The sequence below is a fragment of the Phragmites australis genome, chromosome 3, assembly GCF_958298935.1.
Source record: "Phragmites australis chromosome 3, lpPhrAust1.1, whole genome shotgun sequence".
NCBI lineage: Eukaryota > Viridiplantae > Streptophyta > Magnoliopsida > Poales > Poaceae > Phragmites > Phragmites australis.
The window spans coordinates 32,334,294-32,406,382 of record NC_084923.1 but is presented as its reverse complement, the minus strand read 5'-3'; the positions used below and the strand labels follow the sequence as shown (position 1 = coordinate 32,406,382).

At 43.6% G+C, this 72,089-nt stretch overlaps 2 protein-coding genes across 4 annotated transcripts; both read left to right on the top strand.

Moving 5' to 3' along the window:
* The first annotated feature begins 40,571 nt into the window (after positions 1-40,571).
* LOC133912823 (arabinosyltransferase XEG113-like) lies at positions 40,572-54,587 on the top strand. 2 transcript variants are annotated; one of them, XM_062355746.1, is made up of 10 exons: positions 40,574-41,508; positions 42,703-42,959; positions 43,213-43,348; positions 43,817-43,911; positions 44,015-44,068; positions 45,007-45,120; positions 52,920-53,018; positions 53,117-53,233; positions 53,759-53,845; positions 53,925-54,587. In XM_062355746.1, the coding sequence occupies exons 1-10, from the start codon at positions 40,782-40,784 to the stop codon at positions 54,093-54,095; spliced, it is 1,857 nt and encodes a 618-aa protein (XP_062211730.1). In that variant the 5' UTR covers positions 40,574-40,781; the 3' UTR covers positions 54,096-54,587. The 2 variants fall into 2 exon arrangements, with proteins under 2 accessions (XP_062211731.1, XP_062211730.1); XM_062355747.1 differs by lacking the exon at positions 53,759-53,845 and having other exon boundaries at positions 40,572-41,508; positions 53,869-54,095.
* A 7,927-nt stretch (positions 54,588-62,514) lies between these two features.
* On the top strand, positions 62,515-66,136 carry LOC133912822 (probable LRR receptor-like serine/threonine-protein kinase At3g47570). 2 transcript variants are annotated; one of them, XM_062355745.1, is made up of 3 exons: positions 62,515-63,657; positions 63,733-65,374; positions 65,473-66,136. In XM_062355745.1, exons 1-3 carry the CDS (start codon positions 62,560-62,562, stop codon positions 65,865-65,867), a joined length of 3,135 nt encoding a protein of 1,044 aa, XP_062211729.1. In that variant the 5' UTR covers positions 62,515-62,559; the 3' UTR covers positions 65,868-66,136. The 2 variants fall into 2 exon arrangements, with proteins under 2 accessions (XP_062211729.1, XP_062211727.1); XM_062355743.1 differs by having other exon boundaries at positions 62,515-65,374.
* Positions 66,137-72,089: the final 5,953 nt, after the last annotated feature.

Below are 72,089 nucleotides of genomic sequence, written 5' to 3'. Positions count from 1 at the left end.
GTCGACCTACAATCTATGGAGGTAAAATATGATGATGATGACTTGGGTCTTATTCTTTTGAGCTTGTTGCTTAGTTCATTTGCAAACATTAGAGATACCATATTATACAGTCATGATACTCTCTAAAGGTTCAACTTCTTATGAAGAAGGTTTGATTGTTTTTGGTGGGACAAAGGAAAAGAAATCAAACATTGGTTACAAAAGTAAAAGTTCGAATGATTACAGGGGTCGATTGAAGCCTACAGACAAGGATAAATTTCGTAGGTATTACAAGAAAGGCAATCGTGACATACCTAAATGCTACAAGTTGAAGAACAAGGAAAAGAGGAAAGGTAAATCTAATAAAGAAGGTAAAGTTTTTGTTGTTGCTGCTGATAGTAGCTCCGATGGTGAGGTTCTTGATACTTTTGCTAGATGTGCGAGTAGTGGTGATGAATTGATTATTAATTCTCCTTCCTCTTTACATATATGCATCCATAGAGATTGGTTTACCACTTATGGTAATGTTTAAGGTGCTGGTTCTATTAGGATGGTGATGGTTCGCATGTCCGATTGTTGGAATTAGATCTGTTCTGATAAAGATGCTTGATGGTATTGTTAGAACTTTAACAGATGTGAGGCATGGTCTAGGTATGACAAGGAACCTCATTTCTTTTATTACTCTTGATAATAAAGGGTATAAATGGTCAAGTGGAGATGGAGTTTTGAAAGTGAAAAAATGTTCTCTTATTGTAATGAAGGTGATTTGAAATCTATCAATTTATATCGTCTACAAGGCACTACAATTACATGTAATATAATTATTATCCTAATTCATTATATGATAATAATGCTAGTAATCTTTGGCATATGCGTCTTGGGTATATGAGTGAACTTGGTTTGGGAGAACTGAGCAAGCTGAAATTTTGTGAGCATTGTGACTTTGACAAGCATAAGAGGGTGAAATTCAATAGTTTGCTACATACAATAGAAGGTATTCTTGATTATGTGTATTTTTATTTATGAGTGTTATCTTGCAAGACTTCAATAGGTGGTGCTCGTTATTTGTTGACTATTATTGATGATTACTTGAGAAGAGTTTGGCCTTATTTCTTAAAGCATTTTTACTATTTGAAGATTGAAATGTTATTGATGATGGGTAGTGTAAAACCATCGTATCTGGATACCCTAGGGGTTTCCTGCATTCTCAGGTGATATCTCTATCTCTAAAAAGGGAATCCCTGGACATATGAAAACTGGTCGCAAATGATTAGGATATCTCGTAAAACATGGAAGTTTATCTCCAAGAATGATAAGGAAAAGACTTCAGGAGTCGTACAATGACCGCCCTTATATACATTGAACCAGAGAACCCTACGGAGGACAAGTCTATACAAGCCCATTGAAGCTATTCAAGTTTGGAGGAGCTATGAATCCTCAAACCTTCTATAACTTAGATCTGTATTAGCAACTCTTCTCGACTACTTGCAAGGGAGCCATCCGACTAGGTTTGGATCCATCTAGGCTAGCCAAGTAAACAATCCCAAAGATTAATACAAGACCAACAGGATGTAGGGCTATTATCCTAAAGGAGACCTGAACCAGTATAAAATCATGTGTGTGATATGTGATTTGTCTACTAGAAGCATCCCCTACACTTTCTACAAGTTCGTGAGATCGACGGTTCACCAATCATCGACAATTATTTTTGTAATTAAGGTAAACTGAAAAAGAAGGTAAAAAAGATTTGAACTAATAATGGGATGGAATTATGTTATGATGAATTTAATTTCTATTGTAAGTCTGAAGGCACTATGAGACACTACACCATTCCTCATACTCCACAACAGAATGGTGTATCTGAGCATATGAACAAGATTATCATCTTGAAAGCCCATTGCATGTTGTCTAATTCAGGTTTCCATAGACATTTTTGGGGTGAATCTGCTTCCGCTGCATGCTATCTTATTAATCGGTCACCCTCCATCGCTATTTATAAGAAAACTCCGATTGAGGTATGGTTTGGTTTCACAGCTAATTATTCATAATTGAGAGTCTTTGGTTGTCATGCTTATGCTCCTTTTGATAATGGTAAATTGGAACATGGAGTTATTAAGTGTATATTTCTTGGTTATAAATGTAGTGTTAATGGTTCTTGTCGATAATTTGTGAATCATCGATCTAATGAACTTGTTGAAGAGGTAGGGGATGCTTCAAGTAGATAATGATAGGAGCACACAGGGGTTTTATACAGGTTCGAGCCTCCTTGAGGATAATAACCCTACGTTATGTTAGTATTGTATTGATCTGAGCCTATTACAATGGGGTATGTGTCTAGTCTAGATGGATCTAAACCTAGTTGACACCTTCCTTGCTCGGCTTCAGGTGTCTTCTTACTTGTCAAAAAGTTTGAGCGGCTTCTTTGACTTCTAATGGCTCTTGTCACTTGTCCTCTACAGAGGCCCGAGGCTCTGTATATATATATATATATATATGAAGGTGTTGTACGTTCTATGGAGTATTCCTTCCCATTCTTGGAGATAAACCTTCTTATTTATGGGATACCCTTAGTTCTTACGGGTAGTTTCCTTTCATCTAGGAATCCCCTTCCTAGAGATAGAAATATTCCCGAGAATTACGGGAAATCCTGGGGTGCCCGAATATGGTAATTATCTAGCATTCATCGTTAAGCCCCCCATCAGTACGTGAAATGAGGATTCGATAGATGAAGTGCATGGACAACAAATATAAGCTTTTTCTTCAAACATGTCATCGAGTAAGACTCGGGTTCCTTATTATGGTGAAGCATCTAACTTGATTCTCTGGGTTCTCAGATCACCTACATGGGAATCTAAATGTCTCCGAGTTCTCAAGCGAGTCCTCGAGAATGTGTTCGTTCTGGGTAGATTTTCTAATCAAGATGTAAAAACATATCTCTTCCCCATGAGAAGACATAGAGGAGAAAACTTATCACTAGTTAGTATTTGAAAGTTTGAGTATCGCAGCAGAAATTTTGGGTAGTGGTGAGAATCTTTTACTTGGCAGAAAATCATGATTACGGTGAGAAAATACGCATGTCGAGTGGCACAGTGCGCTAAACTCCTCGGGCCAATGCTCCAACTACCCCGCATGCATCAGGCATTAGATGTGATGTGACAGGAATGCATGAGGTCATGGCCTCGAGTTGTGGCATAGCGTGAATCGAAGAGACATCCCCGTGCTCCATCGTCATGTATAAAAGTAGATGAGAAGGGCCAGACAATCCCCAGCTTGGAAACCGCCTGGATAGTGGTGTTCCTCGACTCCTTTCACTGCAGGTTCTGCTTCCCTCCTTCTAGTTTCCTCTTGGAGGTGCTCAATTTCTATGGTGTTGAACTCATCCACCTCAATCCCAACTCCATCATCGTGTTATGCTCAGTTTCAAGACAAGGTAGCCGGTGGCGTCAGAATTCGGCTTTGGGAGGGCAAGTTAGCATAGTACATTGACTTCGTTGTCAAGTGCTCTTGGTCAGGGTGGCACAGGAAGTGGTTCTACTACCAGCCCAATCCATCGGGACTCCCATACCGGGGTCTTCCATCATTGCTGAAGCCCGCTTGGACAGAAGAGCTTATCAAAGAGATTTGTCACTTGAAGGAGAGGAAGCTGGCAGTGTAGGATGACGCTCATTTATACCTCTTATGGTTCAAAAATCATATAAGAAAAGCATCTTTCAAAATTGGAAAACCCTTCTCGGGCAAATTTCTCCTCCCTGGCCCAATTTCCTCCCTCCCCTCTCTCCTTTTCTTCCCCTCCCGCGTTGGGCCATCGAGGCCTTTCCCTCGTGCCCGGCCGAGCTGGCCTTCCCGCAGCCACCCTTCCTTGCCTTTTCTTGCTGCCGCGTCGGCCTGGCTAGAGTCGTGGTTGAGCCACTGAGACACGCGCTCGAGCCGCTGGCTCGCTTTCTTCTTCCTCTCACCGGGGAAACCAACCCCAAAATCCCCGTGGCCAATTCAAATCCGAGCCTACCAGAGCCATTTCGTGTCAATTAATCGCCACTCCCACAATTCCCACCTCCTAATCATGAGCTCCTGGTCGTTTCCCCTTCAATTACCCCACTCAAATGCGGAAACCACCGCATTCAAAGCGATTTAGGCCACTGGCCATTTCTTTCAAATCTCGGCTGGTGTTGTTCCCCTCTCATGTATTTCAGCCTCCTATCGTCTCCGTGGCGAGGTTCCACACTAAATACACCCGCTCCCACCTTTTTCCCCTCTCGGCTTCACCCTCGGCACCTTGTTCTTCCCCGACATCGATAAGAAGCTCCGCCACCACATTTCTCAATTTCCGAGCCACCATTGATCTCGGTTCTTGCTTATTTGGTGTTGCATGGTCACCAAAAGACCACCCCCGGAGTGCTGCCACCCGAGATTGAGCTCCAACTGACTACCCCTATCCATCGCCCACCGCACACAACTCCTCTATGCCGAAGAGAAGCCCACGATGAGACTCCCCGTGAACTCATCTTCATTTGGCGTGTTTCCCCGTTGATTTTTGTGGCTGGTGGCACGTTTTTGCGCCGCTACGGCGAAGCTCTGGCCACCCCACCGCTGTTGGTTGGTCACCCTTCCTATTCAGCACCATCCGGCCAAGCTCCATTAAAACCCAGCCATCGAATCAAGATCTTGTGGCCTGGATTGCATACCCCTTCATCCATTCATAATTGGTCCACCGTAGACCCATGGGCCGGCCTCCAGGCCGTGGTCCATGAGCCCTTGAACATACTCCACGCATTTTCCAATAAAAAATAAATAATTCTGTTAATGTTTTATGATTTCATAAATATGATTTTCAGTATAAAAACAAATCAGTTTATTCTCAGAAATCAAGTAAAATTTGCAGATAAACCCCTAGAACTTCAAAAGCTTATAACTTTTTGCTTATAGTTCCGATTTGGGCGATTTTCACCCTCAAATTCTCGTAGGGTCGTGTAGAATCTTTTTATAGGGTTTTTACCTAGTTTTAGTACTGTTTGGTGTAAGGTTGTTAGTAGTTTCCCTAGTGTGCTTTTCCGGTGTGTTTATTAGGAGGTGATCAGTTCGGGAATTTGCAAGATCAAGCCTTTAAAGACTTCGAGCAACCCTCAGCTAAAGGCAAGTATCCTTGAACATCTTGCTCCTTTATTAGGATGTATATGTTAGCTGTTTATCCTTCATTGCATGCTTGTCTAAATTGGAAACCTATGCTAGGGTTTACTAGATTTTGTATGATTATCCTTGTCGCCGTTTATGAGTCATGGGTTATAAAGGGTAGATATCCTAGTCGCTGTTATGGTCGGGTTATGAGTTAAAAACTTGAGTAATGTTTATTCAACAAGAATCAGGTATGGTAATCTTGTAGCAACATGGTATAGGGATCCTAACTGGATGGTTGGTTTGAGGTGGTGCTGCATAGCAGGTTTGTAGTTGTTCCTGTGTGGGATCCTAAAGACCTGTTCCTGAACATGTAACCGAGTTTAACCACACAACCACAAGGCTTGTATGGGTATGTCCTGGCCAACTAATTAGCCACCTCTCTGGTTCTGTTGGCACCAATGGACGGTTGAGTGGCACAAGAGGGGGCTTCTATAGCGATAGAATCGTCTGTTAGCGGTGAAACCTCAGTGGGTGCCTACGAATCAGTGGGAGCTTTGTAAAGGCCTTGCAATGAGACCCCGAATCCACACCCTAGAAGTATGAAGCAACACAGGAATCATGACTCATGGGGAAAGCTGTGTAAACTCTGTAGAGTTTTAATCTAATCGATCAGCTGTGCTTACGGTCAAGAGCGGGCTTGGATTTCTTCTTGATTAGCTAGGATCAGAGTTTTGGTATGGATAGTCGGGTATCCAGGTAATGGAATTATCTAGTGATTCTTGGTAGTCGGATGGAACCCGATGAATCATCCCTTTTGTCATAGATGTGTCTTCACACTTAGTAAATATGATGCATGTTGTTGAAGTCATTGGTCATAGTTGCTTAGTGCAGTAAACTAGTGTCTAATCTTTTCTTGACTAAAGCCTAAAGCCCCATATCATGCTCTCCTACACTTGTAGAGTACATTTTCTACTCACACCCGTTATTCCCCTTCTTGCATCCTTCTGTCATTCAGAAGCCGTCAATGAAGCTGGTTCCTTCGATGAAGACGACTTCGACCCAGAGCACCTATTCTAGGTTGGTGTGCCCCTGGTTGACGCCTGTGAAAGATGGAAGACCCGTTGGCGCTGAAGCTCTCTTGTTCCTCTGTGTTTTCTTTTAGACCCTCGGGTCCTCTTGTAATAAGTTAATATCATTATTGTATTTGCGACACTCTAATGATACACTGATAATGTAACGTATGTATGGAAACTTGATCCTGGCATACATGTGTTGTGCCCGATTTTGTTCCTTTAAAACTTAGTGTTACAGAGGATTACTAGCACCTGGCAATTTCTAGCTAGGATGGATCTGGCCCAAGAAGGTGAGACACGTGCCTACCAACTCCGAGTAGTCGCTTTTGAGGGAATTGCTAGCTTAGCTTTTATGATTTGCTTGTCACTTTTTTGGTAGTGATCTCACTGGAGGTGACTGACATGAAAACCAGGATTCTCTTTCATGCAATCCCCTCATTTCTCGGCTCGAGAGTCCCTGTTCCCATCGTGGAGATGGATCTCGATGCCCAAGGGAGGACATGTCTATAAGTCTCTCGAGCCTTCTCATTTTTCAACTCTATTTTCTTTTCGAGTAGTTGCAGCCATACTACGAGCCTTCTCGTTTTTCAACTCTATTTTCTTTTCGAGTAGTTGCAGCCATACTAATGGCTATCACGGGCTTGAATAGCTTCCTAAGCGCAGGTTGCCTGATCCAGAGGCCAATAACATGAGGGCCCTTGCTGCAGACTCGAATGACGTTGTCATCACAGGCAATGTGGGCCCAAGAGGGAGTGGAGGCGACATCGTATCATCACAGGCCCTGTCCTTTGCGAGCAGAGCAAAGCCAGAGGGGGATGATGATGTGGAGGTTGACTTGCCAGCGGGCGATCCCAGGCCATCGATGCCAACAGCCCTAGCCCCCTCTGTTCCTGCCGACTTGGCACTAACCCCGTCAGTTGGGGATTCGAACCTGGTGATGACTTCTGGGGATTTGGTAGAGACGTGAGCACTCGGAGAGGTGGCCCCGACTCGGGTATGTTGAGCTTTCATTCGAAGCCTTTGCAGTCGGTTTATTCTTGACTTTGGGAGTGTTTAGCCTTTAACTTAATACCGTGGGAAGGCCATCGTCCCCGTGGGTTTGTCGAGCGGTGCTCCCCCAGCTCCGACGGGATTGGGAACTAAGGGAGGTGCCTCCGAGAAGACCCTTAAGAGGTTGGAGTCCTTCTTGATCCCAATGAAGCCCTCCTGGCCAAGAAGCGACCCATTTATGCGTAAGTACCATAGACCTCTTTCCTATGTCGGTAGGAGCACATTATTGAAAATTTTATTTTTGCAGGCTACTTGGTGCGCCACCTGCAACTCCCAAGCCTTAGATTTCCTAGGACTAGGTCATGACCTCCTACGATAGAGATGTAGGAAACACAGTGAGTCCCCAGTGACAGTTGCTGACAGCCAGAAAAATTATCATCTGGCTTCCCAAGCTTGCCCCCGAACTAGGTGCATGGGCTGCCGGGGAATCTGACTTGGAAGCAGATCGTTAAAGGTCCTCCCAGTCACGATCCAGATAGCGTCTTCTCATCCTTCTACATGGTGAGTACTTTCCTACAAAACAATTGCTTAGTTGATGTAATAACAGGTACTAACCTGAGGTTTCACTGGTGTACGCTGTGCGGCTGAAGAGAGTCCGCGAGGAGCTGACCACCCAAGTGGCAACGCTTGAAGAAGACAACGCCATTTCGCACCAGCAACTCTCCCAAGAGATCGTCAAGAAGGAAAGAGCTATCGCCAAACTGGAGGGCCGAACCAAGGGTACATCTATGGTATTCTCGACTTGCCATCTCTTTACCCTGTTGTCCTATCGTGCCATTCTGCAGAACTCTCTGCGGCTCGAGAAGCCATAGCCCAGGAGGAGGCTAAGATATTGACCACCCGCCAACAACTTGCTGCAGCCATGAATGTCTTCCAAGAGGCGCTTGCCGAGGTCGGGATCCAGGCAGAGGCTGACGGCGACGATGGTGCCGCTGGACTGGCTACCCAGCCGACCAAGCTTATCGAGGCATTCAGGGGACTCCGAGGGAAGGTGGTAGAGCACTTCTTGAGCTAATCCTAGCGGAGCACGAAGCAAGCGGTTGCCTTCATGCTAGCCATCCTGAAAGCCCACTACCCAGAGATCAACGTCGAGGTTCTCTAGGGGAGCTTCGAGGAAGAGTCGGAGGAGTCATCTGCACAGAAGGTTGAGGAGGTGACTGGGACAACCATAGCCTTTGTGGACGAGATGGAGTTCGGGGTCGCACCCTCATCATAGCTCTATCTTTTTCTTTACCCTGTGGTCTGTAATAAACACTTGGTAGATTTTGTTAGTTTGGTAGGAATTTAAACGCTTTTTACATTTGATGGGAGTACTTTGTGCTGGACTCTCTTGACAACATATCATGGACTTCTTATTGACTTTTTCCTTCGATTAGTTCGGGGCGCATTGAACGCTAGTTGGAGTGCTTATTATGACCAGCCTTAGGTCCACTTGAGTGGGAGGGGTCATAGCCCCAGTCACTCATGGAACATGATAAGGAGCCTTTTGCAATCCCGAGTTCACAAGGGAACGATCCTCCTCTTCTTGTTAGAATCTGCTTTCAGAAGGTACACAATATGTTATTTTTGGTTTCTAGCGCCTAGTACTTATTAAGCCCCCAACTATCTACTCAGAAAGAAGGATTTTGGGTAGCCAGTTTAAATAGTAAAATATGTAATAACACAAACATAGCACATATTGGCTTTGAGTTGAGAAAAGATTTTCGTGGCCTTGGGTGCACATTTGGGATGAAGGACCGAAGAAGCAGCTTACCCCGCTTGTCGAACATGAGGGTGCGTAGAAAGATGAGTAAGGAAGGAAAAGAATTCGATCAACTTCCTAGGAAATCAGATCTTTATTATTACAAAAATATACTCTTAGTACTTACACTTGGGACTTACAGAGTTTATTGATGACTAACGAGTTGTGTGGACCTATTATCTTATACCTAACGACACAAACTAGATTAAGCCAATAAGCAGTAACCCTTATTAATTCAGGGGTAGAGTAGATGCTGTTATATGGGCTCCAGATTAGTCATGGAACCAAACCCTTGGGTTTCTGGCTTTGCATCTCAAGGCACTGTAATCAAGTTCATGACTGGGCTTCTTATCCACCTTGATCCTTGATCTCTTGGGTTCCTCACTTGGTTGGTGTTGAACTGTAGTGTTGAGACTCCGCTTGTCGCAACGGAGACCTGCCTTAGGAGAACCATGGATGATGATGAGTCCTTCGGGTCCTAGGATTTTCACGCACTGATAAGCATAACGCATGGCTCCCATGAATTTGGCAAGAGTAGATCTTCCTAAGATGGCATTGTATGTTGTCTCAAAGTCAACCACATAGAACATAATCTTTTCTATCCGGAAGTTGTCAGACTTCTCAAAGGTAACGAGGAGCGATATCTTAGCTGCCATCCATAAGGGTCATCAGACCATTAAGTGGCCAAACATTGAGATCTCCTTCGGCCAAGAAGATTGTTCTAATAACTTTGTATGATGAAAATTTAGTTTGAATAATGAAATTGGTAGAGCAAAGTTATTTAGCATAATGACATTAGAATAATATTCATGAGTTTCTAAGATATTACTTGGATATGATTGGATAGCATAGATAGTTTGATGTTCTATCAGAAGTTGGGAATGCTTATGTTAGCGTGTTGGTTTTGCTTGGAGTTTGCTTGGTGTTGTGTGAACTGATCTTGAGTCAAGTCGAGATGGACTTATGGTCGATGATGGATCGGTGAACTAGGTTCAGGGAGGAACTGAGGTTCAGCGACTAGGTTCAGGAGGAACTGAGGTCGTGGTGATTGAGGATCTCATGCGGAACGTTCGAGCTTAGAGAACAATGCATATAGAGACAAGGTTTTGCGATGGATGCAGGAGGTGATCTGATCGTGAGAGGACATGAAGACTAATTCATGTTCGATGCGGTGTAGGCACGAGGGAGTCGTGTGGTGGCTGAACTTGAGACAAGAGTTAGTGTCAAAGACGGATTTTGAGTTGGTTACGTATATGCATGTATGCATGTAAGATGTTGCATGCATGATTATGTGATAATTGTTGGCTAATTAGCGAAAGTTGTTTGTCCTCTTGTGATTAGAGGAGGATAGAGACCAGGTAGAATACAACTTAAAGTTGTGGTTCAATTCGGTCATGTTTGTGCGTGTGGCTATCCAATAACTATAGAGATCAATTGTATTGGGTAGACAATGTAGCAGAAAGAAAAATAGAGAAACTCTAGAGAGGGTTGTTTTGTGATTTCGTAAGAATCCTTGTTGGATGCTTTGGAGATGCATCTTGTAAACTCATTTATGCAATGAAAATCAAGTTTTGTAAGTTGATGAGTTGCTAATTCAGAATTTTCTTTCTATTCTATATTCTGCGTGCTTGGTTTTGGCTTTCATTAATTTTGTGTTTTTAGCGAGTTTCATCTTGGTTTAATCCATCCAAAATCTTGCTAGAATATCTAGTGTTTGATTTGAGAAAATTTCGAGTGGTTTCGGATTGATCACGGGTAGCTTTTTGGTCAACTCGACTAGATTTTGATCTACTCGATTCTGATTGATACAGCCTCCTTCGACTAGGCATAATTCTTGATCCACATATCCGATTGACCAGATTCTTATTGGAGTAGTTCTGTATTTGAATCTAGTTTCTGATGCCAAAATTGAGGGCAATCGGACCAACAGATCATTCTCTACATCATTTTTACTAAAGTGTGTACAATCTATTTCGAGTGGAATACCGAGTTTAAATCGATTTTCAATTTGGGTGAGTTAATCTTTGAATATTCGATCCTACAATTAGTATCAAAGCCTTAATCCTTTCTAATTGGTCTTAATCAGTAATTAGAAACATGGCTTTAGATAGGTATTCTACAAAACCTTGTATTTTCGATGGAGTTGATTTTCAGTTCTGAAAGGTGGAGATGGAGGCCTACATCCAAGCATAGGGCTTTGCAATTTGGGATAAGGTCTACAGGTCATATGTGGTTACAGAGAATAATGAAGTGACGGCACAGAACATACCAGTTGTCGAGGCAAATAGCAAGGCAAGGAACTTGATCATCCAAGGCTTGGGAAGGAGCAACTTCGACTGAGTGATACATCTCAAATTAGAGAACGAGGCATGGAAAGCACTATGTGATTACTATGAAGGTTCATCCACCATTAAAGAGGTACGTCAAGATTTATATAAGAAAGAATACATGAAATTTGAGATGAAACCCGGTGAGTCACTTGATTTCTTTGCTCGCTTTAATAAGATTCTTAGCAATCTACATGATGTTAATGTTGCATATATTGATGCTGAAAATGCACAACAACTGCTAGGAGCTTTAGATATGTCGATATGGGAGATGAAGGTGACATCTATTAGAGAATATACTGTCATGAGTACACTTACATTATATGTTCTTTATTTTGAATTGAAAACTCATGTGCTAGATGTCTTTGCTAGGAAGAACGCTAATAATTCAATTGCTTTGGTCTCTCAACCTAGCATGTCTCATATTGAGTCTTCTTCATCAAGCTCTTCATTATCTTATAGATCTTCACTAACTGATGATCAGCTTGAGTTCATTTCTGAAGAAGATTTAGCACTACTCTCCACTCATTTCTCTAAAGCATAGCAAAATGTGCGTGTAAGGAAGAGATGAAGTGGACATCCTCAAAGATGCTATGAATGTGGTGATCTCAACCATATTTGCTCCAATTATCCTAAGCTTGCAGAGAAGGCATCAAAATAGGAGAAGAAGAAAAAGATGCACTCGTTCAATGACAAGAAGAAGAAGAGCTTTCTCAACTGTAAGGTTGTGCATTGAGTTCTTTTGGCGCTCGAACAAGTCAACTTGAGTTACATTGATTCTGAGAGCAACGAGGATGACACAACATCCAAGAGCAAGACATTGCATGATTTGATTGGGTTGTGTCTCATGGCAAGCAACAAAGAAAGCCCAACCGAGGATGAACTTAATAGCGACGATAACGAGGTATTACCTACTTACGATGATATATATAATGTTGTTGTTCGTCTTGGTACGCTTTAAGAGAAACGTAACAAGAAAATTAAGAAACATGATGCTTTAATTGAATCGCTTAATTCTAAAATCACAAGACTTAAGACTTTAATTCCTAATGATGATTCTTGCAAGTCATGTGACTCAATTTATTCTGAGCTCACTTCTCTTAGAGATGTTCATGCTTCTACTCTTGACAAACTCAAAGAAGAAATTGAGAAGAATGAGAAAATTTTTATGTTGAATTGCAAACATGTTAAAAATGCTAGTTGTTCAACGTCTAATTTACTTGTTTCAACTTCATGTTCTAATTGCTCAATTCTTGAATTAAAGCTACATGATGCTAATGCTAGAATTTCTCAGATAGCTAATGACATGATTATTCATGAGGTTGTTTCATGATCTAATTGTCGTAAACAAAAGAAACACATGAATATTGCTTGTGATAAGTGCCTAGCTCTTTCTAAACAAGTTGATTACTTGAAAGGAACTTTAGAATATTTTTCTAAGGGAAAGAAAAATCTGAACCTGATTTTAGATTCATCTAAGTCAAGCACATGTAAACAAGATTTACGCTTTGATCCCTATGCTCGTTCTAAGATAAATGCACTCACTATTGCCAAGGCTCTTGGTAGTGGCAAATTTGAAACACTTGCTGAATCTAAACCTAAAAAGGTTGTTTTTAAGTCTGCTGGATTTTTATCTTCTACATGCAAATGTTGCTTCTTCCTCTAAATCCACACATCGAGCTAGGTACACTTGCACTCATTGTGGTAGAGATGGACATTTAGTAGATTTTTTATTTAGACTAGCTAAACAACAAAGGAAAGAAAAGTTTTAGGCTAGGTCTAATTTTTAAAAGGCACGTTTTATCCCTCGTGAGGTTTTGGCACCTCACTTTGTGCCTCGGGTGAAACAGTCATCACCTCTTGCTTCTCGTGTAACTCGCCATGAACCTATTCAGGCTTCTCGAGTTGAGACTACTCATACTACTAGTGTTTCTCGAGTTGAACCTACTCGAGCTTCTCGAGTTGAGTCTACTCGGGTTACTCGTACTTTACCTACTCGCATTTCTAGTCGGGTGACTCAGTACTGGATTCCTAAATGCTTTATTACTAACCCCAATGCTGAGATATTGACATCTTTTGTTGCTTTGTAGGCTTCTTGAGTGAGGAAGCAGAAAATTTGGCTAGTTGATTCCGGATGTTCATGCCACATATTCGGTGATAAGAATTAGTTCTCCTTCCTTGTACGTGCATCTTGTGCTGAAAGTGTTACTTTTAGAGATACTTCTTCTACATCAGTTATTGCAAAAAGTACAATATAGGTAAATGACATGTTTATGTTCAAGGATGTTGCTATAGTCGAGAACTTAAAATTTAACTTGCTTTCTATCTCACAAATGATTGCTGAAAACCTTGAGGTGTGCTTTAATAAAAATGAATGAAAAGTATTAGATGCTTCAGGTGAACTGGTTTTTAGAATCTCATGTTTTGGAAGAGTTTTTAAAGCTGATTTTGATGCACACCTTCTTCTAAGATTAGATGTCTTGTTGCTAATGTTTCTAAAGATCTATTCTTTTGGCATCGTAGACTTGGTCATATTGGTCTAGATCATCTCACTCGAGTTAGCAGTTTAGATCTTATTCGTGGCTTACCTAAGCTTAAAGGTGATAACAAGTTAGTTTGCTCTTCTTGTAGACATGGTAAAATACATTCAGTTTCATATCCACCTATTACCATGGTTATGACAAATGTGCCAAGTCAACTTTTACACCTTGATACTAATGGACCTTCTAGAGTTCAATCTTTTGGCGGTAAATGGTATGTGCTTGTTATTGTTGATGACTACTCTAAATATTCTTGGGTTTACTTTATGACATCTAAGGATGAAGCTTTTGATTATTTTAGAAGTTTAGTTCTTAGATTATATTTGTTGATCTCCCAGGATCCTTGAGAGCGATTGAAGTGATAATAGAACTGAATTTAAGAATTCTTCTTTTGATTACTTTTGTGCTTAAAAAAAATATTGATCATCAATTTTCGTCACCTAGAGTACCTCAACAAAATGATGAAAGGAAGAATAGAACTCTAGTTGAGATAGATAGGACCATGTTAGATGAATTATCTACTTCTAAAAATTTTGGGCTAAAATTATATCTACTGCTTGTTATGTTTCAAACCGTGTTTTCTTGGGATCTAAATTGGGTAAAAATTCATATAAGCTGCAGTTTTTACATAGGCCTAGTGTATCTCATTTTAGAGTTTTTGGTTGTAAGTGCTTTGTACTGAAATATGGAAATTTAGATAACTTTGAGTCTAGATCAACTGATGGTATTTTTCTTGATATCTCATTCATACTCGTGGCTATCGTCTGCTTATTTTGGAGACTAACAAAATTGTTGAAACATATGAGATTACTTTCGATGTGGCTAGTCCTGGAACCAGACCAAATGATACAGGAATAGGTACATATATTCAAGGGGAGTCTGAGAGCATATTTGTGGATGATGATGAGGAGGATGAGATGTTAATTCCTATGACACAATCAGTTGTAGATCCATTGACACATTCGATTACTTTGGCTATAGTTGGACATCCTCAAGGTACTACATCATTTGCGCATATTGAAGGAGAAGAAGAGGTTGCTTGTGGAGTCAATGCTTCTTTGCATATTTAGCGGAGTCATCCAACTGATCAGAAGATTCGAGATTTTCATGAACGAGTCACACGGTCCAGGTTTATTGATTCTAATTCTCATGCTCATTCAGCTTCCGTTGCTTCTTTTGATCTCAAAGATATTTCACATTAACTGATGAATCTTGGATCAATGCCATATATGAGGAACTTGAAAATTTCGAACACAACAAAGTCTGGAAGCTAGTCGCACTTCCAATGGGTCATACCCCTATCGTTACTAGATGGGTTTTCAAAAATAAACAAAGTGAGGATGGTGTTATTGTTAGAAACAAAGCTAGACTTGTAGCTCAGAGTTTTACACAGGTAGAAGTGCTGGATAGTGAGGAAACTTTTGCTCCGGTTGCTAGACTAGAAGCCATTAGAATTCTTTTAGCTTTTGCTGCATCTAAAGGCTTTAGATTATATCAAATGGATGTAAAAAGTGCTTTTCTGAATGGCTACATTAATGAAAAGATTTATGCTAAGCAACCACCTAGTTTTGAAAATCCTAAATAACTAGATCATGTATACAAGCTATCTAAAGCTTTGTATAGTTTAAAACAAGCTCTTACAGAATGGTATGATAGGTTAAAAACTTTCTTTATTGAAAAAGGTTTTGTAATGGGAGAAGTGGACAAGACGTTGTTTGTACTCAAGCATGGTAATGATCAATTATTTGTTCATATTTATATAGATGATATTATCTTTGGTTGTTCTTCTCATGCTTTGGTGCTCTAGTTTTCAAAAGCAATGAGCAGGGAATTTGAGATGAGTATGATGGGTGAACTAACGTAACGTTTTGGGTCTAAAGTCAAACAAACCAAAGAAGGTACTTTTGTTCATCAAAGTAATTATGCACGATATTTTGAGCTGGAAAATAGCAAGCCAATCATGACACCCATTGGAGCAATAACGACACTTGATCCTGATGAAGATGGTGAGCTGGTTGATAAAAAAGAGTATAGAAGTATGACTGGATCACTTTTGTATCTCACCGCTTCAAGGCCAGACATAAAATTTGTTGTATATTTTTGTGCACGATTTCAAACTTCTCCACATGCTTCACATCGACAAGCTGACAAACGGATTCTCATGTATCTTTATGGCACTCAAGATTTTGACATTTGGCTTTCTGTTTCTTCATCTATTAGCTTAAGAGCTTTTTCTGATGCTGATTTTGGAGGTTGTAGAATTGATAGGAAAAGTACATCGAGTACATAACATTTCTTAGGTAATTCTCTTGTTGTATGGTCATCTTGGAAATAGTCCTCTGTTGCACAATCTACTGCTGAATTTGAATATACAGATGTTGCTAGTTGTTGTTCACAAACTCTTTGGATAGTTGCTACACTTAAAGATTATGGGGTTAATTTAGATAGTCTTCCACTTTTCTGTGATAACACTAGTGCTATAAATATTGCTAAAAATCTTGTGCAGCATTCTCGGAATAAACACATTGATATCAGATTTCATTTTCTTAGAGACAATGTTGAAAAAGGGAACATTAAACTTCTCTGTGTAGATACTAAACACCAATTGCTAGATATTTTCACAAAACCTTTAGATTCTCCTCATTTTGTTTTTCTTTGAGGAGAACTTGGTGTTATTCATCCTATGGGATTGTTTTGAGGGGGAGTTCTTATATCTTAGAGTTTGTCAGAGTTCAAAAAATGAGAAAACAGTGAAATATGATGAGCATCATATCGGATACATATATGACTTTTAAAGCCAATGCTTATACTACATGTGAGTTTTTCACCTTCATATCTATAAATGTAGGATGTAGTTTTTGTCATGACTTTCTAAATCAAATGATAACTTGAATTAAATCTTGTCACGGTTAAACTCTCTTGATTGCTTTGATCTTTGATAAAAATGCTATATGTGAAAGACTCAAAGAAATGAAAAGGTTTTGAATAATAGTTGATAGGTAAAAGATCTAGGAAGTATGCATTATTGCACTTCTTCTTTACGAGACTGCTTATCATTGCACTTTGATATGAACTTGGAAGAAATCGTGTATGACCATAATCATTGTCTTAAGCTTCTGATTGTCTTTTTGGCATAGTCTTGGCATCCTTGGATAGAATAAGGTTGATGGTGTATATAATTCCTTGTAAAAGTATATAAGAAGTTCTTGACGGCACAATTGGCATCTTGCTATTTTTTAAATCAAAACAGTAGCATACTTTTGGTATCCATATTTTTGGTAGCATATAAATTGAGGATTTGAGTAGTTGAGTGATGAGAACATCACTCCCTCGGATACATACAATGATCCTCCATTGAACTTTCAAGGTCCAATCACAAGGGCTCGCGCACGACCATTAAATTTAGAGGTGAGCTCGTTCCTAAGCAACTCTTTATATAATTTTGAGAATAGATTACTACCTAATGATTATGTGTTGCTTAGGAATCATGGAGAGGACAAGGAGACACATAGAGAAAGGCTTGGAGGCGTGGAGGAGCAGCTAGGACGTCCAACAACAGCAGAAGGTCCAGTCCAACTCGAGTCCGAATCAGCCTCGACCTCCAGGACCAGCGAGCAGTAAAACGGACGCCCAGGACGCATCCGGACTCCGTTTTCGACGATTCACATATGGTTGGAAAGATAATTTCATAAGGAAACCAATGGCGTTGGTTTGAGGTCCAAATTCCTTCTGAGTCAACGGGAAACGTCGAAACAAGTCAGCATCCAGAATCTGTCCCTGTGCTGCGTCACCGTTTTTGGTCCGTTGGGCCATGTATCGTGTTGGAGTCCATTAGGGACGCGTCCAGGGGTCCTTGGCCGACCCTAATCCTTTATATACAGTAGCCGCCACCCTAATTAGGGTTGGGTTTTGCTTAGATTATTCTGTCAAGAACAGTTTCGCCGTTTCGTCGGTTTGTGAGACCCCAACTCGTGAGATTAATCATTCATCTGCAATTTGGTTGCATTCTTCCTTGTTCTTGCTTGTGTTCTTCGATTCGCAGGTAAGGATTTTAGCCTTCTTGGCGAGGTCAACCGTGCAACGCCGGTTGATAACCAGAGGAGACGTGGTGCTGCGATTGCGGGGTTTCGGATCGTGTTGTTCGGAAGCCGGATCGACTTGTGTCTCGTTTCCACCAAATCGAGAGTTACCAGAACCTTTCGGAAGATCGGGAACCCTTGTTCATATTAAATGGTATTCAGAGCTTCAGGTATACCGTCAGGTTCATATCTACCCTTAGTTTCGAGTGTTTTCGCCTTCGTTCCATAGTCCACTGCCATATCATTTTTTTTTCCTGTCATACAACCCTTCCGCGCCTTTAGCTTTTGCATATTTCAGTTTCAGAGTTCGTCGTGTTGAGTTTGAGTCCTGGTCAAGTTCTTGTTGCTGGTTAGGTCGTGTTAGAATCCAGTTCGTGTGTTTTTCCCCACCGTTTCCATCAAACCCTAGCCTCCGTCGCATATTTTCCCCACTTTCTTCCCGTTTTGTCCTCTAATTCGGAATCGTTTCTTAAATCGGACATAACTTTCGCGTACGAACTCCGTTTTCAGAAAAGTCACAGAGTTTTTCGCATCGAAACGGCGTTTCGGATCCGTTCGTCCCCCGCTTTGCCGGGTTCGGCGAAATCAGAATTCCCGAATTCGCCTCCGAAGTTTGAGTTTTCAATTTCCAAATATTTTTCTCATTTTCCGGTTGAACTTCAGAAAATTCTACAGGCCACGTCTTTCACTTGTTTAAGCTCAAATTTTTTGTGGTTCCCTCTTGTGTACTTCTAAGTGAAAAAAAAATATCAAAAAAATAAAAAGAAAAAGTCGAATTTTCCCAAAAAAACAACGACAGCCCAAAAAAATAGAAAAAAGAGAGGGGCAAAAGAGGAACAATATCTAGAGGAGCACATAGAGAAGGGCAAAGTGAGCTGTGTTAGCGTGTGCTGTTTAGTTCTTTGTTTCTGTTGCTCTTGCTATCCATCATACTTGTTTCTCCACCTTGTTTATCACACATACTTGGTACTTGCAACACTTTAGGCCAGCAACAAGAACAAGTACTTGGAACTATAATTCAGCATTACTATCTGTTTCTGATTTATGTTCCACATATACATATTTGTTCTCTTTGTGTGCCTTCCAAGCTCCACAGATTCTTCTGGACAGCACTGGTTTGCATCCCTGCAATCGCTCGCACGCCTTACAGGTATCCTTTGCTTTGCTGGTAAGAACCCTGGTAAGAGCTTGGTAAGGTGTCTACCTTTGCTGATCTTGATTGAGAGTCACCACTCCACCTTTGTAGTACGATTATTAGGGATAACCTTCACTGTTTGTTGTTGTGTTTTTTTTCCACAATGTCAGTTGAAGGAGATAAAACGCCAAAGGACTTCAAGGAGTGTGTCAGCCAAGAGCAGCTACAAGCTGTTGTAGACAATGCTCAGAAGGAGATGAAGGAGACAGTCATCAAGGCTGTCACTGAAGCGATAATTGAGATGAAACTCGCAAACGCGGTTGAGCGGGTGGACAAACGGTTATCTGAGCTCACCGACAGGGTAAATGCGTTGGAAAACCGTCATGTGCACAACGAAGATGTGAATGGAAGCAACACCGATGATGAGTTGTATGATGACGATGTTAATGTTGATCCAGCGGCGACATTGCAAAACAGATTACGGCGTCGTCTTCGCACTAACACCACAGGTATGGGTGGCGTTCCACATCACCACCACCACCATCGAGGTATGTATAATCGAGCTCCTGAAGATCCTTATGCTAAGGTTAAATTTACTATACCTTCTTTTTCGGGACATTATGATGTTGAGGGATATCTTGATTGGAAGATGACAGTAGAGCAAAAATTTAGTGCCCACCAAGTACCTGAACAACATAGAGTTAGACAAGCCACTAGTGAGTTTAATGATTTTGCTATTATTTGGTGGACTGGTTTAGCTGCAGATGGTGCCACACCTCGTACATGGGAAGAGCTTAAGGTTGCTATGCGTGATAGATTTGTTCCCCCATCTTATCATAGAGACCTGCGTAAGAAATTGATGCGCTTAGAACAGGGAGATAAATCTGTGCAGGATTATTATGGTGAGCTTCAAAAGGGCTTGATGCGTTGTGGCATAGTAGAGGGAAACGAAGATTCTATTTGTCGATTTTATTCGGGTTTGAGACGTGAAATCCAGGATATTATTGATTATAAAGAATTTAACAATGTCAACCAGTTGTTTCAGTTTGCTATGCTTGCAGAGAAGGAGTTGCAGGGGCGTGAGCAGCAGGGCAAGTACAAGGCCAGCACCACATACACGCCGCGCATAGGACCATCCTTTGGGCTGTCCAAACCATCCACTTATAGGGCTCCCTCACCAGCGAGCAAGCAACAAGCAGCTACGGCACCAAATCCGGTCACTACACGACCTTCAGGCTCAGGTAAAAATTCTGTTTTGCAGGGACCTTCCAAGAGTGCTTCCTCTGTTGCATCAACGGGACGCACCTCTGGCATTCAGTGCCGTCGCTGCCATGGATTCGGTCATGTGCAGAAGGATTGCCCAAGTCAGCGGGCATACATTGCAACGGAAGATGGGTACATCAGCGCCTCTGACATTGAGGAAGAAGAAGAAGAAGAACCAGTTGTTGAGGAGAGCAACGAAATCTTGGGCAGTGATGACACAGCGACCTATAGGAGCATCATTGTGCAGCGGGCGCTCAGCACAAAGGTACAACAACCAGAGAAGCTGCAACGCCATAACTTGTTCCAGGTTTTCTTCGTCATCCAAAATCGGCGAGCACGTGTCATCATCGATGGAGGTAGTTGTAATAATTTGGTGAGTTCAGATTTGGTCAAGAAGCTTGGCTTGACCACACGCCAACACCCCCATCCATATAACCTTCAGTGGTTTAATGATGCTGGAAAAGCTAAGGTAACACAAACTTGCAGAGTTTCTTTTTTCATTGGTTCCTATGCTGATTATGTTGACTGTGATGTGGTACCTATGGAAGCTTGCTCACTTTTATTGGGTCGACCTTGGGAATTTGATAATGATGCTATACACCATGGTAGAAGTAATACATATACTTTTATGCATAAAGGAAAGAAAATTACTTTGGTTCCTATGACCCCTGCTGAAATTGTACAAGCTGATAAAGAACGAGCTGCTAATTTGCGTGATACTAAATCTGAAAATCAGCAAGTTGCTAATTCTCTTTACCCACCTAAAAAGGATAAGTCTGCATCTAGTTCTAAGGTAGAGGGCATAAAATTGAAGGGTGGTGTTATGCTTGCACTAAAAAGTGACCTTGCTGAAATTTCTAATAATGATATTTGCTACACCTTGGTTTGCAAACGAGTTTTGTATTCGCTTGATGACGTTATTAGTTCGATACCTCCTGCTGCCACTAACCTTTTGCAGGAGTATGAGGATGTGTTCCCAGCTGAGATACCCCCGGGACTGCCACCTATGAGAGGGATAGAGCATCAAATCGATTTGATCCCGGGAGCAACATTGCCAAATCGTGCTGCGTATCGAGCCAATCCCGAGGAGACTAAGGAAATTCAGCGGCAAGTCCAAGAGCTTTTGGACCGCGGGTATGTACGTGAGAGCCTTAGTCCTTGTGCTGTTCCTGTGATTTTGGTTCCTAAGAAAGATGGTACTTGGCGTATGTGTGTTGATTGTAGAGCCATCAATAACATTACTATTCGATATCGCCATCCTATTCCTAGACTTGATGATATGCTTGATGAGTTGTGTGGCTCTGTAATTTTTACAAAGATCGACTTGCGTAGTGGTTACCACCAAATTAGAATGAAACTTGGAGATGAATGGAAAACAGCTTTCAAAACTAAATTCGGATTATATGAGTGGTTAGTAATGCCTTTTGGTTTAACTAATGCACCTAGCACTTTCATGCGTTTGATGAATGAGGTTTTAAGAGCTTTTATTGGACGATTTGTGGTGGTTTACTTTGATGATATATTGATTTATAGCAAGTCTTTGGATGAACATATGGATCACTTACGTGCTGTTTTTAATGCTTTACGTGATGCACGTTTATTTGGTAACCTTGAGAAGTGCATCTTTTGCACGGATCGAGTCTCTTTTCTTGGCTATGTTATTACTCCACAGGGAATTGAGGTGGATGAGATGAAAATTGAAGCCATAAAGAGTTGGCCGGTGCCCCAAACCATCAAACAGGTGAGAAGTTTTCTTGGACTTGCAGGTTTTTATCGTCGTTTCGTGAAGGATTTCAGCGCCATTGCTGCCCCCTTACACGAGTTGACAAATAAAGGTGTGGTGTTCCATTGGGGTAAGGCACAAGAGGAGTCCTTTGACACTTTGAAGGACAAGCTTACGCACGCGCCATTGCTGCAACTTCCAAATTTTGGTAAGACCTTTGAGCTAGAATGTGATGCTAGTGGAGTTGGCATTGGAGGTGTTTTGATGCAAGAAGGTAAGCCCGTTGCATACTTTAGCGAAAAATTGCATGGCCCTGTTCTTAATTACTCTACGTATGATAAGGAATTGTATGCACTTGTACGTTCTTTAGAGACGTGGCGTCATTATTTGTGGCCTAAAGAATTTGTTATACATTCAGATCATGAATCGCTTAAGTATCTTCGTTCTCAACATAATCTGAATCGTAGACATGCTAAGTGGGTTGAATTTATTGAATCTTTTCCTTATGTTATCAAACACAAGAAAGGGAAGGATAATATAATTGCTGATGCTTTGTCTAGACGATATGCTTTGTTGTCCCAACTTGATTATAGAATTTTTGGACTTGACTCAATAAAAGAACAATACGTGCTTGATCCTGATTTTAAAGATGTATTGCTGAACTGTAAAGAGGGACGTACATGGAACAAGTTTGTGATTAATGATGGATTTGTGTTTAGAGCTAACCATCTATGCATTCCAGTTGGTTCCGTTCGTCTTTTGTTGTTGCAGGAAGCACATGGAGGAGGATTGATGGGACATTTTGGTGCTAAGAAGACGGAGGATATGTTGGCCACACATTTCTTTTGGCCAAATATGAGGAGAGATGTTGAGCGGTTCGTGGCACGCTGTACCACATGTCAAAAGGCTAAGTCTCGCTTGAATCCACATGGTTTGTATATGCCTCTTCCTGTTCCTTCTATTCCTTGGGCAAATATTTCGATGGACTTTGTTTTGGGATTGTCTAGGACTAAGAGGGGGAGGGATAGCATTTTTGTTGTTGTGGATCGTTTTTCTAAGATGACACATTTTATATCTTGTCATAAAAGTGATGATGCCGTTTATATTGCTGACCTCTTTTTCAAAGAGATTGTTCGCTTGCATGGTATGCCTTCTACTATTGTTTCAGATCGCGACGCTAAATTTTTGAGTCACTTTTGGCGCACTCTATGGAATAAGTTGGGTACAAAACTATTGTTTTCTACTACTTGCCACCCACAAACTGATGGCTAAACGGAGGTAGTGAACCGCACTTTGGGTACCATGTTGAGAGCTATTTTGAAGAAAAATTTGAAGATGTGGGAAGAATGTTTGCCCCACGTGGAGTTTGCTTATAATCGAGCAACACATTCTACCACCAAGGTAAGTCCTTTTCAGGTAGTGTATGGTTTTACCCCTCGCGCTCCTATTGATCTTTTGCCTTTACCTACCACTGAAAGAACACATAGTGATGCTAGTGCATGTGCTGATTTTATTCATAAGTTGCATGAAACAACTAAAATAAATATCGAAAAGATGAATGAAAAGTATAGAATTGCTGGTAGTGAAGGTAGGAAAGAAGTCAAACTTGAACCGGGTGATTTAGTGTGGTTACATTTAAGAAAAGATAGGTTTCCAGAGCTGCGTAAGTCTAAATTAATGCCAAGAGCTGCTGGTCCTTATAAGATAATTGAAAAAATAAATGATAATGCATATAAACTTGAGTTGCCACCAGAGTTCGGGGTTAGTCCTTCTTTTAACATTGCAGATTTGAAACCTTACTTGGGAGCCGATGATGAGCTTGAGTCGAGGACGACTCCAATTCAAGAGGGGGAGGATAATGAGGACATTACTCCCTCGGATACATACAATGATCCTCCATTGAACTTTCAAGGTCCAATCATAAGGGCTCGCGCACGACCATTAAATTTAGAGGTGAGCTCGTTCCTAAGCAACTCTTTATATAATTTTGAGAATAGATTACTACCTAATGATTATGTGTTGCTTAGGAATTATGGAGAGGACAAGGAGACACATAGAGGAAGGCTTGGAGGCGTGGAGGAGCAGCTAGGACGTCCAACAACAGCAGAAGGTCCAGTCCAACTCGAGTCCGAATCAGCCTCGACCTCCAGGACCAGCGAGCAGTAAAACGGAGGCCCAGGACGCATCCGGACTCTGTTTTCGACGATTCACATATGGTTGGAAAGATAATTTCATAAGGAAACTAATGGCGTTGGTTTGAGGTCCAAATTCCTTCTGAGTCAACGGGAAACGTCGAAACAAGTCAGCATCCAGAATCTGTCCCTGTGCTGCGTCACCGTTTTTGGTCCGTTGGGCCATGTATCGTGTTGGAGTCCATTAGGGACGCGTCCAGGGGTCCTTGGCCGACCCTAATCCTTTATATACAGTAGCCGCCACCCTAATTAGGGTTGGGTTTTGCTTAGATTATTCTGTCAAGAACAGTTTCGCCGTTTCGTCGGTTTATGAGACCCCAACTCGTGAGATTAATCATTCATCTGCAATTTGGTTGCATTCTTCCTTGTTCTTGCTTGTGTTCTTCGATTCGCAGGTAAGGATTTTAGCCTTCTTGGCGAGGTCAACCGTGCAACGCCGGTTGATAACCAGAGGAGACGTGGTGCTGCGATTGCGGGGTTTCGGATCGTGTTGTTCGGAAGCCGGATCGACTTGTGTCTTGTTTCCACCAAATCGAGAGTTACCAGAACCTTTCGAAAGATCGGGAACCCTTGTTCATATTATTGAGATTGCAAGAAAGCTCCATGCCCACACATGAAAGAGAAGATGAGAAGGCAAGAGTAAGATCCAAGCTCAAGCGAAGAAAATGGTGATGAAAATTAAATGAAGAGAGCGATGAAGAAGATGAGCAAAGTACCTCAAGTGATGAAGAGAATGGATCCCAAGATTGCCAAACTCATCTCAAGATTGGAGAAGGACCTCAAGAGGATCAACACTAAGATTAATCATTCAATCTCTATGAAAAACTTGGTCAACACAATTGATCATTATCAAGAAGGAGAAGAAGATCAAGAACAAAAGGGAGACAAGTGGAAGAGGCAAATCATTTTCAAGCATAGGAAGATGGGTGAGTGAAGATGAAGATTCAAGCTCAAGTGATGAGAGCTTTACCATCCACTCCTCCAAGAGAAGCTCTTCCTCAAGGTCATCATCACGCAAGTCGTCGTCACACAAATGCCTTATGGCCAAAGGTATAGAAAGTGATGTAAGTGATGATGAATCTGATGAGAATTTACTCTCTCAAGAAGAACTTCTTGAATTGATCAATAAGCAACAATAGGCCTCAAAGAAACAAGCTAAAGAACTCAATAAATTCAATGCCCTTAATGATATTCATGCTTCTTTTATTTTTAATTATAAACAATTGATGAGCAAATTTAAATTGCTAAACAAGGAGCATGAAGAACTTAAGGCAAAACTTTAAGGCATTGAATCTCACCCTAAGATCCCTTTAGAGCAATTTACCTCTTTCTTTGATTTTAATCCTAAGGTATATGCTTTCACTTCTTATGATGATTTGATTGATCTCTCTAGCTCAATCCTTTGCAATGAGACGTGTGTTGAGAATGTTATTATAAAATCATATAATGATCTCATTGCACAAGAGAATGATGAGCTCAAGCAAGAAGTGGAGAAGCTCAAGAAGGACTTAACAAGATTCAAGGGCACAAATCATGTCCAACCTCTTAGAAAATAACCATGACAACATGGTGAACAAGCTTACAGAGGAGTCCACCGTGACATGTTTCAAGTGTCATAAAAAAAGGTCATAATTCCTTCCAATGCAAGCAAGTCAAGAAGGAGACCAATGAGAAGTAAAGGGGGATGAAACTCTCAAACAAGACCTCTAACATCTACACCAAACCAACTACAAAATCAAGACTAAGAACAACCACTACAAGCTCAAGAAGAAGGACAATGACAAATTAGTTGTACACATAGTTGGAAAAAATGATTGGAGGTGGAATCAACCCATTTGGGTGTCCAAGGAAGTCATCACTAACATGAAGGAGCTCCAATCGTTTTGGGTTCCAAAGAGGACTTGAAGCCCACAGGTCGGGTCAGAGGATTTGAAGACTTGACTCACAAGATAAAGTGAAAGTTAAAGCAAAGAAGTCAAATATACAATATTGAGTGCATTGATGAAGACATTAATCATCATATACCCAAATCTCTTATCCAAAAGTTAAGAGGTAATTGTAACTAGATTTTTGTTCATGTATTTTGTTTTTGCATCTAATACCTTTGTCTTGTCTAGGATTGCATGTGCATATTTTATTTATTTGCAATGCCTAGTGTTGGTTTTTCATATGCCAGTTTGTTTATATTTCTCTCTAACACATGAGCAGCCTACATGGTTAGTAGTTGCATGTTCTTTTCATGGCACTTGTTTTCAAGTCTTTAATTTATGTGGCATAAGTCCAATCTATAGGATAAATTTTTTATTGTTAAAAATGACAATTGTATGTCTCTCACAAGTATTCGACACTTATATTCAAACATTTAGGGGGAGCATGTCCTATGGGTTGTGATTTTGATACTAACATGTGTTGTAAGTCGTATCTTTTGTAGTCTCATGGAATAATCTACAAGTTTCAGAGGTATGCAATACTTAAAGGCTTCAATTGGTATCATTATCAAATTATTTATACATTTAAGCTACCTCCATGCATAATATGGCTTAAACTTCCTATCTTAATATATTATTTAGTGGCAAGTATTGTCACATACCTACAAGTGGCTCTAATCATATGCACACATATAGGGGGAGTTTAGACTATATTATGTGAGTTTTATGAATTATGATATATATCTATTTCTACAAGTGGTATCATCTTATTGAGTCATGATTTATGAATCTCTCTCCCGTTTGCTCTAACATTTTTCCTTGAATACAACATGTGTTTGTAATCTTTTTGAGATTGTTGACAAAGGGGCAGAAAGTTTAGTGACCAAAGCAAGATGACATACCTAGGGAAAGAACAAGCAAGGAAGCAAAATACCTAGGGACACCAAGGTTGATAAAAGGGGGACAAACTGAAGGAGCTCTTGCATGGGTCAATCAAGGGAGACAGTGGCGATAGGGGGAGAATTGTCTTCATGGCGGCCACAACAAAAGGGAGACAAAATGAAGGTAAGAACAAGGTATGACAAAGATAGGATATTTTCCTTACAATTTCTATCATTATTTGTTCTTACCATGCATCCAAGCAAGTAGGTAAGGCCTTGTGCCATTTATATTTGGTTTTTGGTTTTCAATTGGTATATTTTAAGTATTTGTCTCTTACTTTGGTTGTGTTGTCATTAATCACAAAAGGGGGATTGTAGTGAACATGGCTCTCTTAGGGTATGATGTGATTTAGTGATTAATAAAAATATAGTCAATGGGGCTAACATGTTTTCCAAGAATATGCATTAGTAGGTCTCATAGATGCAATACATGAAGAAGTTGCTGAACCCGAACTCAAAAATGGTTGAATTGGACGAGCTTCAAACAAAATGCACTCACCAAATGGTCTGGTGCTCAGAAAAAAGAACCCACCGGATGGTTCGGTCCTTAGTAAGTGTTTGACTCAGAGAAGAAAAATAAAGACCGCACCGGATGATCCGGTGCTCTGATTGGTGCACATACCGGAGCATTTTGTCTCAGAAGAGGTTCGGCAGTTCAACACACCGAAAGGTCTGGTGTTAAGACGAAGTGTAGACTGGAGCATTTTTTAGAGAAAGTTTTTCAGTGTAGAAAAGCTTTGAACTCACCGGATGGTCTGGTGATGAAGAGAAGAATACACCGGAGGCTTCACCGGAGGATATTCCAAAAGGTTTTCAAAGGTGTGAGAAGTTGTGCACACCGGATGGTCCAGTGATCTGAAGTATACACACCGAACAATGAATAGTACCAAGAAGTGGCTCGATCAGGCTCAAGTCTACACACTGGATGGTTCATTGATGGAGTTGAAGGTTACACCAGAATATCCAGTGTTCACAAATAGATTTGATTAGAGTTTCAATAGATAGTTGGTACTGTTGTACACACTGGATGGTCCGATATTGGTAGTGCTATTTACACGGGATCATTCGGTGTTCACAGTTTGTTGGAGTCGTTGGAGCAATGGCTAGTTTGCGGGATAGAGGCTATCAAGACCCTCCACAAACACTCGCGACCATTTGAATGTGCTGAGTCCAGAGAAGCTCATAGATACTTGAAAAGACACCCAAGCCAACAAAGTGCTTAAAAATAATCATCCAAGGCAATTAAGCACAAGATTAGGGATTAGTGCTAATAGGCCTAGAGAGAGTTGTTGCTAGGTGTTGCTGCCTAGAGAGAGGATCAAAGAGTGATCATAGCTTGTATCAAGTGGTACGCTGACACCTTAGAGTCTTGGTGACTCATCGGCACATTGGGCCTTAGTGGCTTAAGCTTGTTGATGCTCCGACTTTGTGTGGAATTGCAACAAGACTCTTGTACGGGGACACGAAGACCCTTATCTTGGTGGTTCAAGCTCTGAAGTGAAGACAACGACAAGTGACCAGAAGAGATGTTTGTGGTGAGACCTTGCCTTGATGGCTTGGTGGCTCAACCTATTTGAGGTCTAGGTGGCTCAAGGGTCGTGACCGGGTTTTGTTCGAGAGCTATAGTCTAGGTGGCTGCTCCAATATAAACTATGGGTGGCGTTTATGCCATCAATACCATGTGATAAAAATCTCTTGCGCCTAGTTTGCTCTCTCTACCTTATTTACATTTCCGCATTTACTTCTTACAGTCTATCCTTGCATGTTTACCTTCATAGAGTAGTTTGCTAGGATTGGCTATAGGTTATAAACTTTTGAACGGTAGAGTAGACATACTAGATGAACCTAGAGTATATTTAGATAGGAATTGATATAAGTTTATCTTGTGAAGTTTTTGGAGCCGATTAGTTTTAGTTATCCTAATTCAAACCCCCTCATCTTAGATGTCACCAATCCTTTCATCAGTCCCATGACAAATTTCGTATTTTCGTGGTCTTAAGACACGAAAATATTTTTGCACTTTCAAAGCGCAAAAATTAAACTCTTGTTAAACCAATCCGCGAAAATATATTGTTTTGTTAAACCATCTCACGGCAGTGGGTTATTTTTGTAATTTTTTGAATTCATGCTATATTTTTGAAATTCCTGTACAAAAAATAATATTAAAAATTCTCAATATGCGTGATGAAAAACCAGTGATTACTTTGTTAGTTGCATATTTTAGATCATCTTATGCTTTATGTCCTAAGTCAGATTATGATATTGAGTACATGTATAGAGTTCCTTATTCTAGTACAGCTGGTTCACTTATGGATGTCATGATTTGTTCTGGTCCTAATTTATCTCATGCACTAATTGTTGTTAGTGGATACATAACTAATCTAGACAAAGAGCGTTGGAAAGTTATTCAATGGATTTTCATATAATTACGTGGTACTTCTAATATTTTTGTTATATTAACTCATATTATGATGGTGATTTGGACAAGAGCAGATCTCTCATAGTTATGTTTTCACAATTGGTGGTTCTGTTGTTGATTGGAAAGTAAGTTTGCAGGCTACTATTGCTTTATCAGCTACTAAAGTTGAATATATTACTATTTGTGAAGCATGCAAATGAGCTATTTTGTTAAGAGGTTTGTACGCTAAGCTTTATGTTTATAATTCTTAAATTAGTATATTTTGTGATAGTCTAAGTGCTATATGTCTTACAAAGGACTAGATGTTTCATTAAAGAACAAAGCACATTGATGTGATATATCATTATATTTGAGATGTTGTTATTGCTCAAGGTGATGTTAAAATATGCAAGATAAGCATTTATGATAATCCTGCTAATATGATGATAAAGTCAGTTCCTATCACTAAGCTTTTTTTTATACATAAGTCATCGATTCGGCATTGGAAAAAGGGCAGGGCGCCCTTATAGTAAATAGTTCACCATTTTATCGATATGAGTGTTCTATATCAAATAAACTCTACACTAACTATTTGCATAGCTCAAACTTAGTTGGTGTTACAGTTTAAGTCCTGCAGACTTTTAGAGCATGGTGTTATTTATTATTGAAAGGAGTTCATTGATGATCCTTTATTTGCTACAAAATGAGAATTTGTCTAAAGGTGGAGTTTGTTGATATGTGATCCGAATTCAGAAGTGGGCCTCGTGAGGACGCTCGAGTGTCCCTTTTACCACCTATATGTGCATCTTGGAAGCAGAGTTGAGGATTTATTGTTATTCCCCTACATTTGTAATCTCATGATATAGTGAAGATCCGTCAGTAGGTGTCTGTGTTTTTTCCCAGAAGGGTTACCCACGTAAAAATCATATCTCGTATTCCATCTACTATTCATTATTTGCTAACAAAAATTAAGGTGCCTTCTATCTTTGCGCTTGAGCTAAGAAACTTTTTTACAGGCGACACACTTGTCTCACCAGCTCATTCTGCATTTGGCCCCTCTCCACCTTTCAGCACATGAAAATTAAAAGTTTGCACCGGATGATTCAACTTTGAACTGAAAGAATAAACTTCCAAACCTATATTCTAAATTTCTCAGTAAAAAAAAAAAAGATGTTTCAACTTGGGAGCTGACTTTCAACTATGGATTTCAGAATTTCAAAATTGAATCCAAAACATCTAACTCAACAACCAATTTTGAGCCACACAATGTGAATCATTCACTAGGAATAATTCGAAAGAAAGGAAAAAAAATGAAGTGAGCCCAAAGAGCTAGGTCTTGATGGCAGCACCAACATAAGCGGAGATAATGAATACATGAGTATGGACTAGTCAACCAAAAGTGATCCCATTGGATTTAACGATCAGAATCTCGTGACTCCACAAGTGTGAAGTCAGGGGCGTATAGTAAAATGTGAGAGAGGCAGCAGACTGTCTTAATATTACTGTAGCAGCATACTATTTACAAAAAATATGATATCGATTTTACCGTTTACTAAGGTGTTGTAGCACTAAACCTTGTCTATCCGGTTGAGATCTGACGGAGGAGTGAAGGCAGGGAATCCTCATCCTTGGAGTTGGTGGTTCTGCTGGCTTCTGTAGTGTTGGGGGCAAGGCGAGACAATACAAAGTTTAAGAGTAGAAGCATTCTGAAATCAGAAGAAGACATTTGAGGGCAAGAGAAGCTTGATAAATGGAAGAAGAAAAATTTGCATAGCAAAAACAATGGATTTGGTGCATGTTGTCACATATTATTTCCACAAATTTTATGAGACATAACGTAGTTTACAAATCGTGTTGATTAAGAGGACTTGTGTTGTGTGTGTGGTGCGTGGCACTGGGATTCTTGGCTGGTTTGTTTAACTGTTCTAGAATCATAGCCTGTCGTGACTGTACGTATTGTACTGCCGAATCCGTGATTTTAGTATTGCAAAGTTTTGTCCTCTGTTTTATATGTTTCTTAATAAATTTCTACTTGCAGGATTAGGATTGGAATATGTGGGTGACATCTATCCTAAAACCCTGTCATACAAATAGTGATAGTGAAAGTATGTTTTGAGATGTGATACTGAAAGCATTACCATAGAGCAGCGGGAATGAATCACGTAGGTTGCTAGAAAAGAAAAGAAAAGATGCAAATACCTTGTCCGATTTAAATTAATTCCCCCTTGTGCCTGGCCTGCCTTCCTGCCCTGCAGGCCCGTATTCATTTGTTCTGACCCTGCAAAAATACGAATTTATATAATATACTTGAGCGTATTTAATAAAATAGGCAATATTTTTCTGTATTTATAATTCTAGTATCTGTATTCGGTGCACAGAGTGCCAAAAATAGATTTTTTGGACACGGTGTACCGAAAAAGGCATTTTCGGCACAACGTATGCCGAATACACCTTATTCGGCACACGGTGTGCCGAAAATCACCTGTATTCGTGTATTCAGCTCACAGTGTGCCAAAAATCACCTGTATTCGGCACACCATGTACCGAATACAGGGAAGTGTGTATTCGGCACACCGTGTGCCGAAAATCACATGTATTTGGCATACGGTGTGCCGAAATACACTTTTTCGGTAACTGTGTGCCGAAACGTAATGTCGCGTCACGCTTTACTTTTTTTTTCTTTTTGCTTTTGTTTTTTGCTTTTTGCTTTATGCTTTATGCTGTCGGTCGGCCGGATTGGAGGCATTTTGCATCGCGCGTGGCAGAGCACAGCTATAAAATGGCTCCCTTCGCTCCATCTTTTGCATTCGTGCAGAGCGAGCGCGAGCAGAGCGACGGCGAGCAGAGCGAGTTTGCTGAGTGAGTAGAGCAGCAGGTGAGCGCAAGCACGAGCAACATTTGAAGCAGCAGTCGAGCGCGAGGAGCTGTAGTGCAGCAGCGCGTGAAGAGGACAGCCTTCTGTAATAGTAAGTACGTAGAGTATGTATGTACATAATATTTAGATTAGAAAATGTAATTAGAGTAAGTAGAGTATTTATTCCGTTCGGATATATTAGTTAAATGGTATTAAGTTGATAAAATAGAGTAGGTATAATATTTGCATATTTTATGATGTCGTAACAGAATCTTCTATAGTGTAACAGTAATTTTGATCCTAGATTATGTATGTACTTAATATTTAGATTAGAAAATGTAATTAGAGCAAGTAGAGTATGTATTCCATTCGAATACATTGGTTAAATGGTATTAAGTTGATAAAATAGAGTAGGTATAATATTTGCATATTTTATGATCTCGTAACAGAATCTATTATAGTGTTACAGTAATTTTGTACGTAGATTATGTATGTACGTAATATTTAGATTGAAAATGTAATTAAAGAAAGTAGAGTATTTATTTCGTTCGGATACATTGGTTAAATGGTATTAAGTTGGTAAAATAGAGTAGGTATAATATTTGCATATTTTATGATCTCGTAATAGAATCTATTATAGTGTAACAGTAATTTTATACGTAGATTATGTATGTACTTAATATTTAGAATAAAAAAATGTAATTAGAGAAAGTAGAGTATTTATTCTGTTCGAATACATTGATTAAATAGTATTAAGTTGATAAAATAGAGTAGGTATAGTACATACATCTAAGTAGTTATTTGCCCATTTACGTTTGTTTAGCAGAGACGCTATGACTATATATATTTATTATAGAGAACGTCCCGCTGTTTTGCATGGGATGCTCATATCAATTCAGAACTACCAGCACTTAGAGAGTACGGTTGAGCTACCTATTGATCTAGAAGGCTTAAAATCACATGTTATGAGTCTTTTGCGTGTGAACCAGTAGTCCTACAATGTTGTCCTAGAGGGTGTACAGCCACGGCTTGTGCTAAACAACTCACTCATTGTCCATACGTTGTTCGATTTGAGAAGGAATAACGCATGGGCTTTGTACTCACGCAAGGCATTAGAGGAGAACTTTGAAATGGGAGTGTACATAAACATAGTATCATGACTGGTGCAAGGTGAAGCGGTGCCTAGCGTGGAATGATCAGACCATCATGTGATGCATGATGAGGCAGGAGGTAATGTCGGGGAGGGCACTTCCGGTACAGAGGGACCTGAAGTGGACCATGGTGAGGTAGATGCAGGATGCATAGATGATGAAGCCGGTGGTAGTGGGGACGAAGAAGGTGCTGACAATGATGACCTCGTGCCGGCGATCCAGTACTTTCATGGTGCTGGGCTGCTAGATTGTACCATCGTTGAGTATAACACCCTATCTAACTGGGGATACTAGAATAGCGACATTCAGGTGGGACAACGGTTTCGAAACAGGGAGGAGGTCATCCACTTTATCAGCAACTATGCTGTAATCACAAGAAGGGACCACAAGTGCACCCGGTCTAATCATACGGAGTATGAGGTCAGGTGTATCAAGCACCCGAATTGTCTTTACTTCGTACGAGCACATAAGCCAAAGCACGAGAACTATTTTATGCTGAGTAGACACACCCCACATACATGCAGCGAAGAGGCTGTTAGGAATATGAGCCATGCTGTTGATGTGAGGTTCATAGCCCAACTCCTCATCACCGTGTGGCGAGCAAAGCAGAAGGGGTTGAAGATGTTGTTTGGAAGTTTCGAAGAGTCTTACTACTATGCACCGAGGCTGCTGCAGAAGATTGCCATGACCAATCCTGGGACCCAGTGGGCCATGACGGATGAGCTGATCAAGCTGGAGGATGGGTCATACAGCAGCACCGACTGATACCTCATTAGGTTTTTCTGGTCCTTTGCCCAATGCATCGAAGCTTTCAGACATTGCAAGTCGGTGGTATGTGTGGATGCCACATTTCTTAGCGGCAAGTACCATGGTAACCTAATGACAGCGATGGCGGCAGATGCAAACAATCAGATCATTCCTCTCGCGTATGCAATGGTTGAGAGTGAGAACAATGATTTTTGGCCGTGGTTCCTCACCTTGATGAGGACACGTGTCGTCGGTAATAGGGAACGAGTCTGCATCATCTCAGACCGCAACAAGGGCCTCTTGCATGCGTTGAAAGTGTTGCATGACATCACAAACCACTCCATTGCATGGCCTGATGTGGAGAGAAGGTGGTGCATGCGACACTTAGGTGCGAACCTTTACTCAAGGCACCACAACAAGGGTCTTGTAAAGAGGTTCAAAGAGTTGTGTCTTCAGAACCAGCAGACGAAGTTCAACGAGATATGGCTAGAGTTAAATGAGACCACTCAAAAGATGATGGCAGAGCAAGAAGCACAGAAGGACCATCTGCGGATGCAAAATGGTGGGGGGCCAAACCATCATTAGCCGTTCATGTGCTACGTTTAGCCAGCGGATAATGGGAAAGCCGGCGGAGCGTTGGGCCCTAATCCATGACACTCACGGTTTCAGGTTAGAACATAGCGTTTGAAAGATCGTATTTTACTTTTCTTTACGAAAATATCCCATCTAAAATTGTTGTCTCTTATATTAGGTATACGATCATGACAATGAACATAGCGGAGGCGTTCAACATTGTCCTAAAGGGTGTACGCGGCCTCCCGTTGTGTGCCATCATTGAGCTCATATTCTATAGAATGGCTGACTACTTTCGAGATCGTGGTATAGCTGCAATGGAGTGCAGCATGCGATTTGCACATAAGGTGGAGGAAATCATATCCAGAAGGAGGAGTAAGGCACACTTTCATCGGACTAGGATCTACGATCGAGCCAACAATGAATTTGAGGTCATGTGTCATCGTCAGTACACTTCAGGATACAGCGCGGGGGACACCATGCAACAATATCAAATTGGTCCTCACGAGGTGAAGTGCACATGCAATAAGCCAAAACCGCACCATATCCCATGCTCCCATGTATTGGCCGCTTGCAGGGACATGGGCGGCAACGACGGATCACAATACGTATCACCCTATTTCATGATGATGCACTAAGGAGCACATGGCTTCTAAAGATGCGTTCCTTCAACATCGGAAGCAGCTACAAAGTAATCGAGGGGCCTAAGTGGGTACCTTATCCCGGAGCCCGATGCACAGATCCTGAAAGGCCTAGAGCCACGAGGCTGCAAGGTGACATGGATGCAGCAGATGTTGTTGATGGACTACGTAGGTGCAAAATATGCAAACAATCTGGCTATGACAGGAGGACTTGTCCGACCCGGCTATGATCGAACTAGAATGTATTAGATTTTTGCCATTGAGTTTGTTTTATGAAGTTAATTGGATACATGGATTTTATTGTAATTTGTTATGCACCTATTAGTTGTTGTACCGATTTTGTAATAGCTGTTATCTTACATTGTTTTGTAATTGAACCATGAGGCTTGAAATCATTGGCATGGCTCACGTTCACTTTCCTAAGCTTCTTCAGCTACGGTACGATGAGAACCATAGGGGAAGGATGATTTTCGTAGGGTAACAGGTACAACGATAATACGTGAATTTCAATTGCTCTGATAACTTGGTACTTACTCAATAAATGTATTGCATACCTTTGCAGTTGGTCCCGTTGCGTTCCAGGAGTGTACGCAAGCTTAAGGAGTTAGACTCTCGCTTCCACGAGCCACTCGCACATGCCGGACTACTACCGTTCGCTCTTATAATGGCAGGAGCTCCCATAGAGGGTGGTGGCAGGACTCCCCTGCCGCTGATCGAGGTCTCACTGCTCACAGGCCTCGTCGACCGCTGGCGTCTTGAGACGCACACGCTCCACTTTCCTTATGGAGAGATGACCGTAACTTTGCGGGACATGACCATGCTGACCGGGCTCTCAATAAGGGGCACCCTGTTAGTACTTTCATGACTAGCAAAGGAGCAGTGGAAGAGTTATATTTAGGGTAGTTAATTATTTATTACATAAAGCATTTCATACGTTGCAGTGTTGTTCGTGGTTCATTGAGTCTCTGCATCTTGTAGGTTTAATGTGCAATATGACATGAAGGATGTTGGGCTCTCCATGTCATGGATTCATGGGCTACCACAGTTCGGTCCTTGCCCACCAGATGCGGACGAGGCTACAGTTATGCAGCATTACGAGGTGTACTTGTACATCTTGCTGGGAGGCATTATGTTCTACAATACGGCAAGTGATTATGTACTTCTGCATATTGTATGGTTAGCATGTTAGCTCGCGTTACATCCGTACGAGCCGACACCTTACAGTTGGGGATCTGCTATATTGGCTGCTACATACAAAGGATTGGTGCCGCTACCCAACGGTCAACGAAGATGGGATCTATTTCTGGCTGCCTACACCTTCTACAGCTCTGGAGCTGGGAGTATCTCCCGGTTTGTTGACCGTGGGTAAGCAAGACCTACTATCCAGTTCCCATCTCCGATGGCATTGCCGACGACATGAGGCCTACTATGGGGTATCGGTGGATTCATGCCAGGCTGCGATGGACTCACCAGTAAGACCATGGAAACTACTCCCGAGTGATCAGTGACCTTGACGTCCTCAGCGCCAACCTCGTGGAGTGGGATCCATAGCGTAGGGAATGAGTGGTCGAAATTGCGACCGGTGGTCTCATTGCATCCTCTTTTTTTCGTGACTCGGACTTATGGATGACCAGATGTTTTTTGCTGTACATGAACAATGTGGAAGTGTATTCTCCTGATCGTGTATAGAGGCAGTTTGGTCATCGTCATTTAGTGCCAGTACCTCCCCTACGAGACGCTAGTCGGGCACACGAGTAAGTGTGTTATTGTACGTACCATTATTATGTTACGAAATTATAACTGTTTATGTCACGTACAGGAGGAGTGCACAGAGGAACGCAGGCACACATGACTGGTTGGAGATTAATGCAGAGCACATAACCCGGTGGATAGAGTTAGACCTAGTGGATGTCGTTGTTCCTGCGGGACAGTACGATGATGGCACGTACTGGGAGTACCTTTCGTGGTACTGTTCATGCATACGTGCCACCTTACTCAGCGGCAACGTACCGCCAGCCCCCAGACCCTTCCCCGAAGATCGTGCCCGACTTCTTCATGTGGTGGTAAGTGATGTTATACTTATAACGATTTTCATTAGTTCCTCATCCGTATTAATGACATAACCCTCAACAACTACAGATCGAAGTGGGGTACGAAAATGCATACGCATGCGGAGCATGCATGTGGGGAAGCAAGTGGGTCATCCACGCGAAGGGATCGGCACCCTCTCCGGGACTATATGAGGACGAGAGGGTTTTGCTTGTTGTCCGCGATACGTGGTCTAGGTGGTTGTGCCCCGCGTTCTAGGGGACACGACGTACCCGCCATGGACTCGCCCTGTGCATCCCACAGCAGGCGCTCGTCCAGTGCTCATGAGGCACATTCACGGGAGGCACCTTCGTCTGTGGCCCATCATGTGACACGTTCTTGTGCTGGAGCCGAGGAAGTCACCGATGCTCCTGCTCCTGAGGAGTGTACACTGGGTTCCCATCCCCCTCAGTTCACACAACCTACTCAGGCTACGCAGACACCTCAACCAGTATTATCAATTCACCATGAGGACGTCATTAACTACACGCAGCAGACGCCAACCTGGAGCGGCACACAAGATTTTGACTGGGCTGCTGCATTGCAAACGGGCAGCTTCACCGAGCTACTAAGTGGCCAATACCCCCAATATCCCAATGCACCTGGGGGTTCACAATGGTACCAGCAAGCTGAGACTTCAACATTTCGGACTCCTTCCGAGCACATACTACCAGCATCCACATTCCCGCATGACGATCCTACATCGTGGTACATGCAGGGCCGAGTTAGCGGTTCTGGATACACATTAGGTGGAGTTGGAACACAGCACGACGATGAAGATGACGACCAAGGGCACACGTGGTAGGGGCCAGCTCAGGCCGCTGGGATGAGGGCCACACACCCGCCAGACGCTTAATTCCTAGGGATTGCTTGCGGCTTGCGTCGTTGATGAGCCAGTGCAATATATTGTGTACTCATCTGTTTTGTGTAGTCATCTGTACTATGTGTTATTCACTATATTATATACTTATTTGTACTATGCCATACACTTAAGTGTTCAAGTAATTACATTTAATTTACATAATCTTTGTCAACTAATTAGGACACATAACTTATTTATGAGTAACTTATTAAGCATTTGTATATATCATTTACGATATTTCATACATGTTTAATGTTTATTAAACAACCATCGATTCGTGCTTTGGTACAGAGCAAAAAAGTTGCAGTCAAAGATCAATACCTATATGGTGAGATATTCTAGTACTGGCTATCCATGAACACCTACAACGATCGATATAGCATTAAATGCCTCCTTGCAGGTTGTGCATGGAGGGAAGGATGATCCCTTCAATGAGATCAACCTAATCCAAGCTGTGTCAAAATTGCATGCAAGACCTCCATGTTCTGCGTTCACCGTTCCACTCGTACATGTAACAACCGACAACCTTAGGGCCCTCTTGCATGAGCGCCGCCAAATATACCTCAGGGTGTGCAAACTAGTCGACCATCCTTCTGTGCTGGGTTTCTGTATGAGGCAAAGAAAGATGGCGATGTTGCCCGACCAGTATGCATCCCACATACAGGTTCGTCATTTTCAATTTGGTCACCATACTTATCTTATTGCTATTGATTCGAATACCCCTCTTCTACTTTAGGCGTTCCCAGAAGATGCAAAGTTAATCAACAAAGAAATCCCACACTTCTTGGCAATATATATGCTCTTCGGCGGGGGTATGATACTTGGTTCGCGTAGAAGACGATGAAGATCAGCGAACCTAAGGGGTACAAGAGCTGATGATGATTTCATGCCACCAATGTCTCGACGTTCCACCAGCCATACAGGAGAAGGTTCAACGAATACTACAAGAGGACGTGCTCGTACCGTGATACCTCAAGACGACGACAATGACGATTTCATGCCACCTCGACCCCTCCATCCGAGGCCTCCATCTCCGGAGGACCGTGATGACCGTGAAGATGATGTTGGATTTTCTTGTACACATCCTCCTAACTTCCAACCACCACCTCGGAGACGACAACCATCTTACCTTGATAGCCTTGACTGGTACAACTGGCATTCTTTCGCTAATGTACATCGTCACTTTCCGCCTCCATCTTGAGATGATAAAAGATACAAGGGTTAATGTTGTGCATGTTTGTTGGGACCGAAAACCCAAACAATATGGACCTTCGGTTACGGGAAAGTCGAAGGGTCCTCGGGGTGACATGTGTTTGGGGTGGAACAGTTTTTTGATTGCTCTTCCGGGTACAGTATGGCCTTATTTATAGTCCGTACTAGACCACCCCAGACGTGGTTTACAAATCCTACCCCTTTACCTGCTACATTCTCGGAATATCCGGGGATATTATGGTACAAGTGAGCATAATTACATAATTACAACTCTGCCCCGAACGACCAAAACGGGCCCACTGTCCCGCAGTGATCTTCGTCTCCGAAGATCTGCCAAAGTCTTCTCCACTCAGTCGTCCGTCAGATGGCCTTCGGCCCCCGAGCGAAGGTCAGCTTCTACCTTCGCCCGCCGCGATCACTCAAGACCTCAGGCACGGACTTTGTCCTTCGATCGAAGGCTCGCCTACGTCTTTGCTGGCACGGGAAATCGAGGATGCGGGTGCGCCTACACCCTTCGACCGATGGAGCTTTGTAATCTTCACCACCTTCAAATGAAGTCCTTGAAACGAAGTGCAATGACAAGCATGCGATCTTTCCAGTAGACTTCGAGCTACCCTCCGAAGAGGGGGGACGGGAGATTATTCCTAACAGTAGCCCCTTACTGGTAAAGTTTATCTTCGATGGGCTGAAACTGTAGTCTGCAAGATATATCTCAACGTCGTCCCCTTCAGCCTCTCGAAGTCTAATGTGGCAGATGCACTTCGTTGAATTTTTTAATATATATATATATATCTCGAAAAACCATTTTCGGCACACCGTGTACCGAATACAAATGCTAGAATTATACATACAGAAAAATATTATCTATTTTATTAAATACGCTCAAATATAATGTATAAATTCGTATTTTTTCCCCGTCTGACCCTCATGGCAGCGTGGGAAGTTGGGACCCTTCGTATCCGCAGACTCCGCACCCGCAGCTTTCCCGTAACGGGATCGCCATTTCTTACCGTTCACGTGACGACGGTGCCGTCCAGCCGGAGTGCCGGACCCAGTCCGCACCCACCGTCCAGTGGACCCCACGCCCCCACGCCTCCCCCCACACCCACCCCACCCCACCACCGCCCGCTGACCCCCTCCGCCTCCGGCGACCCGGACCCCGGCCGGAGGAAATGGCGGCGTGGTGCCCCGCGGAGTCCACCAAGCCGGTCTTCGTCGGGATCTACGGCGCCGTCCTCGGTGGCTTCGCCGTCTCCGCCCTCTTCTTCCTCCTCTCCTCCTCCTCCCTCTCCGCGCCACCGCTCCCATTCCCCGCGGCCGCCACCTCCCCCGCCGCCGCCAACATCTCCGCCATCGCCCTCACCCCAGCCCAACCCGAGACCATGTACAACCGCCCCATCTGGAAGCCCCCGCCGCGGGGAGCCCGGATGCCCCCACCACGCGCGTTCCGCCTCACCCGCGACATGGTCCGCGCCCGCGCCCGCGACGGCGTCATCGTCGTCACCTTCGGCAACCACGCCTTCCTCGACTTTATCCTCACCTGGGCGCGCCACCTCACCGACCTCGGCGTCGACAACCTCCTCGTCGGCGCCATGGACACCAAGCTGCTGCGGGAGCTCTACCTCCGGGGCGTGCCCGCCTTCGACATGGGCAGCAGGATGGCCACCGAGGACGCCGGGTGGGGCTCGCCCACGTTCCACAAGATGGGCAGGGAGAAGGTGCTGCTCATCAACGCGCTCCTGCCATTCGGGTACGAGCTGCTTATGTGCGACACAGACATGGTGTGGCTCAAGAACCCATTTCCCTACCTCGCCCGGTACCCCGACGCTGATCTCCTCACGTCCAGCGACCAGGTCATACCCACCGTCACCGACGACAGCCTGGAGAACTGGAGGGAAGGTAATTGCTAACATGACATAGGTTGTGAATCTTGCTACCTGCTAAGTTGTTAGTGTTGTTGTTTATCAGTCTCTTTTCGGAGCAGCTCAGCAACTAACTGCACATTGCATCATACATTTAGAGTCGAGAGGAGAAATGGTGTGATCTGCATATAACTATAATAATCACGCCAAAAGAATCTTTAGATATTGGAGGTCCTTATGGACCTTATCACCTGTACCCCCCAATCTCCATGGACAAAAGAATCAACATTATGATTTCACCCTCAAAATTATTTATTTTCTGCTTCACCCTCAACACCTGGGCATGTGCACATTCCTGCTCTCTAGTGTCTTTTTATGATTCTAGTAAGTTCCAAACTGCAACATTGTACGTGCATTGATAGTTCCCCAACTTTTAGGTAAACTATTCTATCATCTTTTGGATTAGCTACACAACTGATGATGCTAGTGTTAGGGAATGGGTAGGCTACGGTAGCACAAAATAAAATTTTCTACCGCATTCAACCAGGAAACCTTACGAGTAGGGGATCATATATCATTACCACTAGACACGTACCACATCGGAAGAAGAGTTGGAGCAGACCGGTCTAATGTCGTTCGCGTCGATGTAGAGGAAGTAGCCGAACTCAGCAAGGCAATCGTCCCTTCCACGTGATCTCCTACTCGAGTAGATGTAGGTGATAGACTTCCTAGTCGGGTGTGTTCCAACTTCCGACTCGGAACAAAAGTCAAATTGGCAGCTTTGAGTTCAAGTTGTCAAGCTGATCAGTGCTACAATTGTAGCAACGTCTCTACGGTATCCATATGCCCTGGGGTGGAACGTTGAGCGCCGGTGTGCTAGCACCGCTCGCGTGACTAGGCTTTTTGGGACGTCGGGCGGAGGGGCGTGGCTAGGATTTGGAGTGGTTGAACCGTACACACCCTCACCCCACGCCTCCCCATATATAGAGCCCACTAATGGGCTTCCACGTTGGTAGCCCATTAACTAGATTACTCGGATGCTCTTTTGTATCTCCCATAATTTTCACCGACAACTCGTCCATTTAACCATATGTGGAATAAGATTATTTTTCCTGTCTAGCATACTGTCAATACGCACCATTTTCATAAATGGAATCGGATCCTTCCGACATATTTTTACATTTGTAACAAGTATACAATTAATCACTCATCGCTGTTATCTTATGCACAGTTACTGGTGCACTCAATATTGGTATTTTCCATTGGCGACCCACTGAACCAGCTAAAAAGCTGGCTGAAGATTGGAAAGACCTAGTCTTATCTGATGATAAGTTGTGGGACCAGAATGCTTTTAATGAACTTGTACACAAAGTTTTTGGACAGTCAGTTGAAGGAGAAGATGATCTTGTATATTCTTATGATGGGAAACTGAAGCTGGGAGTACTACCAGCAAGTATATTCTGCAATGGCCATACATATTTTGTGCAGGTAGGAGTATATTTTATTTGGGATTAGCAATTAGAAATAAATTATGCATGTGAAAACACTTTTTTGGTTAGATACTAGTTGTATCATATCTTTTGATGCTCTTTAGATGTTTTTTTGTTTACATTCTTTTGCTAGACCCATTTTTTGTACCTGTGTTCATAGACCTTTCCCCCCAGATTGCAGTTGTTGTGTCCATAGTGCCCTATTGTCCTATTGATAATTAACTGTTCTGTTTATTTTTCTTGATTGTCAGGGCATGCATCAGCAGCTTCATTTAGAACCATATGCTGTGCATACGACTTTTCAGTATGCGGGTACTGAAGGAAAGCGCCATAGATTACGTGAAGCAATGCTTTTTGTTGATCAGCCATCATATTATGACTCTCCAGGTCTATTCACTAGTTTATCCATGCGATTTGTAAAATGTAGTCTACCTTTGGGAATAGGGGCTCATGATTATATGTTATCTCAAAGTCACCAGTCACCTAATGGCTCCAGAGATATTAAAATACCAATTAAAGAACACCACATTTAATAATAAAAATATTTTTCTTTATTTCTTTCAATGTTCGCGTAGATGGTCATCTAGCGCGTCTAGACGACTACTAGATGCTAGTTGAGGGCTTGCTGTCCAGTTTAGTTGAGGGCTTGGCGTCCAGTCTAGACGCGTCTAGATGATAACTATACATAGTCACAGGGTGACTGTCTGTACGTTTAGCGTCTAGATGAACATTGATTCCTTTTAAATCTTCATGGGTTGCTCAACTGCCTAAAATGGAAGTGCCTACCAATAGTCATGTAGTTTCCACATGCTGCTATGTCATCATGTTCTTATGCTGTCTGGTCTCATGTTTCAGGAGGTTTCCTATCATTTAAACCTAACATTCCAAAAAGTTTGCTGTTAGATGGTGCTCATACTGTTGAATCTCATTTTGCATTAGTTAATTATCAGGTATCTTCGTCCATATATATCTGATCAAATTACCGGTTGCATTTCTGTTATTTATACTTACATGTGTTTTTATCTAATTAGTCATATGTTTGATAATTTTCAGTTGAAGCAAATAAGAACTGCACTTGCGATTGCGTCCTTGTTAAAGCGGACACTGGTTGGTGAAACCTCTCTTTGCTGTACTAATCTGATTCATACATCATGACTGTCTTCTGCTCAGCAGCTTTTTAGTGTTACATTATTAACATGCATGATTGTGGATTAAATAGAGATGCATAGGTGGAAGCATCTCACTGAACTCAATTTGTCCCAGCAACATTGGCTTCATTAATTTGATCTCTTCCCAGAAATTTTACTTGCCTATCTATTAACTTCAAAGCAGAAGGTTGAAATGAGTACAAATGTAGCGTTCTACCTTAATGCAAATTTTACAACTCCATGGTACCGACAAATTTTCCATTAGGGCAAGGTAGAGTTACTATGGTGACAAATTTGATATTTTTTTTTTACCTGAAACCATAGGGGAGCTCCCTTCGGCATATATATATTAAATAAAAGGTTACAAGAGGCTATGTACTATGTAGAAAGCAGAGGGGGGAAGAATTTACAAAGCTAGAGATTAGAAGGAGTCAAGCCATGCAAAAAGAAGGGGGCGATCAGAAGGCTTTGCGCTAAGTATAACTAGAGCCAAATCAGATTTAAAGACAGCTCGGCATGCTTGGACTGTGGGGGTTGGTATTCCTGAAAATTTCCCATTGCATTGGATCCAGATACTCCAAGCGCCGACAATGAAAACTTTCATGAACATTTTTTTCTGTTAAAGCTGCCTCTGCCATCAAAACTTTGATATTTCTTTCTGCTGTGTTGGACGAATGGATGCGTAAAGAGTTCCAAAATCTTCTGCTGTAAACAAACTAGATGTTGAACATTTACTTACAGTAGGTGCTTGCTTACAGTGAGGATAAGACATAATTATCATATGTTGCTATCTTCTATTACTACTGGAGGTAGTAGGTTTTTGAAGTATTATCTAGCTTTGTTTTTGTTCTTCGTACATGTGGATGTCCCTTTTCTGACTACAGTTTGTACTTTTAGGTAATGCCTCCATTATGGTGCAGGCTTGACAGAATGTGGTTTGGACATCCTGGAGTTATGGAAGGAACAATGACCAGACAACCTTTTCTCTGCCCAATGGATCATGTACTTCAGGTAATGCTGTAAGGAAAAATCACTTTTTTATAATGCGGTCTTGTTGGAGCAAGAGTTCGTCTTGTCCTAGCAAGTACGGCGAGAGTTTCTTCTAAAGAGAAGACTCAAGCTTAGAGACGAAGTTTAAGAAGAAGGAACACCACGAATGTATTGATGGTAGAAAAAATGGATCGATCTGTGAGAGTATCACAGCGTGACTTGGTGTTTTTTCACCTCTGTGTCTTTCTGCCGTCTAGCCCCCTCTAGCCTAGGCGACCATGGCTCCTATTTATAGGGTCGTGCGTAGCTTGGCGTACAAGTTATCACAATGTACAAATATCTGGGATCTGATCGAATTACTGGGCCTTGTCTCGGATAACTACTTTCTACCCTCCATGGGAGATAAATATTTACCGTAGTAACCATCGCGGTGCCTGCACCCTGAGGGGTGAGCGGGTCGCCAACTACGGCCCGGCGCCGCACTGTCAGGGGTGTCAGGATAGCCTCCATTACGCTGAGCACTCATCACGCTCCACCACCAGTACCATACTCATGACCTAAGGTGTGGCCGAGACGTAGAGCAATAGAGGCTCTCCCTCGGAGGGGGCCACCAGTATGGGCGGCAAGATGAGATATTTCTTTAAGTCGCGGAAGACCTGCTCGGTCTTCGGCGTCCAGTCGAAGTGACTGGTCTTCTTCAGGAGTTTGAAGAGGGGGAGTCCTCGCTCCCCGAGCTTGGAGATGAAGCATCCGAGGGCCGCCATGCAGCCAGCGAGGCGCTGAACTTCCTTGAGTCGAGCCGGGGGTCGCATTTGCTCGATGGCCCGGATCTTCTCTGGGTTGGTCTCGATTCCTCGGCTAGAGACCAAGAAACCGAGGAGCTTGCCCGCAGGCACCCTGAAGACACTTCTCGGGGTTGAGCTTTAAGCGGGTAGTGCGGAGACTGTTGAAAGTCTCGGCTAGATCTTCCAGCAGGGTGGCGTGGTCTCGGGATTTAACCACGAGATCGTCAATGTAAGTCTCGACGTTGCAGCTAACCTGCGAATCAAGAGTAATGCGCACAGCACGCTGGAAAGACAACCCAGCGTTGCTCAAACCAAATGGCATTGATACATAACAATAAGTCTCCACCGGAGTGGTAAAAGAAATTTTTTCTTCATCCTCTACGGCCATGCGAATTTGGTGATAACCAGAGTTTGCATCTAAAAAACATAAAAGATCGCACCCCGCGGTTGCATCTACGATCTGATCTATGCGGGGTAAAAGAAAATGATCTTTTGGACAAGCCTTGTTTAAGTCGGTGTAGTCGACGCACATGCGGAGCTTGCTGTTGGTCTTCGGGACGATGACTGGGTTTGCCAGCCACTCGGGGTGGAGGACTTCTCGGATGAAGCCGGTGTCAAGGAGCTTACTTGCTCCCAGATGAACTCCTGGCGCTCGGACGCCTGCCGCCGAACTTTTTGCCTCACTGGCTGTGCGTCCGGGCGCACAACAAGGTGGTGCTCGATCACCTCCCTAAGGATCCCGGGCATATCGGACGGCTGCCTTGCAAACACGTCGATGTTAGCCTGGAGAAAGGCGACGAGCGCGCTTTCCTATTTGCCGCCTAGGTCACCGCCGATTCGGATGACCTGGGAAGCGTCTTCGCCCACCACGACCTCCTTCGTAGGAACGGAGGCGTCGGCAGCGAGTCGGGGTTTGGATGAAGAGGGTCCCAGGCCCCCTGGGTAACCTTCGACCTCGGCCCGAGCTGAGACCAAGGCCGAGTATAGCTGCTCGGCGCAGGAGACGGCGCTGCCGGTCTCGACTGGTACGGAGATGGGGCCTGCTGGGCCTGGCATCTTGACCATGAGGTACGTGTAGTGGGTGACCACCATGAACCAAGCGAGCGTCCGCTGCCTTGGCGCACTTGTTGGCCAACGCGAAGAGTTCCGCGGTGGTCTCGACTTCGTACGTGCCCAGCTTTTCGAGCATCCGCTCGTCGCGGATACCCTGCTGGAACGTGATAATGATGGCGTGGGGGGGTTATATGCGGGATGGTGTCGCGGACTTGGCTGAAGCGCTGTATGAAGCGCCGCAACATCTCCCCCTCCTGCTGCTTGACGGCGTGGAGGTCGCACTCCAGGCCGGGGCGCGTGAACGTGCCCTGAAAATTAACCACAAACTGATGGCAGAGGTCATCCCAGGAGCCGATGGATCCTGGGGGTAAGTTCATAAGTCAAGAACGGGCAGAGCCCCTCAAGGCTACGTGGAAATAATTAGCCATCACTTTTTCACTGCCGCCAGCCGCTTGGACAGCGGTGGTGTAGATTTGGATGAACTTGACGGGGTCGATGGACCCGTCGTACTTCTCCGGCAGTTCTGGCCGGAACTTGGTGGGCCAGTTGACCCGGCGGAGCTCGCTGGTGAAGGCGTGGCAGCCTGTGCCGTACCCTGCTGCGCGGGCAGCGCCCCTGGGCGGTGAACGTCGGCGAGCCGGGGAGGGCTGGCATGGAGGAGGCTTGGTCCTCGGCTTCGACCTCATGCCGGGATTCCCGTTGGCGCTCAAGGGTGACGCGTGTATCTTCGACGGCTCTCCGCTCGTTGAGATGCAAGCGGAGGTCCTGAGCTCCGAAAGTGGCTAGGGGGGTGGCACTCCACTTGGAGGCCCCCCCGGCCGGTTCGGCCGCCACCTGAGGATGGACCGGCCTTGGTTGCGCCGCGGTGGGAGGTGGCCCGGGAGCTTTCGGCCAACACCTGACGGTGAGCCGTGCCCACCAGAGCGGCCACCTCCTGGAGCCAGCGGCCCTCTGGGGTTTCCCCCGCCGCCTGGACTGGCGGGTGCCTGAGGAGAGCTTGCGCCGCAAGCAGCGCACTCCCGGGACTGGCATCGCCGAAGGCGAGCCTGCGCCGTAACAGCGCCCGGCCCTATCCAGACGTGGACTTCGCGGCAGGAGTTTTTGCCACTTGCTGACGGTTAGGCGGTGCGCTTGTAACGGCGGCGGCAGCCCTGCTGGGCCCAGCGCCATGGTCCCCACGAGAGGGGAGCGCCGTGCGGGCAAACTGTGGCTGCTGCTGAGGAGCAGCAGCGACTGGGGCCTCCTGTGCGAGGGGTTCCATTTCTTCACTGGAGCTGGAGCTGGTGTGTCGGAGACGATGGCCACCTGCCATTTTTTCTGCAGGAAAAACAAAACAAATTCAAGGATGCAACCCTCCTACCTAGCGCGCCAGCTGTCGGAGGGTGAACTCCTTAAGCAGGGATTTGGAGGGACTCCCTTTGAGATTCGGCCGTGGGGATGATTCTGAATCTGTTTTGCGGGTGAAATAAATGGGCGTAAATGCGATGGCAGGTGGAATGAAAGAATCGAATGCAGAATGCAGTAAATGCTCAGGTGAGATTTTTAGACAGGTTCGCGCCGCACTGAGTGTAATACCCTACTCCTGTGTGTATGCTATAAATGCTCTGAGAATGTCTCTCAGAGATGTTGCTATTTGCAAGAATATTTGTCTATCCTAGAGCTTCGGGCTCCTTGTTCTTTGGTGATCTCAGCTTCTGTGCTTGTACTGGACCTCTGTCTTCCTCCTTTTCCTCGATCCCAGAATCCCTTTTTCTGTGTCGATCGGCCCTTCCTTAAAGAAAGGGAGGGCACAAGTTCCAAGGCGCCATAAATGGAAAGCAACCATCATGAGCTGCTACGCGAAGTGACCGGGGGGTGTTGAAAACGCGCCCCCGTCCGGTCTCGTTCGTCATGATGTCGTTCTGCAACGGGCGCCGCGGAGAGGGCCCACCAGGCAGCCACCGAACGGTCCGGCGTGCCTGCTCGGTCTTGTACACCTGACACAGCAGGGCGGCAGGCGGGGCGCCTTGGGCTTTGCGATGTTATCCCGAGGCACGCCGGATGACGCGGGATGGGACTCGTGCATTAAATGTCCCCACGCCTCCCTGCCAGGCCGTGGCAGGGACTGACACCGAGCGTGGCAGGAGCAGTTGGAAGTGACAGGCCACACGCCCTCTTAAATGCAACATCGGGCTGTTCGGGTCCTCGGGGAACCGAGTGCTCGGGGGCCACTGTTCACGGCCCCGAGCACTCTCTCCCGAAACTAACTTCCTTGGGTCCTCGGGGTACTCGGGTGCTCGGGGGCCACTGTTCGCAGCCCCGAGCACACCCTTCCCGGTACTCGGCTTTCCTGGTCGTCGGGGGACTTTAGTGCTCAGGAGCCACTGTTCACGGCCCTGAGCACTCTTCCCGGCGCTTGGTCTTCTCGGATCATAGGGGAACTCGGGTGCTCGGGAACCACTGTTCATGGCCCCGAGCACCCTCTCCCGGGACTTAGTTTTCTCGTACCTCGCGGAGATAATCCCCGCGGGAGGGCGACACGTGGCAAACTGCTGATCTGGCCTCGGGACTCGGGGACCCCTGATTCCTGTGTCACCGACAGCCTGTCCAGCACGGAGACTTAAGCATTCAAGATGCTAGAGCGGTCTTTGCCTATCCGCTATGTAGGTTAGCGAGACCTTAAAGATGGCGGACGGAATGTCTGTCCAGCACGGAGACTTACGTCTTCAAGATGCTGGAGCGGTCTTTGTCTATCTGCCATGTAGGTTAGCGAGACCTTAAAGATGACGAACGGAATGCCTGTCCAGCACGGAGACTTACGCCTTTAAGGTGCTGGAGGGTCTTCGTGGGTTTTGTGTGGAGTTTTTTTTTTTGTAGGCTTGGTGGCTATTTGCGGGTGTGTAAACCTATGGTTTTTTATTTTTCTGTACCTTCGGAGAGGACTGAGCCTAGGGCTCCCTACGCATAGTGTTCCAGCAAGTACGGCGAGAGTTTCTTCTAAGGAGGAGACTCAAGTTTGAAGACGAAGTTTAAGAAAAAGGAACACTACGAATGTATTGATGTTAGAAAAAATGGATCGATCTGGGGGGAGTATCACAGCGTGACTTGGTGTTTTTTCACCCCTGTGTCTTTCTGCCGTCTAGCCCCCTCTAGCCCAGTGATCGTGGCTCCTATTTATAGAGCCGTGCGTAGCTTGACGTACAAGTTATCATAATGTACAAATATCTGGGATCTGACTGAATTACTAGGCCTTATCTCGGATAACTATTTTCCTCCTCCCATGGGAGATAAATATTTACCCTAGTAACCATCGCGGTGCCTGCACCCTGAGGGGTGAGCCGGTCGCCAACTACGGCGCCAGGCCGCACTGTCAGGGGTGTCAGAGTGGCGTCCACCACCCTAGGCATTTAATGCTGGTCACTTCTTTACAGGCATAGTATGACCGGTGCTCCCTTCTGGCAAATCTTTTCAGAGGCTTGATGACTCACCTTGTAGCCTCCGGGAAGCCGGCTCGAGCAGCTGGAGACGGGGGCCTCGAGAGGCATAGCTTCGGGAGGTGAAGGCTTCGGAAGGTAGGACTCTGGAAGGCCAGTGCTTCGGGAGGCCGAGTCTTCGGGGGACCAAGGCTTCGGGAGACCGAGGTTTCGGGGGGCCAGGCTTCGGGAGGCTGAGCCTTCGGGAGGCCGACGCTTCGGAAGGTTGGGCTGGTTAAGTCAAGGGGCCGTCGGGGGTCCTTAACAACGACCCCCAACAGGCCTATTTTTTTCTGCCGCATCGTTTTGCTTCAACTTGTGTTGAGTGAATTATTAGCAAAGGCGTGGCTTTTGTGAACTTAGTAAGGATTCTTCGAATACCTGTGGGCTATTGTAATTCAATCGTATAATTTACATGTCTCCTTTCATAATTTCATGAGTCGCCGGTTGATCATTATATATGCTAATATGCGTAGTTGGCTAGAATGCAGTAGTTTCAATGATGTGATTAGTTGCTATAAGAGCATTATAATTACGAAAATTATCAGGAATAAGTTCATTCAATGGGCCCCGCTTTTCATGTTCTGTTAAACGCAGTATCTGTTGTTAGTGATAAAACTGGGGTGTCATGTTAGATGTCTCAATATACCTTGTATTTGTGAATTTTCCTATACATTTTATATACGAATTTAACTATCACAAGAAAGAAAAAGGTGGTGAATTAAGGATATCGGTAGAGTTAACAAGGGTATTGTGGAAAACTCCTACGAAATGTGAAACTGATAAGTATGTGTGAACGAACACAATTTTTTTTACCGAATACCAATTATCTGTCAATGGAGCAGTAGATAGGAACATAGTGCTTCACACCAACTTGTCAGCAATTGAGTGAAATAAAGTTGCCCCTACTTGCCAGTACGTGATAGATAGGGCACACAAGTCACAGGTGCAGTGATGGATATACCCTGAGTGTTTTGTTGTCCACTTAAATGAGGATCACTTCACCCCCTGAGGCTGGTTTGTAGGTGGTTTTCCATGGTAGTGAGTTCATTAAGTCCATATCACTGGCTCTGCCATGATGGCCCTGCATGCCACCATCCTCCCCCCTCCCCCTGCGGCACACACGTTCTCTCAACCGAACTCTATGTTTCTCTGAACCCTCTCTTCTCCACGTTTCTAATTAAGCCAACTGTGCCAAACCCCATATGGGGAACCAGAGGAAGGCCATCCGTTTGAGAGGTAGAACCAGATTATTTTGGGTTTAGGAGTCATATGCATGCAATATGTAGTTGGAACCACATGATTTGCATCTATCTTACAAGCCCAGGAACTAAATGCAAGACCATTGAGATCAATGACCACAAGCACAAGCATTGGGCACTAGTCTACAAGTTGTAACACAATGGGTGGTGCTTCTAGAACGCTTGCATAGCACTGTGGTGCACAAGGCACTGTGTGGTGATACTCAACATGGCTTGCTGTAGTGTGGTGTGCGTCAAGGAGGTGCGTACATTCGTGTAGTAGTTGAACCTGCTGCTGCCCCCTGCCTACAGCAATGTCGAGCTTATCACCATGCTTGCTGCAAAGAGCTTCCGGAATAATCTCACTACCATTGTTTTCTTCATGCCCCTCCCATACCACTGCCAGCCACCCTGTGGCCACCAGCACTGAAGTGGAGTTTTGGGACTTGTTCCCGTTGCTAAACTTCACCTCCTCAAGTGCAGCCGTCGATATTACTGGCCCAAGCTTGGTGCGCACCTAGAGCCGTTCCTAGAGTTAGCCTCCCTCATTGTTGTTTCTGACTGAGCATCTGTGCTTACCCGAGTCCGCCACCATTAGTGCCACCGCCCACCGATGCCGCTAGCCAACTGCACTCATTAGAAATCAGCTTTCAAAGTGCCACAAGACGTCACCTGCTTGTTGTCGTTTTCTGTTCATTAAAATGCCCAAGAAGAATCAATCATTTGATGGCGATGTGGAAGGCTAATATGGCAAAACCGGTGGCATGTATTGTTAACTTGCTAAAACTTCCCTTTTAAGAGGTGAAGTGATTTGGTACTAGAAGTCTAGTGAGTGATATGGGCTACTTCAAAGTTTTGGGGTTAAAGGAGAACAATAATACTTTGTGGGAGTAAAGAGGATATTCAAAATATTCATCTTGGATTCATATTGTGTGATGTAACATACTCTAGCACTGGTCTTGCTTGTGACTTGAAATATATTGTACTCTCTTCGGTCCTTGTTATATGGCATATTACCTTTTCAATTGTTCCAAAAGATAAGGCATACATGTAGATTAATGATAGACTATTTCCAAGACTATCCATACTAACCGCCATCTCCCATCTTTCCAAAGAACTTAATGGATTGGTAGTCAAGTCATGGTCTTATGGATTCCTCAAACATAGATTTACTAAACTCTGTTCCTGGTCAAATATCTCCTGGAAAAGTTGTCGGAGGGAATAGCTAGATAATTTTTGTACTTGAACCATTGAGCAAAGTTTTCTTAATCAATATTTCTATATTACAGGTACATGTTATGCTGAACGACTTGCCCAAGGAAGAATTTGGTCCACATATTGATTTCAGAGAGTACTCCTTTTTTGAGAATCCGTCATTGCCGAAACAGGTATTATCACGTGATTTGCAGTCATTTCATATTGAATGTTTGACGACAACAGAGGTGAGCATGAGTTCTAATTATTTCTATTTGGAGTATGGAATTAGGTGAAAGAGTCATTACTTGAGGTTCAGCTCTGCGATGATCATAGTTCCAGATGCTCCACAGCTAATGAAACCAATAAACACAGAATCCTTTTACCAAGGAATAGCACAGAACAAAAGGTAAATCATGATTTCTTCTTCCCCGTGGAGTTTGTTGTTTTGATGAAGTCTAAAAGTACAACTTATATCAATGGCCAGACTCGTCTCAACATTATAATCTGTCCTTTCGGTTCCCTTAGTTTTGAATTTTCGTACAGAGAACTTGAAGAGATAGCTAGAGGAAAGGTTTTGAGAACCAAAAAAAGTGGAAACAGAGAATAAATCTGAAGTAATAAGCCATTTCATGCAAACTCAGAAACGCTGTTCCACTTTTGAAGGTAGGAAATGTTGGTCTTCTATTTGTCACTACCACTGAAGGGTCCCAACCGCTACTATCAAAAGAAATGAATGAAAGAAGAAAAAAACACAAGGAAAACCAATGTCAGAGTAGGTGTTTATCACTAGAAATCACTAAACAAAGGTTTACAAAGACTGTAAACTTTGAACTAATATAGTTAGCTATTGTGACATTTGCTTTATTGTTTGAGAGCTTCTGGAAATGGCATATGCTGGAGTTTGTGCCTTTTCTCCCTTTCTTTTTTGCAGCTGTTGAATGTCTTCTCATCATATAAGAATGTCAAAATCATACAGTTCTCATCTATGGTTGATGCGTTCGGAGGTTTTGCTGATGCAGTAAGCTGCTGTTTATTTTTCAGTGTTGCTTAAAGTTATGAATAAGATCTCCCATCTTACCACTCGTTATTAAAACCAGACTATGCAGACGAAGTTCCGTAATCGTGTGAAGAGGTATGTGGGCCTATGGTGCTGCGTGCAGTTCTGTGAAATAGGGCACATATATTATGATATGTACTGGGATGAGAAACCAGGGTGGAAGCCACGCCCCCCGGAGACTAGGGAACAGGACCATCCGCCTTGGTCATGACATCAGAGGTACAAGAAAGAGACTAACTACAGGTTCACTCATATTACAAGAGCGGCGTGCTTCTTTCTGCTGGAAATCCATCGAGACTATTCGGACCTACTTCTTGCCTTGAAGAAACGAAATGGGGGTCAGTTTTTGAGTTCTACTTTTCTGTAGGTGATTCACTTCTGGCAAAGCAGTTGCCCCTTGTTCTGTTCCTTGTTCCTATGGATGGTTTACATCAGACTAATCATGGGCTCTGTCGATATTGGTTGATGTAAAGTTTAGATCGTGGTGTAAAACTGCTGTATCGTTCATAGTTCTTTGGTCAAGCAACCTGATGAATTCGACTGAAGCTAGCCTCAATGAAAAACAACAATCTCTAACTGGTCCATGATATTTGGGCACGAAGCGGAGATTTTTCCATTAGGATAAGTTCACTATTTTTTTTTTTTTGTCAAATATTTGAGATGATTTGAACAGAAACTGAATTTGTATAGTTTTCCCCTTCCATTTTTCATGTTCATTAAAGAGAAACATAGAACTAAGTACACCCATTCTTCATATTCATTAAATCGAGATAAGAGTTTACAAATTACAAAATACCTACCCCATGAACTCATGACGTTGCAGCCGGACTTTAGATTTTACAGATCTTGAGCAACCCGGTGGCTTGAGGTTGAGGGTGCGCAGGCAGGACTAGCGTCCAGGGAATCAGGACCTGAGCATATCCTTAGACCGGCTCGGTTCTGGAAATTTGCCAGCCTCTAGGCTAAAAACCTTAGGCCTTTTATCTTGGGATATTTTCAAATTCAAATGGTTCTTGTTGGAGATAGGATCGGGCTTAAATCTTCCATGCATCTGGTATGTAACATCCTGAAACTGGGAATGTCACTAGAAAACAAACTATGAAATAATTTCTTGATGTTATAGGATCCAAGCTGTCGTAGGGATCTCGTTGCAGCGAACAACCCCAGAGGTCGGTAGGGATCTCGTTGCTGGTGTACACAGTTTCTACTTAGGGAAAATTGCAAATTCCTCATCCCCAGAGGTCGGTTGGAATTTCGATCCCCACCTCCTACAACATGTGTTTGTTCTTGTCGCAGCGAACAACCCAATAGCCCAAAAATGATAACATCATCCTGCCAAGGCACCAACCCGTCATTCCTCGGTTCCATTGGTGGTTACCTCCCGGTCACAGCCATGCTTGCCACCGCGACCTCCTAATTGGATCCGCGCGCCACCAATGCCATTCCCAATAGAGGTGGAGTTGTATCTTACTAGAAGTCGACGCCACAATGTAGCCAGTTGCCACCGCTCCCCGATAACCTTAGAAAGTTTTCAAGATCAAATAGAATGTTTTTGTGAATTGGATTGGAAGTTCTTCTAACTAATTTGGAAAGTTTTCATTAGTGGATTAAAAGTTTCTTCAAATTGATTCGAAAGTTTTGTCCATTCAAAGTTCTTTCTCATATTGGTTGAAAGTGTTTTTCGGCCAGCAACGACAACATAGGGTGGGAGGTCGGAGGTGGTGGAGGGGCACGACAGTGGTGGTGTTGGACAAGACAAGGTGGGGCAGGTGGAGGAGGAAGTAGAGGAAGAGAGGGAGACATATTTGTCATTTTGTTGTCTAAGGGGTTGTTTGGTTCCTGCCCCCAAGAAGCCAAGCTAAAATTTGGTTATACCAAAACTGGGATCATACCAAGTAGTGTTTGGTTTGAGGCTAAGTCAATTTTTTGGCCAGCTAAAAATCGGTGTGGCCATTTTAGGTGTCAAAATCTTGCTAAGCTTTGCTAAAAATTTGGCCAGCCAAAATTTTCAAGGTGCGGCTAAATTTTGGCTTTGAACCAAACAGAAGCCAAATTTTTTAGGCGTTGCCAAATTTTGGCTTGGCTTCTTGGAGGCAAGAGTCCCTAAAATCATTGGCTTCGACTGGTTGCACCACACGTTCGCGATATAGCTGCCCTGCTAAAAGTTGATTGTTGTTTGAAATTTTCCTTGGTGGCCATTTAATATTAATATGGGCTTTTTTGGTGGTGTGGACACCATGACAAGTCAACTTGACTATTTGGATGCAGGGCCAGCCTTGACATCTCAGTGGTCCTAGGGCAAAAAAAATTGGAGACTCCTATAAAAAATAATATTTATATTTCAATTGAAAATCAAATATATGATACATTTAGAAGTGCACAACAAAGACAATGTTTTTTTTTGGTGATAACAGTAATACATTAAGAAGTAAAAAAATATAGTATTTAACTACTAAGGAGAACACTTTTTAGAGAATATTGCAGTAGCCAAAGCATGAAAGGAGCTCATCATACAATAATTAGATAAGGAACAAAAACATATGGAACGATCGGAAGATGGAGACTTCAACCGTGGGACATTTCATAGTTGAAAAATAACCTAAAAAAAGAAAAATCAAATTATCTTCAGAAAATTAGTGAAAGGCTACAATTCAGATAATCAAAATAAACAACTAAGAAAAAACTTGCCATAAAATCACATGTTGCAACGGCAATCCCCTTCTTACTAAGTGGTTTAGGCCTTCTCACTCTACAGCTTCACCTCGACTCTGTGGACTCCGGTGACTGGTCAAGGTATTGAAGAGGTGAACGGGTGATCTATTTAATAACAAATGAAGCATCAAATAGGAAGGGGAAGAAATAGCACCTTGTATGCAACAGCTAATTGATGAATTATGGATTAAAGCCGCTGCAAATCAAAGTAATTGAAGCCGGGTTGGTTGGGAATCCATGAAATCGAGATATTCTCCTCCATTAATTGCGGCGACATAAGATGGAGAATGTGAGGCGATTGATGCGGCGTTCAATTTTGGGAAACAGAGAAGAGGAATTTAGATGGGATTGGAGCACGCCCGCACGGGCTACTTGTCGTCTCATTCATTGGTTACGATAGCATGACATGCGAAGAGCACAAGCAAGAGCATCAACTCCTTCTACTGAGGGCTTGGGTTGGACCATAATCTCTCTTTGTGTAGTTGCCTTTGAGCCTATACATTTACAGGGCTACGTATTACATACATACCTGAGTTGGGGCCCCTAGGCCGTTGCCCCTGCTACCTTGCCTAGGGTCGACCCTGTTCGGATATCCACCTATGTAAGAATTCTATGTCAACAAAATATACTTTTCTAGAAGAGACTTGTATTGCTCGATGATACTTCTAAGATAACACTCATTTGTGTGACGTCGAATACCATTGGTAAGGTTCTCATAGCCATCAGGGCTGGTCCTGGGCAAGGGCAACAGGGGCGACAACCTAGAGCCCCCAAAAGTTAAGGGCCCTGACCCAGATATGTATGTAGTATGTAGTCATGTAAATGTATAGGCCGAAAGACAACTACTAAAAGAGAGATTATCTCCCAACTCAAACCCCAACAGAATAAGTTATTGCCCATTCTTGTGCTCTTCACTTGTCACATGTCGTAACAAACGAATGAGATGACGGGTAGCCCATGCGACGGTGCCCCAAAACCCTCTAAATTCCTCTTCTCTCTTTCCCAAAATCGAATGCCGCAGCAATCGCCTTGTATTCTCTACCTTATGTCACTACAATTAATAGAGGAGAAGATTTTAATTTCAGAGATTCCCATCCTACCCGGCTTCAATTACTTCAATTTGCAATGGTTCTACTCCACAATCCATCTATTAGCCGTTGCATACAAGATGCTACTTCTTCGCCTTCCTACTTGAGACTTGATTCATTGTTAAATATATCACTAATTCACTTCTTTAGTACTTCACTAGTCACCAGAGTCTAGAGAGTGGAGGTGGAGCCGTAGATAGTGGCCGGCCTAGCAAAGGGTCATGGGTGTACAAATGTACACCCAACTTTAAAAAAAAAAAATTAGTATATGTCATATGTCAAAAAATTAGTATATGTTATATTCTACTTGATCCAGTTAATAAAGAACCCAACAGCCCAAGTGGTCAAGCTCAAGACACGGCTATGGCCAGCCCAAATGGATCGAGCAGCCCAGCTAACATCTAGAACTCTACCAATCACCCGACCACCACTCACCACTAGCCTAATCGACTGTGACACACACTTGCAAGAGTCAAGATGGAGTGTGGTGGCAACAATGCGAGCCTCTGTAGCACTAGCGAGATGCCGGCGGGGGCGCCATGGCTTGGGCTCATTCTTGACCGAGATGGTGTTGGTGACTGTGACGGCTTCGACTCCCTCTGAGACACCGGTGGCCACGGATATGGCCCGCAACGCTGTGAGAACCTCTTACACGAACCCCTTTTATGGTGTGATATCTAACTTTGAATTTTTGGTTGGGTCTTTTTGGCTTTCATTGTTTGCAAAATTTTGACTAGGGTTTGCGTGTTCCTTTGGAGTAGGTTTTGTGAAAACTTGCAGGCAAGGTTAGTGTTCTAGTGTCTAGGGTTCATTGCAGATTGAGATTTTATATTTTTAATTATCAAAAAAATTAGCTATATGTAATATACTAATGTAATATGTTCACCTAAGTTACAAATCCTAGGCTTGCCACTGGCCGTAGAGTGAGAAGGCCATAACTACTTAGTAAGAAGGGGATTGCCGATTGTTGTTGCAACTTGCGATTTCATGGCAAGATTTTTCTTAGCTATTTATTTTGATTATTTGAATTATAGTCTTGCACTAATTTTCTGAAGATAATTTGATTTTCTTTTTTTATGTCATTTTTCAACTATGAAATGTGCCACGGTTAAAGTCTCCATCTTCCGGTCATTCCAAGTCCTTTCGTTCCTTACTTAATTATTGTATGATGAGTTCCTTTCATGCTTTGGTGCTACAATATTCTCTAAAAAGTATTGTCTTTAGTAGCCAAATGCTATATTTTTTATTATTAATGTATTACCCTTGCCACCAAAGAGCATTGTCTTTGTGGTGAATTTCTAAATGTATCAAATACTTTATTTTCAGTTGAAATATAAATATTATTTTTTAATGTGGGCCTTCAATTTTTTCACCCCAGAGCCACTTAGATATCAGAGCCAGCCCTGACAGCCATCAAACCGTGGTATCCACCTCACCAAAAAGATGGGCACGTCACGGGAGAAAAGAGCTCGGAGATGTGCAACAATTGTCAACATGTAGTGGGCATTGTCAACTTGTAGTGGGCACATGCAGAGATTTCTATTGGATGATGTGGATCGCGCTCTTGGTCGCTTCCTAGAAAAAAAATGCAGACCCCCCTTCCCTCAAAGAAAAAAAACAAACAAACAAGAAGATGTTCGCTTCCGCCGCTCTCGTGTCCACCTCCGTCCTCCGATCTCTGGGCATAATGCCGCCGCAGCTCCCCCACCTTCAGGTTCAGCAGGTCTCTCGTAGGTTAGCAACTTAGCATCATCTCCACCCCGATCTCCTTATCCTTCTTCCTCATCGTTCCGATTCTCGCTGTCCTTAGGAGGCTTGGTTCGTGCCTGCCAACTGCTCGGCAGAATGCCTCAGACGAGATGCTATCCACAGGCGCTTTACCAAAGTGATCGCCCAACTAGTTACGTTCTTGGAGCACTACGACTAGACTTTGCCATGCCAGCTGCTGCCTTGTGTCTGCGCCAATGCAAAGGTGAGGCCCTGAAAATGACACTCCACGTCTGCACCAAGCGTAGCCCAAGAATTTTCTATTGGAAATCAATGGAATGTAATTATTTGGTGCTGGAAACAGAGGCACTGTAGGACAAAACAAAGCGTCCTGAGTGGCCAGCAAGAGAGACGAGACTCTGTTGCGTCGATGGGAAAAAAATATCGGTAAATAAAATTTATCGGAGGTCACCGACAAATAATATTTATCCGAAATATCAGATATACCGGATAAAATTTAAACAAAATTCAAATAAAATTTAAACAAACTCAAACAAAATTTGAACAAAATACCGGTAAATACCGTATATATTTTCTATCGGTGCCCACCGATAAAAAGGATAAATCGGGTTTATCACTGCATACAAGGTGCTACTTCATCGCCTTCCTACTTGAGACTTGATTCGTTGTTAAATATATCACTAATTCACTTCTTTAGTACTTCACCAGTCACCAGAGTCTAGAGAGTGGAGGTGGAGCCGTAGATAGTGGCCAGCCTAGCAAAGGGTCATGGGTGTACAAATGTACACCCAATTTTTTTGACAAAAAAATTAGTATATGTCATATTCTACTTGATCCAGTTAATAAAGAGCCCAACAGCCCAAGACACGACTATGGCCAGCCCAAATGGATCAAGCAGCCCAGCTAACATCCAGAACTCTACCGGTCACCCGACCACCACTCGCCAGTAGCCTAATCGACTGACACACACCCTTGGCAAGATTCAAGATGGAGTGTGGTGGCAACAATGCGAGCCTTCGCAGCACTAGTGAGGTGCTGGCGGGCTGCCACGGCTTGGGCTCATTCTTGACCGAGATGGTGTCGGTGACTGTGACGGCTTCGACTCCCTCTCTGACATCGGTGGCCACGGACATGGTCCACAGCGCTGTGAGAACCCCTTACACAAACCCCTTTTTTGGTGTGATCTCTAACTTTAAATTTTTGGTTGGGTCTTTTTGGCTTTCATTGTTTGCAAAATTTTGACTAGGGTTTGCATGTTCCTTTGGAGTAGGTTTTGTGAAAACTTGCAGGCAAGGTTAGTGTTCTAGGGTCTAGGGTTCATTGCAGATTGAGATTTTATATTTTTAATAATCAAAAAAATTAGCTATATGTAATATACTAAAGTATTATGTTCACCTAAGTTACAAATCCTAGGCTTGCCACTGGCCGTAGAGTGAGAAGGCCATAACTATTTAGTAAGAAGGGGATTGCCGATTGTCGTTGCAACTTGCGATTTCATGGCAAGATTTTTCTTAGCTATTTATTTTGATTATTTGAATTATAGTCTTGCACTAATTTTCTGAAGATAATTTGATTTTCTTTTTTATGTCATTTTCCAACTATGAAATATGCCATGGTTAAAGTCTCCATCTTCCGGTCATTCCAAGTGCTTTTGTTCCTTACCTAATTCTTGTACGATGAGTTCCTTTCATGCTTTGGTGCTACAATATTCTCTAAAAAGTATTGTCTTTAGTAGCCAAATGCTATATTTTTTATTATTAATGTATTACCCTTGCCACCAAAGAGCATTGTCTTTGTGGTGAATTTCTAAATGTATCAAATACTTTATTTTCAGTTGAAATATAAATATTATTTTTTAATGTGGGCCTTCAATTTTTTCACCCCAGAGCCACTTAGATATCAGAGCCAGCCCTGACAGCCATCAAACCGTGGTATCCACCTCACCAAAAAGATGGGCACGTCACGGGAGAAAAGAGCTCGGAGATGTGCAACAATTGTCAACATGTAGTGGGCATTGTCAACTTGTAGTGGGCACATGCAGAGATTTCTATTGGATGATGTGGATCGCGCTCTTGGTCGCTTCCTAGAAAAAAAATGCAGACCCCCCTTCCCTCAAAGAAAAAAAACAAACAAACAAGAAGATGTTCGCTTCCGCCGCTCTCGTGTCCACCTCCGTCCTCCGATCTCTGGGCATAATGCCGCCGCAGCTCCCCCACCTTCAGGTTCAGCAGGTCTCTCGTAGGTTAGCAACTTAGCATCATCTCCACCCCGATCTCCTTATCCTTCTTCCTCATCGTTCCGATTCTCGCTGTCCTTAGGAGGCTTGGTTCGTGCCTGCCAACTGCTCGGCAGAATGCCTCAGACGAGATGCTATCCACAGGCGCTTTACCAAAGTGATCGCCCAACTAGTTACGTTCTTGGAGCACTACGACTAGACTTTGCCATGCCAGCTGCTGCCTTGTGTCTGCGCCAATGCAAAGGTGAGGCCCTGAAAATGACACTCCACGTCTGCACCAAGCGTAGCCCAAGAATTTTCTATTGGAAATCAATGGAATGTAATTATTTGGTGCTGGAAACAGAGGCACTGTAGGACAAAACAAAGCGTCCTGAGTCGCCAGCGAGAGAGACGAGACTCTGTTGCGTCGAATTTTTAAAGGGAAAAAAATATCGGTAAATAAAATTTATCGGAGGTCACTGATAAATAATATTTATCCGAAATATCAGATAAAATTTAAACAAAATTCAAATAAAATTTAAACAAATTCAAAAAAAATTGAACAAAATACCGGTAAATACTGTATATATTTTCTATCGGTGCCCACCGATAAAAACGATAAATCGCCGAAAAAGTTTTCCCCTGACTGGAAAGCCACTGCTATTCAGGCAGCTGCGCTGGACATACGCCTATACATGCACGTGGACAAAAGGGTGGGCACAGCCGGAAAGTGACGCGACGTGCCCTGCTCCAGGTCGCCGCTCCTGTCCCCCTCCCCGCGGAGACCGGCAACTAAACCAAGAGAAGACTCCAACGGCGTCCTCGCCACTCCGTCAATGGCACGCACCCGTCACGGGGTTAACTACTCCCCTGGGCGTTGGTAGCCTTGTCATTTGTCAAGCAGCATCTGCTAAGTACTACAAGTAGCACTCATGCCGTTGCTGCTACATACTAAGCTGCAACCGCCCGCCATGGCGATTCCTCCAGCAATCTTGCTGTTGTTGCTCCTGTCCTCCTCCTTCGCGTCCATCTCCTTGGCGCTCGCAGCGGCCGCGGGAGAGGACGGCGACGAGGATGCCGCAGCTCTACTTGCCTTTAAGGGCGCCGCGCTCGGCGGCAGTGGCAGCCACGGCGCGCTCGCGTCTTGGAACGGCAGCGCCTCGACGTGCAGCTGGGAGGGTGTGACGTGCGGCCGCCGACGACGGGTGGTGGCGCTGAACCTGACCTCCTACGGCCTCTCCGGGACCCTCTCGCCGGCCGTCGGCAACCTGTCGATGCTACGGACGCTCAACCTGGGCTCCAACTGGTTGCGCGGCGACATCCCCGCGAGCCTTGGCCGCCTGCGCCGCCTCCGGACGCTCGACCTGAGCGTCAACACCTTGTCCGGCGTGCTCCCCGGCAACCTGACCTCCTGCACTAGCTTGACACGCCTGGTCCTCGCCAGCAACCACCTCACCGGGCGTGTACCGGCCGAGCTCGGCGACACCGTGACACGGCTCCAGGTGCTCGCGCTGAACAATAACAGCTTCACGGGGCCCATCCCTGCGTCGGTGGCGAACCTGACGTCCCTGTACTACCTCAACCTCGGGATCAACATGTTCGAGGGCCCAATACCTCATGAGCTCGGCTACAACATCCCACGCCTTGGGTACATCGACCTCTGCGACAACAGACTGTACGGCAAGCTCCCGCCGTCCCTGTACAATCTGTCATCGATGAAGAGCTTTGACGTAGCAAAGAACGTACTGCATGGAAGCATTCCTGCTGATATCCATGATAAGCTCCCTCAGTTACAGTTTTTGGCGTTGTTCGAAAACCAGTTCACTGGGGCAATCCCTTCCTCGGTCTCCAATCTCACTGACCTCAAAGTCCTTGAGCTATCAGGGAATGGATTCAGTGGCTTCGTGCCTCATGATTTAGGGAGGCTGAAATTTCTGCAGAATCTGCAGCTGAATGGTAATAGGCTTAAGGCAGGGAAGACGGAGGGGTGGGAATTCATCGATTCATTGGCAAACTGCAGCCAGCTAGAGGTTCTAGTTCTCAGTTACAACGATTTCACAGGACAGCTTCCTGTTTCAATAGCTAACCTCTCGACGACTCTTCAGGTGCTTGAACTAGCTGACCTTGGAATCTCTGAGAGCATCCCCTCAGACATTGGCAATTTGATCGGTCTAAAAACACTACATCTGGTGGATACTAACATATCAGGTCTAATTCCGGAGAGCATTGGGAAGCTGGCAAACCTGACTGAGCTATCCCTGTACAACAACAGCTTGTCAGGCCTTATACCATCATCTGTCGGAAATCTCACCAAGCTGATCAAGCTATTCGCGCACGACAACAACTTGGAAGGGCCTATCCCAGGGAGCCTCAGTAAGCTCAACGGGCTGATCGCTCTTGATTTTTCAATCAATTACCTCAACGGTTCGATTCCTAAAGAAATTTTTGAGCTACAGTCTCTTTCGTTGTTCTTGAACTTATCACACAACTCCCTCTGGGGACCACTTCCTTTTGAAGTTGGCAATTTGGTTAACCTCAATGTTCTGAGTTTGTCAGGAAATCAGTTGTCTGGGCAGATACCCAAAAGTATCAGCAATTGCATAGTTCTAGAGGTACTTTTATTAGACAATAACTCATTCCAAGGAAGTATTCCTCAGTCTCTGGGTGACATTAAGGGGCTCCGCATACTGAACCTAACCATGAACAAGTTTGCTGGTGTGATCCCTAATGTCCTTGGTAGCATCCACAACCTGCAAGAGTTGTATTTAGCGTACAACAACTTGTCCGGACCGATCCCAGCATATCTACCGAATCTGACATCGCTGTCGAATTTGGATATATCCTTCAATGATCTGAATGGCGAAGTACCCAAAGAAGGTATTTTTAGGAACTTGACTTACTCGTCGATAGCTGGAAATAATTACCTTTGTGGTGGAATACCTCAGCTTCACTTAGCTCCATGCTCTATGCCTGCTGTCAAAAAGAACAGTAAAAGGTTGTCGAGGTCTGTTAGAATAGCTCTGGCAGCAACTGGTGCACTCCTGTTCTTTGCTTTGTTAACTGCAATTATTCAGTTGATCCATAAAAAGCCTAGACAAAAGCAGAACAGCCAGTTCCTAGCCCCAGTAATCTTGGATCAATATGAAAGAGTTTCTTACCAGGAATTGTCAGATGGGACCAAGGGATTTTCAGAGGACAATTTGCTTGGAAAAGGAAGCTATGGGACAGTCTATAAATGTATGTTCTTTGATGAGGGAACTATTGCTGCTGTGAAGGTGTTTAACCTTGAACAGTCTGGATCTACTAGAAGTTTTCTGGCTGAATGCAATGCACTACGAAGGGTGCGCCACCGTTGTCTCATAAGGATCATCACGTGCTGCTCAAGCATCAACCACCAAGGTCAAGAGTTCAAGGCACTGGTTTTCGAGTTCATGCCCAATGGTAGCTTAAATTGTTGGCTTCATCCAAAATCTAATGTGCCCACTATGAGCAATACCTTGAGCCTAACTCAAAGGCTGGATATTGCTGTTGATATTATGGATGCCGTAGACTATCTTCATAATCATTGCCAGCCACCAATCATTCACTGCGATCTAAAGCCAAGCAACATCCTTCTTGCAGAAGACATGAGTGCCAGAGTTGGAGATTTTGGCATATCAAGAATCCTATCTGAAAGCTTTAGCAAAACCCATCAAAATTCAAATAGCACAATTGGAATAAGAGGCTCCATTGGCTATGTCGCTCCAGGTAACTGAAATTGTTGTGTTTTGCTCTTTGTTTATTACCCTCTCTCTTACACAAATTTGACATGTTGATTAATCTGAACTCTTGCAAAATATTTGTAGAGTACGGGGAAGGTTGTGCCGTCTCCACCCTTGGTGATGTTTATAGTATTGGCATATTGCTGCTTGAGATGTTTACAGGAAGGAGCCCAACGGACGATGTGTTCAGAGATTCATTGGATCTGCACAAATTTTCAGAATCTGCTTTTCCTGACAGAATCTTAGAGATAGCTGATCCCAAACTGTGGGTGCACTTAGACACCAATGATAGCATCACAAGAAGTAGAATTCAGGAGTGTTTGCTTTCAGTCATTGGGCTGGGCTTGTCCTGCTCCAAGCACCAACCTAAAGAGCGAATGCTGATAGGTGATGCAGCCATCGAGATGCATGCAATCAGAGACGAAGCATACCTGATGTTTGCTGGTTCTCTTGCAGTCGATATGGAAGGGGAAGGATAAGCAACACCTGTGCAGCACTTTGCAGAAAAAGCGAACAACTAGATCTGAAGATTGTGCAAGAATAACATACACTGCAGATGGCGACTTGCCAGAAACAAGTTGACGCTGCAGTTGTAGCATTCCGTTCTTAACATCCTACCCTGCATTAAGTTTATAGAATGTTTAGTAATTGTATGGATAAAATGGAATCCAGAGGTCTTCTGATGTACACATTACATTGGCAAGAAGACTTTTTATGTGGAAAATATCAGCAAGCTGAATGTTGATCTTGTGTCCTAACCAGTGGAACAGCAGCTCATCTCTGTAACCACAGGTTGTGCCAAGCCTTACAGTCAGCTGCTTCGTCTTAAGTCTGAACCAAAAAAGAAAAAGAAAAATGAGAGAAGCCAAATCGTTTGCTTGCAACAAAATTTTATTTTATTTTATTTTTTGATGGGCTGTTCCTTGAACTTTCGAAATGGTCGGTCTGAATTATTCTCCGTTGCTCCGTACTAGTGAGAAAACAGAAGCATATTGTTGATGTTCACCCATTAATGCGGTAGGTGAGTTGGGTTCAGAACGCCGTGAGATATGTCCATATCCTGGGTGGACGTTAGAGCATTGGGAGGACTAATATTTCTTGCATGCAGAAGTAAGATGGATATGCGCAGTAACATGCTTAAATAATTAGGAATCGGAGTCATTGGGAGAACAAAAGATGCAGACTGTTCCATTAATCTGTCTACCAATTGCTTTGAATAATTAGACTCCCATCATGCGTGGATGGAGGAGAAAGTGTCCCATTAGCGACCAATCTCCCTCAGCTTGAGATTCGACTCGGTCGGTTGGCCCTTCCTTCTAGAATTCCTCACTCATTTGGGGTTTGGAGCGAGATGGCGCAACATCATCTGCAGTCTTTTGTACAGCCTCTACACGTGTGTTACTGAGTGGGGAACTCAGTGATGCATTTTGGCATCAACGGTGGTTGCGGTAGGGAGACCCTCTGTCCCCATGCTTTCTATTTTGGTAATGGATGTGTTAAACACGCTTATTAACCGGGCTAGCAAGGAGGGACTGCTGCATCCTTTGGCACGTGACCGCTGAGTCACCGGGTATCACTATACGTTGATGATGTCGTGCTGTACTTAAGGCCAGTTGGGGCTGATCTGGAGCTTATAAAGGCTATTCTTGAGTTGTTCGAGGATGCTTCTGGATTAAAGACCAATATTTAAAAATGTTCTGTATCTCCAATTCAATGTCAGGGAGATGAATTGGCCGTGATTCAATCGTCTCTTCCATGTGCTGTGAAGGAATTCCCATGTTCCTATCTAGGGCTGCCACTTTCATTGGGGAGATTGACTAAAGCACAGCTATTTCCACTGTTGGACAAAATCGCAGACAAGCTGCCAGGTTGGAAGGCATCACTGATGCTTCCTGCAGGAAGGCTGATCCTTGTGCGCGTTGTCTTGATGGTCATCCCCATTTATCAACTTATTGCCATGGACATCCCGAGGTGGGCATTCAATGCCATTGACAAGTCCCGACGTGCTTTCTTATGGAAGGGAAAGGCTAACATCAATGGAGGCCACTGCGTGGTCGCTTGGGGCAAGGTTTGTCAGCATATTGAACTTGGAGGCCTGGGTATTCATAATCTTGATGTGTTATCTTGGGTTCTTAGAATGAGATGGTTGTGGTTACAGAAAATCCAACCAGATAAGCCATGGGCGTCATTCAAGCTACAAGTCAGCAACAATGTAATGGTCATGTTCTTAATTTCCATTGTCTCATGTGTGGGTAACGGGCAAAACGCACTGTTTTGGGTTGATCGGCGGATTCATGGATGCTCTTTGAAGGAGATGGCTCCCAATCTAGTGGCGTTGATCAGTAAGCAAGCTCTTAACCAACGCTTGGTGGCCGAGGCATTCATGGATCGCCGCTGGATTAGGGACATAAAAGGCGCCCTTTCTACTCATCCTATCTTCGAGTACTTATAGGTTTGGGACCTGGTGGATGATCTGGTTCTACAGGCTGATGTGAAGGTTCACTCATGGACACCCGCGACCTCTGGCCAATACTTGACCCAGTCCGCCTACCAAAGGTTTTTCTTGGGTAGCGTTGGCTTTGAATAATGGAAGCGTCTTTGGAAGTCTTGGGCGCCAGTCAGTGCAAATTTTTTCTTCGGCTGGCAATTGAAAGTCACTGCTGAACGGCTGACCGCCTCGCACTTTGGAATTTGCCTCACCCGGCCCGATGCCTGCTGTGTGATCAGGATGACGAGACGGTGCAACACCTGCTCACCTCTTGTGTCTTCTCACATCAGGTGCGGTTCAACATCCTCAACAAGGTTGGCCTCCCTCAGGCGTCTCCTCAACAATTTGATGAAAGTTTCAATGAGTGGTGGTGATGCATGGGAGCTTTGGTGCCCAAGGAGCACAGATGGGGATTCAATTCGTTGGTGATCCTTGCGGATTGGATGATTTGGAAGCAGTGAAACGTCTGCGTGTTCGAGGGAGCGACACCAAACATGCGACGTCTTGAGCTCACAATTTGGGAAGAAGTCGCTCTTTGATTGAGGGCAGGCACAAAGGGGCTAGCTGAGCTTCTTGTTTGATGCTCGGCCTTTGGTTGTTCTCATGATTTATGTGGTGTGTCTTGTTCTTGTAGCTATTTGGACCATGTAGGTCCTGGGTGGTGTTATGGGTTATGTTCTCTCATCTATCGCTTTCTTCTTTTTTCAGTTTGTGTAAAACCCTTTATTCCTTTTTTATTATAATGACGAGCAATTCTCTTGTCGGTTTGAGAAAAAATAGATTAATAGAAATCTTAGTTGTAGGGAGGCTGATTTCAGCATGTTTATTCTTCCTAAAATGGGGAAAGCTCATTTCAGGTGTTAACCAGGATATGATATTATGATGTAATAACTTTACAATTGTTGGCCGTTTTGGGTTGGTTGGGACGTTCTTATTTTGTGCTAAATCATACTCGCGATGCCGGATTACAAGTGTTATTGTGCTGATATTCGGTCTAGCTATCATGTTCTGCCGGGTATTCTTTTTACTACATTTCTATATGGGGTCTCGACGGATACTCTGTTCTTTCTCATGTGTCGCTTGTTTGAAGCAGGACTGGAGCCGCGGTGGTTCCTGTTTTTTTGGTGCAGTTCTGTGGAAGCCTTTCTGTGTTTGCTTATGGTACAGAGTTCAGAGCTCTGTCAATAGTCCTTTTGTTTTGTTTCTGTTTTCATTTTGTTCTTGTTCTGTAATAAGAGTTGGTTTTTATATTTAGAGGTCGGGGAACCAAAATTCCTTTTTCTTAAAAATCAGTCGGGTGTTGGACCAGTGGGCTACAATCGTCATCACATAAACGACATATTCTATGTTGAACTTTAGAGACGCAAGTTTACATGCTTTAATTTGGCACAAATCATATCCATGCGTAACGATCAAATATAGTTTTTTTTTAAAAGTGAGTTTTATTAACTATCATCGTTACATCAAGCTGATACAATCATATACGAATTTATCTCTAATTTCTACATAACAAAGATGCATACAGCTACAATTAAAGAAACAACAACCCAAAACTTGCAACACAAAATAAGGAAATGTCTAACAAGATGAAAACACATCCCCTCAACTGTGGTTATTCTACTTGGGCTTGGATGCGGAGTTTAGACTACCATCTAAACCGGGTAAAGAGCTTCCAGGCCGCTTGCTCCAGTCGCATATATGCTATAGTAACCATCTCGCGATGTTCCTGCTAACGAAGTACAGATCATGAACGGAGTCAGTGTGTACAAGTAAAAATAATCTGTAGAGGAGAAATAGATTTCCACTTGTTAAAGACAATGTCATTTCTATGTAGCCATAAGGACCAACAAAATATGGTCGCGCATGTGAGGAACTGTCCAAACAGTATTCTAATTAATAAACAAGGGATCATTATGAATAATCACAACCTCCATGATTAACCAGAATACCATCTCGGCGTGTTTTGTATCCAAGATCGGAACACATGCCTTTCCAACATAAGTCATCACAACAAAGCTTAAGAAAGAACGAGTAATTAAAGTTATCTTACAAGCCTTTAGAGAATCATCATTTACAACAGTTTACAGAGATATTACGCAACAGAAAGTGAAGCTAAAAACAATAAAGCTAGGTAAAGCCGTATGCACATAGCTCCACCCCAAAGCACGCTATTTAGAGTAGGATGCACTACTCATGCTCGCCATCAACATCTGCAGGCGTGAAGTAGCCAAACACCGCCTCTTTCTCACCGATAGAACCTGAAAGAGCAGCATGTGCACGAAGGTACTCGCAAGACTTAATCCATATAGAACACATATAAATAGCTCAACTCCAAATATTATGCATTAAACCAATAGCAAGAAAAAAGGCCACAAGGTTAAATAATTTTGTATGCGACCGCAACACAGACATCTATGTGTGAGCATATACACTTAACCAAACTAGCAATTCCCCACATGAACATATATGTAACTGAAACCATAGTAATCATAACTATAAATATAACCATCTCAACCAACTCCACATACCAAACCCCAATCGACAACTCGTGACTTTACGACCAATGCGGATGGATAAAAGCATGCTCATGACCGAGAGCGTGATAATTCGAATTGATCTTACACCCTGCGGGGGTACAATACTCACATGACTCGGGTCCATCCTCTTGGCCCCCAAGATAACTTTTCTCATACCAGAAACTACCCACTTGCACATACCCCTATGGCACCGGGGTTACCGCGAGCAAGTCCCGGCCATGCTTTGGCTCCCCGCCACCTTGCTTCTCTATTGTGTCATACGGACGCACGGCAAGCATCAGCATGACGTATGACACTTGGCTTACTTACCATTAGATCAGCATGTGATTTTATGGGAAGTGCTAAAACCAACGGCACCAACGGACGGTGCTTAACTTATGCAAACAGTCTATAGCATCCGAGGTCCTCTCCTGACCTACCCTTAGCATCGCTCATATCTTGCTTCATTCTCACATCTCCTACAAATCAACCTCATAAACAACATCATTGTGAAATAGTAGTAAGCCCTAGTGAGAAACCAAGTTGAAATGTGCCTTGGTTTACTTGTGATGAGTGATTGACATTGATATTTATTTGGTTTGATGATCTTCGGTTTTGCATGAGCGTTGATGTGATTTAAATTGGTTTGGGATTTCATTTGAGCATATTGATTATGGACTAACTGGAATTGGAGTTGGAGATATGTGTTTGCTTGTCTCATGGTGTGCAGGTGATGGATGCAACTTGGTGGTCGATGGCGGGATGTTCAGGGCCAAGTGGAGTGTTTGGTGCCAGACGATCAAGGAGGCGGGGAGGAGTCAAGGGTGATTCTAACTGAACACATGGAGGTCAAGCAGAGCATTGAAGGCGAATGGAGACGGCTTGTTGACAAAGTCAAGCGAAGGGGATGCTGGTGCATGTGACAAGGTATCCTAAGGGATCGGGAGCTGGAGAGACTTGCCGGCGGTCAGGATTGCATGACAGAGTACACGCATCGATATCGAAGCACTTGCTTAAGGTGTAAGAAAGGCGACGAGTCACGCTTTGAGAAGCGTGCATGCGGTTTCGCTGTTTGACTTCAAAATTGTGGGAGGACTGGAGGAGCACATGGCACTATCGTGAACCTTGCGTCAAGGCAAAGCTAGGAGTCACAGCAGTTTGATGAATGGAGAAGAAAATAGACCAAAATACAACCAGTGGTAGGTATGAGTATTTAGCCTATGTAATAGGTAATAGTTTTGAGAGATAAATCTTTGTACTTCGCCTAAAATAGGACTAACCTTTTTGAGTAATGAAGTTTATGTTTTTGCATATGCTTGAATTCCCCTCCTTCTAGTTTTTCTCTATTGGTTCCCTTACAACTTTGCAAGTTTCAGTTTTTGGTTTTGATTTTCGTTTTGGTTTTTGGGTTGAAATTTTAGCATCTTGTGAGGTCATTCTTCTTGTTACTAGAGACATAAATTTCATATACACACGCTTGTATGATGTGGTCTTGAATTCCCTTGCCTCTAGATAATTAATTTGGAGAGTTTCGTTGCTTGGTGTTCATCTTTTCTTGTTTATTTATAAGTTATGATCTTTCGAGTGCTAAGACACATGGATTAATCTTAAATAGAACCTATGATTCATATACCATCTGTGGAGTGATCTTGTCTCGATTTTCTCTTGTTAACCTTCTCTCTATTTTTGCTTCTGCT

Coding starts and splice junctions, on each gene's coding strand:
- LOC133912822 (XM_062355743.1), top strand. CDS start 62,560: ATGCCGTTGCTGCTACATACTAAGCTGCAACCGCCCGCCATGGCGATT. Junction 65,375..65,472: donor CATTGGCTATGTCGCTCCAG/GTAACTGAAATT, acceptor AAATATTTGTAG/AGTACGGGGAAGGTTGTGCC.
- LOC133912823 (XM_062355746.1), top strand. CDS start 40,782: ATGGCGGCGTGGTGCCCCGCGGAGTCCACCAAGCCGGTCTTCGTCGGG. Junction 42,960..43,212: donor GCCATACATATTTTGTGCAG/GTAGGAGTATAT, acceptor CTTGATTGTCAG/GGCATGCATCAGCAGCTTCA. Junction 53,846..53,924: donor TCGGAGGTTTTGCTGATGCA/GTAAGCTGCTGT, acceptor TATTAAAACCAG/ACTATGCAGACGAAGTTCCG.